Raw genomic sequence first — 69,128 nt, 5'->3', positions numbered from 1 at the left:
GGGAGATGCTCGTGGCAACCTCAGCATCCCACATCTCCCTCTGCCAAACCTTGCCTGCAAAGGGAACAGTTTGCTGCATGGCATATGGTAAGAGGGTCCTGGTTGTGGGATCAGCAGCCAGACCCACAGCCACCGATGGGGCACGGCTGGATCCGAGCTGGGGGGCACTGGTCCCGCAGCCGCCTCCACCCCGGTACAGAGGAGAAATTTCACGGTGCCTCTTTCATGTCAGAGCATCACCAAAGCACTTGGGAGAGTTAATAATAGAACAGCAGTGAATTAAACAATGAATAATGGAGAAGGGTAATAGAAATAATAAATAATATATTTACAAACTTGCAGTCCTGCCCCAGCCAGCTCCCGGGGATGGGGCTGGCAGGTCCCTGCCGCTGCGGGCATGGGCAGTGCTGCTCTGTATCTCAGTGCCAACCTTTGCCAGAGGGTGCCAAGCCCCACAGCGTCCCCCTGGGAATGGCACGGGGGTGTAATTGGGCAGCAGCTCCCAACCACCAGGAATTGCTGCTCTTGAATGGGGCTTGCACGATGGAAAGCCTCTTGCTGAGCCGTCTTTTCATGTTCCCTGGCTCCTAAACAACTCGCTCTCACTTGACTGTAATCCCAAAGCGCTTTAATGGTGGTTTATTTTCAAAGCAATCCATGGAATAACAAGGGCTGCTTTTCCTCGCCCTGGAGAGCTGGCACGGGCTCAGCACATGCAGGGGGCGGGGGGGCAGTGGGGTGATGCGGGGGTCCCCTCATCCATCCCATGGTACTGGGCTGGGGCAGATGTGATTACCAGGATCCCATCTGCTCCCATGCACCGGCTGCCAGCTGCTGCCGGATCGATGCCGAGGCAGGACCGCTGGTTTGCCAGGACACGGGTTATGGCTCTTGTATGGGGAACCCTAATGAACAGCCAGGGCTGGGCCGGGGGTCCTGTGTTCACTGTACAGAGCATCCCCGGGGGCTGGCAGGGACCAGGGGCCACCGTCCCTGCACAGGACACGCAGGTGGCAGGCGGCAGCGGGGTCAGCCCTGGGGCGGTGATGGATGGGGCTCGGCCGGTGGCATCCACAGGCTGATTTATCACTCGCTGCGATGGGTCAAGGTGAAATCCAGAAGGAGGGTTTTCTTTGGTGGAAATGTTTGGGAGCAGGTGCCTGGCTCTGGCACAGACCCCATGGAATGACACACACTGTACCCCAAAATATTGGGGTTCATCTCAGGGAGGAGTTCCTGCCTCCAATGATTAAAGCAGCCTGAGTCTTGGGGTCTGGCCAAGGGCTTTGACCCCTCACATATCCCCTTGGTCCCCCCTAGGGTGGGCTCTGCCTGCTCTAAGCAAGGCCCCTGCCTGTGCTGGTCCCCATATGCTGTGCTCTGCACTTCATCATTAATATATCTGTCACAGGGCAACTTGCAGGCGAGATAATATTGATGTAGCCATTAGAGCGCAGGGAGAACAAGGCACGACGCCAGTGCTGTGTGTGGGATGCCAGTGACACCCAGACCATGATCATCCCCCTCTCCGTGCTGCTCCTCTGGGTGCCACAGGCATGTCCTTCCCTGCATCACCCACCCAGGACCCATGCACGATGCCACTGTCACCATCTTACACCCCAAAACATCCCGCTGCGGGGGGGCGCCGCCTCTGCTGCCGGCTCCTGCGCTACCTGGGAGAGGAGGGAAAAACACTGGGAGCCCTTAAAATAACACATAACTGTTTAAGGATGTGAGATCCGTACTAAATCTCGGGGAAAAGGAGCAATTATCCTGTCAGAGCAGGTGATATAATTTTGGAGAGCTAGTTCCGCAGCTGTGATTTTTTTTTTTCCCCACCGTTTCTCCCCTGGAGGGATTTAGTGGCCAATTATCCATTGGGAAGTGGGAAGGTGCTCGCTGCTGGCTCTGTACTGTGTGCCCCAGGGATGCAGGGAGCTGCTGCCCCACTATGGCTCTGCTTTTCCAGGCCTTTAGCACCAAACAGCAGCTTTGCTGCCTGCAAACCGCTGCCCCGGGACCTGCAGCATCGTTGGATGCAGTGGAGGTGACACGGAGCTGGTGTTCCTCAGGGACACGTGCTCATGACCAGCTTTTCCCTTTGGGCAGGGGTGGTTTTGCTGCCTCCTGTAAACTCCCTATGGATGCTGGGCGCACAGTCCTGCTCCCAGCTCCCTTCTCCCTTGAGGAGTGTGATGGGACCTTCCAGGGAGGAAGCTCAGCAAGGCCAGGGCACCCATCCACTGCTGGGTGAGCATCTGGGGTGATGCCAGGGCTCAGTGTCCCTCTGCAGAGCACTGAGAGGGGACCCCAAAGTGTGTTCTCACCCCAGGGGTTGTCTGGTGCTGGTGTGGGTGCTGCTGTGGATGCTGGTATTGCCATGGGTGCTGGCACTGGTGCTGGTGTAGGTGCTGCTATGGGTGCTGGCACTGCTGTAGGTGCTGCTGTGGGTGCTGGTGCTGCTGTGGATGCTGTCACTGCTGTGGGTGCTGCTGTGGATGTTGATGCTGCTGTGGGTGCTGCTGTGGATGCTGCTGCGGGTGCTGCTGTGGATGCTGATGCTGCTATGGGTGCTGGTGCTGGTGTGGATGCTGGCACTGCTGTGGGTGCTGGTGTGGATGCTGATGCTGGTGTGGGTGCTGGTGTGGGTGCCGGCTGGTGGCAGGGTGCGCAGGGTTAACGCTTGGGCTGCTGGGAACATAATTAAGTGCTAACTTGTCATTTTTTTTAATGAAGTACCGGAGCTGGAGGTTTCTAATCGCTAATGAGCCAGAATAATGATTAGTTGTGTTTTAATGAGGGCGATGATCACTCAGAGTGGGAGAGAGCGCCCGGCCCTGCTTTGGCCTCATTTTTCTTCCATGGTTGAGTGGAGTGTCCAACAACCTGGATTGTCCCATCCCCAGTGGTGGTGGCGGCTCCGCCACCTCTGTGCCTGGCCCTTGGAGCAGGGCTGTGATTCCATATGAATCCATGCGAGTGCCACGGTCCCTGGCCAGGCACCAGCTTTCACCAGTGGGAATATGGGATGCTGAGGACATCTCTGCACAACCACCTCTTGCCAGCACATTGGCATCACTTGGGAGCACCATGGAACTGGGAATCCCAAGGATTCCTGCACTCCATGGTGTCCCTGTGATCTCTCTGTCATTCCCACCGGCTTCTGGACAAGCTCTCCCCTGCCTGGGGACACTGGGATGCTGTGTGACCCTGGGCTTGTCACCCCCTGCCACATCCCAGTGCTGGTGCTGGTGGGTGCTGCCTGCACCGAGCCTCATCCCATCCCGTATGTATGGGATCAGAGGGCGAAAATCAGATGACTAATTAGATAATTGCAGGTGATTATCTTTAATTAGAGAACGGAACGGTGTGAATCAGGGAATGGGGAAGGTGGAGGCTGCCAGGCTCCGGGAGATGCTGAGCTGGAGTCCTGGGCTCAAAACCCTCCCTAATTGCAGCAGAAACCTTGAGAGCCGCTGGTGGTTCCTCTGAAGGACGCGTGCATCAGGCAGCAGGAAAGGGGAGATCTCAGGGGTGTTGTTTCCAAGGAAAATTAAACAAAAAAGGCAAAAAGAGCAGAGATGGAAATGGCAAAAGGCAGAACAGCAGCTTCCTGTCCCGGCTTCCCTATGGAGAGAAAGAATTAAGTCATTCCGGGGGATCAGCCTTCTGCAAGCATCCCCAACACGGGGCTGAGTGAAGCCGGTGGCGTTGCCTCCTCTGGACACTGCCACGGGTGATGTGGCTGGTGATGGAGCACATCCCACAGCAAGGCCGGCCCCGGTGACGCCATCAGCTCCATCCAAACATCACCCCGTGATCCACCTCATTGAGCAGAAGGCGTAGGAGAACCCCCCCCCTCCCCGCCCCGCTCCAGACAGGCCCATTAAACCAACGTACTCTATTATTTCTCAAAGGTGTCATTAAGTCTAATTGTCAATTACTAAGTGGTGATGGGGAATAGGCACAAACGGCAGCGCCCGCCCTCGGCTCCCCCCCCTCAGCCCCGGGACCCCCCGGTCCTCCAAGGAACAGCGTCTGCGGCTCTTCACGCTGCTCTGGTTTCTGCTACTTCACAGGAGCTGAAATCTGACCTTTTTTAATATACAAGGCTGCGATTTCGGAGCCGGGAGCAGCTCTGGGAGGAAAAGGTGGGAGCAAGTGAGATGAGGGGAGAAAAAGCATCACAGCCTCCCAGCGGGGTGGTGTTTTGGTACCCACCAAGGGCTGGGCATGACCTGGTGGCAGGGATGCACAGGGAGCATCGGTGGGATGCAGGAGCCTGTCCTGGGGTGAAGGACAAGAGGCAGAGATGGGGAGCTGCCCATTGAAAGCCAAATGCAAGCTGTCACCTGCTCGGGCAGAGCGGGGCTGCCTGGCAATTGCAGCCCAGGTCCTGATAATTGCACTTTCTTTTCTTCCTTTCTCTCCCTTTCCCCCCACTGAGCTGCAATAATTGGGTGCTGTCGCCCGAGCTCATCCGCTGCCGGCTCCCTGAAAGGAGCTCTGCAATTAGCCAGCGGCACTGTAATAAAGCCTCTAATACCCACTTTCATGGCTCATACTGCAGTTGTTCAGCTCCATTCCCATCCCCATCCCACCCCATCCCCATCCCCATCCCTATTGCCATCCCTATCCCCATCCCCATCCCCATCCCCATTGCCATCCCTATCCCCATCCTCATCCCCATTGCCATCCCTATCCCCATCCCCAACCCATGTCATCCCTGTTCTCATCCCCATCCTTATCCTCATCCCCATCCTATCCCATCCCTATCCCCATTACATCCCCTTCCCCACCCCTATCCCCATTCCTACCCCATTCCCACCCCTTCCCCATCCCCATCCCATCCCTGTTCCCATCCCCATCCTATCCTATCCCTATCCCCATTCCATCCCCTTCCCCATCCACATCCTATCTCCATCACTCCCACATCCCTCCTCCCATTCTACCCCATCCCACCCATGGGATGCAGCAGCTCCAGCCTGCCCATCCTCACTGCTCTGCTATCTCTAGCAGAGCCCAGAATGGGCCATGCCCAGCACCGTGGTGCTGAGGCCCTGGGTCCGATCCTGACCTACTTTCCAGAGCAGCAAAGTCCCCGGCAGCATTTGAAAGCGGCTCCCGCTGGGGAGCCCTGCACGGGGCCGGCATTCCCAGGGCGCTCCCTAACAAACGCTCACAATAAGGTAATTACGGGAGAAATAATCCATGTGTCAGTGCTGGAGAGGGGTTTTCACGGGGAGCGGGGGGAGCCCCGTGCCCTGCGCTCTCCATACGTGGTAATTAACTGTGTGATGAGCTCCCCAGCCTGTGCCACGTCCATTATTTATGAACATCTCAGGGCTCTGGTGACTTATGTCTCTCCTGCTCCCTCCCTGCCTTGCGTTTCCCTTGGTTCTCTCCCTTGGAGTTGCCGTGTGGCAGTGAATCCTGGTGGGATCTGCTGCTGGCCATGGCCAGGGCCGTGGCGGTGGGAGCAGGGTGGGTGAAGAAGCAGACCCCATCGCTGCCTGCACTGCCCCAGCAGGGCCACGCAGCATCATCTGGGGTGCTGGAGGTCCCATCCTGGCAGCCCATCCTGGCACCCCATCCTGGAGTGCTGCAGGTCCCATCTGGCAGCCAGGGCTGCCCAAGGTGCTTCTACATCCCTGGGAGATACAAGATAGATAGATGATGGGGTGGAATGGGGTGGAAATGGGGACGGGGATACTGACGTGTTGGGTATGGAGATGGAGAGGGAGATAGGGATGAAGATGGGGATGGAGATGGGGATAGGGCTGGGCTGGAAAGGGATGGGAATGGGGATGTTATGGGGTGGAGATTGGACCTTCCCTCCCCTCCATCCCACAGGACCACCAGCCGAGGGTGAGATCACAGCCTCTCACCCCAGTGAGCTCCGTCTCAGGCAGACACTGGCCCCGGCTCTTCCTTTGCAGGCAGCTGATGACCCGAGAGCCCTGGAGCAGGCAAGAGGAGTTGGACATCACTATATAAATCATCATCTCTCTTTACAGACAGTTTTAACCTTCCTGGCTTCTGCCTGGGGATTGATTAACAGTTTCATTTCCTGCAGCAGTAACTCACCACGTTCCCGGGGCAGGCTGTGGGTCACCTCTGCACTCCAGAGCTGGTCCTTGGCACCCCAGCAGGGATGGGGCAGCTCCTCACTCCCATGCCTGGGTGTCCCTGGGACCCCATCCTGCAGCACTCAGTGTAATGCCAATGAATATTTGGTCTCCTGCCTGTGGGCAGGGATGAGGGCTGTGGACCCTGCCTGCATCACTGATGGGACAGGGATAGAGACAGGGATGGGGACAAGGGTTGGTGCTGATGAAACCCCCATGCCCAAGGTCCTTGGCTCAGCCTGTCTGTGTTCCCACACCCCACACAGACCTGACAGCCGATGGATTTTCATTCCTCAAAGGATTTTCTTAATTAGGAGACTTCATCACTTGCTATCACACACACGCACTCACTCAGCAGCAGATCATCAGAGACTCTGCCCATCCACCCTGCCACAGTGCCGGCTGGCACAGGGGCACCGTGGTGGCATTGTGGTGAGGAGGGGACATGGACCCCCCAGTGCAGGGACCCTGCTCCCCCAGGGCTGAGCACCAATCAGAAAGGATGGGCCGTGCTTCTGCCCCTGAAATTCACTTCCCTGATGAAGTCTATACTAAGACAATTAAGAACTTTAGTGATGGGTTTTATAATCCTTCCTGAAAAGGGAACGCACCTTCACTTTGCTTCCTTTTGCCCTGTCCCTCCTGTTCCCAGTGGGGACATTCCCACCTGGTGACCTTGTGCCGAGTCCTCCCCATCACCTTCAGGCAGGTTTTGCCCATCGTCAGTTGGGTTTGATCCTGGTGCTGCCCATGGGCCTGGGGCTGGTTGGCTGTGGGTGAGTGAGGCTGATGCTGGCAGTGTCCGGGGAGGTGAGACATGGTTCAGCCACTGCCCCCATGTGCATCCTCCTCTGATGGGCTTCAAACCATCCAGGGTGCCAGGAGTGGCTGCAGTGTGGTAGGGGCAATGCAGGGAAGGTCAATGAATGTGCCCACTGGTGTTGGGTGAGCACTGTGTGAACCCACCGTACCTGCACCGTACCTGCCGTACCTGTGCCATACCCACCATACCTGCACTCCTGCAGCGGCAGCATACAGGCACAAGGCACATCCCCGCAGCCTGTTGAGTGCGTCACGATGGAGGAATTGATCCCTGCAGCTTCATTTATTAGCTGGTGTAATACCACCGAAACCGTTTCCACAATATCCCAAACTAAATCATTTATTCTTGACAAAAATCCAATAAAGAGCTCAGTCCTCCTCCATAGGCAGATAAAGCCCAGATTAACGGCACTGCCTAGATCAAAAAAGGAGGAAGAAAAAGGAGGAAATGCTGGGAAAATGAGCGCAGGATGTAGAGGAGACTCCTTCCACCTTCTTGCTTTCCCAAGGCTGCTGCGGCTCAGGGTTTTATTACAAAAAGCCACCTAAGTATTACAGGCTAATCCGTAAATCCCAGCCTAGTAAAATATGTGATGGATTTTGTAAATTGTGCCCTTTACAAATCTGATTGAACTTTTTTTCCCTGCTAGTTTCCCTTTCTTCTCCTTCCCCCTCCTTTCCCAGGGGATTTCTTTTCTCCTTGGGGACCTTTTCTCCTTTGGTGTCCATGTCCAGCCCTACTCCTTCTCCGGCTTGACCCCAAAGTCTCTGTTTCTGGGCGTCTGAAGGTGGGAGTGACATGGTTGCAAGGATAGTGGGGATAGGGATGGGGAGGCGGATAGGGAAAGGCATGGGGATGGGGATGGGATGGGGAAGGAAAGGGGATTGGGATTGAATGGGGATGGGATGGGGATGATGATAAGGAAAGGAATGGGAATGGGGCAGGGAAAGGAGATGGCAATTGGATGGGGATGGGATGAGGATGATGATAAGGAAAGGGATGGGGATGGGAAAGGGGATGAGGATGAGGATTAGGATGAGGATGGAGACAGAAAAGGGGATGGGGATGGGTTGCGGATGGGGTTGAGGATGTAGATAGGGATGCAGAGCTTGCCCATAGCCTGGTGGCTGGAGCTGCCCGCCTGCAACATGAACTGCTCCTTTCCCCTGATGTTTAGGGCTTTCTGCCTTCCCTGGGCTGCCTCAAGGTGTTCTGGAGCTGGTAGGGACAGCGGGTCCCCATGGGGATGGGTGTCATCACTGCGATGGAGCCACCCTGAGCCGGTGGAGCTGGGATCCAGGGTCTGTGGGAGGCTGCTGGGGGTCAGACAGGGACCGTGTTCTCTTTGGCTTATCCTCGGAGGCTGCGGAGGGACTTGGCTGCTTGGCTGGGCTGTAAATCCCAGTGTCAGACGTGGCGTGGGTCAGTCTGAAACCCCTCCATGGCTGGACTGTGGCTATCACCATCCTGCACAGCGCCTGCCTGCACACCGCGGGCTCCGTGCGGTGCTGGGATCATCCCTGGGACCAGGCCCGGCTGTGAAGCCTGGAAATGGGATTTCAACAGCAGCGCAGCGTCACATCCATCGCCTGTGCAGAATGGGATAAACTTGGGCACGTCTTTCCTTTCTCCAACATTATTTCCTGTTTTTATATTAAAGCAAGATGTTACTGGCGACACTCGCCCTCCCTTCCCTGTTTTTCCATTAAATGATTCTGCAGAGGAACATCTGGCAGCAGCAAACGAACGGGCTATTCCTGCCTGTCGTGGAGGAGCTGCTGATTTCCCTGCAGTGGCTGGGGGCAGCTGGCAAATGCACCGTGGTGCCTGTCACCGGGTGACACTGGGTGACATGGGCAGCAGTGAGGATGGGGACCCGTTGGCATCGTGCCCCGCACAGCAAACCGGGAAGTGGGAAGAGGAGAAACATCTGCCACGTCTTTCATTTGACTCCGTTCCACCCTGAGCTGCTTTTTCTTTTGGTTTAAGGGTAATGCTGAGGCCGACAGAGAACTGGGATCAGATCCTGGCTCGAAGCCAGGCTCCAGCCCACAGCATGAGGAGCTGAGTCCGGATCTCTGCCGGGAGCTCAGATGCTCCTGGGATGGTGGAGCAGAAGTGGGGTTTAGGGGGTGATGGGCACTGAAGCTCCAAGCCCCTGTGTCCAACCTGGCCTTGAACACTGCCAGGGATGGGGCAGCCACAGCTTCTCTGGGCACCCTGTGCCAGCGACTCAGCACCCTCACAGGGAAGAGCTTCTGCCTAAGAGCTCATCTCAGTCTCCCCTCTGTTTAAGCCCATTCCCCTTGTCCTGTCCCTACCTTCCTTTTTACAATGAAGGGTGTCTGAGCTCCCACCAGTGCTGACTGTGGGAACACCGGGGGCAGAGCTGTGCCTTAGTTTCCCCAACACTAAACAGTGCTATGGTTGAGGCTGGGAGCCATCCACCTCTTCCTGTCCTCCTACAACCCACCCCAGTGATTGAACACCGGCATTAAACATGTTTGGAGCAAGCACTGGTGGATGCTAAGTGGTAACCATGGCAACTGCCAGGTTTCTGTTTCCTTGCCCTTGCCAATCACCTTGAGATGCCACCATGTCCCGGCCACCAGCCGGGCACCCCGTGTCTCCTGTGGTCCCACCGTCAATCCCAGCACTGCACAGGGACACAGCTGCTGGTGGCTGCAGAGCTGTGCTGGGGATCCCGTTCCCACCCGGCACATCCCAGGCTGTGATGAGGCTCCCGAGGGTCCCCTCACCCCGGGGACAGAAGCCAGCACCTCCCTGCCACCACATCCCTGGTGCTGGCAGCATCCCTGCCCGGCAGCGCCGGCGGAAGGAGCACAAAGCAACATCTGCAAGTGTTTAACCACGCCGCCGGCCTGGCCCTTCCCAAAATAGCTCTCCGGGATGGGCTCCCATGCCAGCACTGATGTAATGTGCTTTTCTTTCCCTCCCGTCTGCTCCTTCCCTGCTGGAGCCACCATTCACTTGTCAGCCACGCTCCGCACCAGGGGCTTTGCTGCCGCAAGCCCGGCCTGTGCCGGCACAACCGTGGTGATGCTGAGTGATGGCTCATGGTGCAGAGGCGCTGGGTGGGTCCTGGTGGTGCGGCGCCATCGGTGGCTCCTCATGAAGCTGGGATGAGCCCTTAATTCTCCATCAGAATGGGGAAATTGGGGAAATCTGGGCTGTTTTCTGCTGGCTGCTCTGGTGGGGTTGGTGTAAGCGAGGAGGGGTTGTGGGACAGCAGCTTCCAAGGGGGATCCATTGTCCCCATGCATCCTGCTGTACCTCCACTGTTCTGATAGCCCTATGGAGAGGGGATGGTCTGGCTGTTATCCGGCTGGCGTGGGTACCACCAGGGATGCCCCCATGCCCCCATGCAGCTCGTAGGGGCTGCAGATGCCTTTGCAGTGCAGGCTGCAGCCAGCTCTGGCCCCTCTCCACGCACAGGGGGTTAACTTGGCCACAGCCATGCAAGCAGAGACGGGCCGGCGCTGAGCCAGGCGCAGGCAGGAGCTGGGGCCAGCTGGCTGCAGCCCCTCGCCTGGCTCCAGCTCCAGCACATGCCTCTGGAGCAATGTGTCTGCGCAGCAGCCGCCCGGCTCCATCCCTCTGCTGCCTCCCCGCCAGCACCGCAGGATCCCACTGCAGTGGTCCGAGGGTTCCCTTGGGTCCGGGGACCACGGGGGTGCTGGCATCCTGCTGCGAAAGCTCATGGAGAAAAGCAGCCTGTCCCTGCCCTCAGTGTGGGGATGGCACAGGGACCCGGCTGGGTCCACCACAAGGGCGTTGCACCCATCCAATCTCAGCAACTTTTCAGTGCTGTAAATCACTGCTGCTGCTTGGGCACCCCTTTGTCACCGTGTGTGTGACCCTGGTGCCATCAGGGCACAGGGGCAGTGGCACGACAGTGAAGGGCAGGGGGGTGTGTTTGCTGCATGGTTCACGGCCTGTGTGCAGTGCTGCCAGCTCCAGCCTCTCCTGCTCCCACCCGGCAATGAGGCATCGTTCCGAGATTTACTGCTGTCTCATGGCAAACCGGCTGGAGTGGGAGGACGCCTCCTTGTTCAGCCAGGGAGGAGCTGGCGGGGGCTCTCTCCTTCTCCCCACTTCCCACTTCTGTGCCCCACAGTTATACAAGGGACCCCCACATCCCCTTGGTCCCCTCAGGGATGTCTGGGCTGGGGCAATGCCCCTCCATCAGCCTGTGCCCAGCGCCCACTGCGCTGCTCAGAGACATGCAAGTTGTGTCCCCCGTCCTCCTCCTCTGCAGGAACACATGGCACCACGTGCTCAAATAATTACTTCATTATGGGCTAATTACTGCAATTAGCTGAGCAGTGCTCATGCAAGTGCCTGCTGGCCTATGCTTGCCTGTCACGTCCCCTCCAGCCCTGCAGCCTGCAGAGGTGGCACCAAGCATGGCCCGGATGGACCTGAGGATGCTCCGCTTGGCTTGGGGGGCTCGAGCATGGCACCCTGAGGTGCTCAGTGGCTTGGGGACCCCAGAAGGAGCATGGGGCTGGGTGTGTGGGTTTGCTGGTCCCCCCAGAGCTTCCTCTGCCATCCCTATCCTTATGCTGGTCCTCCGGGAGAGGCACCCAGCAGTTTGCCATGGGATGGACATGTGCCTCTGGCACTGCATGGCTCTGTACTGTCTCTGCAATGGGATTGGTGACATTCATCACCAAATTGGTGCTGTTCCCTGATGGCTTTTAATGTCTCTTCTCATCTGCTATGACTCCCAGCACCTCAGCAGGAGCCCCTAGTGATCCATGGCTGTGCCGAGCGGGAGGTGCTGGTGCTTCCTGCTACTTACTCATGTTTTATCTTTAATTCCTCCCCTGGGCCTTATCCCATACACAGCACGAGAGATGAGAAACAGACTCTCCATCCCCAGGGACCCCAGAGTCATGGTGACGGGCGTATTCACCTCCTGCCTTCGGGCTTCTCTGCTCAGCGGGGAGCCCGGTGTGGGCAGAGACAGGATGTGTCCCGCGGGGCTGGCATGTTGCTGGAGGGGGGACATGCTGCAGAGTGGCTGCTTTGGAGCCCTTTTGCTTGCTGGCATATGCTGTCACAACAGAGCGTGTAATGGGGACGCGGCAGCGGCACGGGGACGTGTGTCCCTCCGGCTCTGCTCACCGCCGCTGTGCTGGTGGCAGGGACAGCTGGAGGGATGCTGCCCCATAATGAGCTTATTTGCTTTGCTTTGCCACAGGCTGCTCCATACAGGAACATTCCATACAGAAATGGGGCTCCCCCACCCTGACAGCCCCTAGAGATGGGGTGCAGCGAGTACAGAGCTGACGCATCCCCATCTGTCCCCCAACTCAGGGAAGCATGCAATGAGTGGGGTGATGGGGGACACACAGAGACCCCCATCCTCCGTTGTCACCCTGGTGCCACCATGAGAGCCGGGAGCACTGGGGACACCAGTGTCCTGTGCCACTGGTCGCACTCAGCTCCGCTGTCATTGCAGCTGCCTGAGCCCTGAGCATGCTTATGAATAAAAGAAGCACGAGCAGAGCTCTGCCTAATGGCTCGATGACAAACGTGTCCCGAAACCGGGGGGAAAACGGAGCGATTTTCGGGATTCAATTATTTAACAGCAGCTTGTCACTGGTGTGCACTGGGGAGGCGGTGCCAGCGCGGGGAGGTGTGGGGTGTCCCGGGGTGCCCCCGTGGGGACCACAGCTCAGCTGAGAGCCCTCTGCAGGGGACAGGGACATGTGGGGGGTGTGTGGGTGTGCAGAAGCAGCGCTGGCGTGTGGCTGGGAAGCACGTTGGGATAGCGGGAGGGATTCATTCACACCTCAACGGGCTGGCAGCGCCCTGCCAGGGAGGTGCAAATGGAGTCAGCAGGAGCTCAGCCCCTGCAAAACCCCCTTGTCCTCAGCTGAACGTGGTGTGGGGCCTCATCCTGCTCTGCTGCGAGCCCTGGTGCAGAGTGGAGTTTAGTGTCATATGAGCCGGGATCAGACCTCATGGAGGTGGATGTGCATTTAAAATTGATTTAAGTTGATCCCACTGTCTCCAGCTTCCAGGGATGTGTGTCCCCATGGCCTGGCCACGGTCACATCTGTGTGACGTGCTGGGTCTATAATGCGGGACCCCAGGGGTGCCATGTCTCTGGTGTGGGATCCCAGGGATGCCGGATCTCTGTCATGGATGTGATGGAAAGGATGTCAACACTGTCTACACTGTCCGCAGCACCGGCTGCCTGTCCTCACTGCCTCTGCTGGGTTCCCCTCCATGGGCAGCAGCAAGCTGCGGGTCAGAGGGGTCCATTCCTTGCTTTAGGGGTCGCGGTGGCTGTGGTGACCTCCAGCTCCATCCTGCACTACAACCAGTGCTGCCTCCCCTGGGGCTGTGGGGCTGTGCCACATCCCTGGCTGAGCCCAGCACCGCGGCTCAGCGCACATCGCACTGCACGGCAGTGATGGGACCCGGCAGGGGACCAGCGCGTGTCAGCGTGGGCAGGCGCTGGCAGGGCTGTGGGATGCAGCAGCCAGCTCTCGGCGCACGCCCCGCTGCTCGCCGCGCTGCCTGGGGACCGCTCGCTCTTCGCTTGCATATGCTGCGAGCCGAGGAGCTTAATTCCCTCCAGCCTCCCTTGGCTGCAAGTTGGCGAGCAACTGCGCTTGGGAAGAGGCTTAGCGGGATGCTTGGGTCTGGCACAGCCCACGGTCCATCCATCCATCCCTCTTTTCCCATGCAGGAGCAGACCCCAGCCGAGACCCAGTGGGATGTTGGCATCATCCTCTTGGACACTTCATCAAGAAAGCAAATATGAGCATGGCACGGGCATGCTGAGCAGCATCCACCACCAAAGCCGGGTACCGCAGAGCATCCCTCCCTGGCCAGCCCCACTGTGAGAGCCACTGCCTGTCCCAGCACACCATAACACCTCGCTGTGAGCTGGTTTATGTCCCTTGTCCCAAAGCATCATGTACCTCTCATACAGCTCCCAGCGCCGCAGTCCTGCCAACAGCCTGCTTGCTCCCAGCAATTCCCAGCCCTCGGCCCTGATGGCAGCCAGAAGGAAGCAGCTGTTTGCCAGGGAGGCAGAGCCTGGCAGCGGGCAGCCGTGCCGCAGCCCGTGCCAAGCCGCGCTGAACAAGCTCCTGCTAATCCGCTTCACGGTGCCCACTCTGAACAAGCAGGATTAGCACCAGAGGGTGGGGTTTTGCGGGCCCCTTTGCAGGTCCAAAGTGCCCTGTGAACTAGGTGCCACCCTCGCCGGGGTCCCTGCAGAGCTGCAGCCAGGCAGCGGCTCTTTGGAGAGGAGAAGAATCACAGCATCAATCAGAGCGGGCAGCGGGAGCAAAGCGGGTGATTTAGGTGACTGGTCACTGCTGTAACCGATGATGAGCTGCGAGTTGAGGAGAGAGACGTAAGAAGGTGACACAGGCTGGTGTCTGTGTGCACAAATTACTTTATCCACAGAGGGGATCCGGCACCCTGCGATGTGATAAATCCCTCTTGCCATGGCTGTGTGCTCGGATGAGATGGTTTTTGCAGGAAGGCAGTGGCTCGGATGTGAGTTACTGGCTGGGGGGCAGCATCCCCAGAGTCCAGCTTGCACAGGGCTCCAGAGATGCTGAGTCTTCAGTGTGGGGCTCCAGGGCTGCTGAATCTCTGGTATAGGACCCCAGGGATGCTGGGTCTTCAGTGAGGGACTCCAGGGATGCCAGATCTATGATGTGGGACCCCAGGGATACCAGTTCTATAATATGGGATCCCAGGGGTGCCAGGTCTATGATTCGGGACCCCAGGGATGATGTGTCTCCAGTGCGGGTCCCCAGGAATGCTGGATCTGCAGTGTGGGACCCCAGGGATGCCAGGTCTCTGCCATGGACCATGATGGAGAGGATATCTACAACCAAGATGTGCAGGGGACCCTGCTGTGCCACCTTTCAGCTGCGCCACGCTGTGCCATGCAGTCCCTCCTCTTCCCCCCCAGTCCTTCCATCTTCTCTAGCTCTCATTTACTAACAAAGCTGCAGCCCAAGATGGGGAAGGAGGAGGAAGAGGAGGCACCGGAGCCGTGTGTTTCATTCCTGCACACCTCTTCCTGCGTACCAGATGGGCAGAGGGAACCATCTCTAATTGTTTATCTGTGATGAGATGCAGCAGAGTCACCTTCTCCCGGTGGTCCCAGATCCAGGGCAGAGGGATGGAGATGGGGGGGCCCAGGAGCAGGGGGGATCCCACTCCTGGGCCCCACCATCGCCATCCGCCTGCCCCAGGGCTGCAACTAAGGGTCAGCAATCCTCCCCCAGCTCCTTTCCCCTCTCTCCTGATGCTTTCAACGCTGCTCCTCAACCTCTGACCAGCTCCATGGCCAAGGGTGATATGTGACAGCGTGATGGAGAGGATGTGGCCCTTCAGGGACAATTAATCGCCAGCACAATTAAAAGCAATATTAAGGCTGTGGGCAGGCTGGGAGCCTCATGCTGCCTCAGGGCCACAGTCAGGGCATCGCTTTCCCCCGTTGCTTTGGGTTTGGATTTCACTGCTGTGGATTTCCCATCATTTTATTTAAGCACACAAACCACCCTCCATCCCCAGGCCCTGACGCTCGTGTATCTGAACCCAGCAAATGATTTATGTAGAGATGATGTACGACCTGCTTGCTCATCTAAGTTTGTGGCTAATCCTGTAGCTGAGATGTCTCTGCAGAGCACAGTGCTGGCTGGGAGGAGGGATGCTCCTCGCAGGCTCGCTTTTGGGTGCTGGAGGGGTCTTTGATTTTATTTATTTAAATGCTTTTCCTCCTAAACCGCCTCAGAAATCAGTCTCCCATCACCCACCCCCTGCTCCTGCTGTGGGTAAAGGCAGGTAAATGGATCCCTGGAGCCTGGGGGCTTTTCCATGTGCAACATGTGTGTCCGGAGCCCTTCCGTGCCTGTGTGCACGTGTGTCGAGCTCTGCTGTACACGTGGCTGCGCCTCAATCTTTCTGAGCGTGTAGGCTCGCTCTCACTGTATATATGGGTGTGCACAGCTTTATGACAACTGAAATGGAAAAGACAATTGGATGTCAAAATCTATCCAAGGAGCCCATTTATACCCACCGATCTTTATGGGATTCCCACTGATTGATTCAGGCCCCATAAAACTTCCCGCGGCAGCTCCACCCGCTCCCGGCCGGCTCTGCCTCTGTTCAATAGGGATGTGATTGAATCCTCTGCCTGCAGCGGGATTGAATCCACATCCCTGGATGTGCAGCTCTTTTCCAGCTCCCTGCTGGAGCTGCTCCCGATAAGGGATGCAGCACATGTGCTGCTGTGCCATCCATCATGCTGTCAGAGCGCCAGGCGGGCTGGGGACCAGGGGCTGTGGATGGATCCCACTGGAGCTTTCCCTTCCCAGTCACTTTCCTCTCTCCTTGTAGAGATGAACTTGATGGCCCATCCCTGGCAGTGTTCAAGGCCAGGTTGGACACAGGGGCTTGGAGCAACCTGCTCTAGTGGAAGGTGCAGGAGGTTGGAACCCATTGCACTGCGCTGGCCCCGTGTGTGTCCGTGTTTCCAAGGTGGGGTGTCTGTCCTGGAGGAAGGTGATGGGATGACCTTCCCCAGCATCCCCGGAGCCACTGGCACTTGTTGAGCAGCTCATCCAGCAGCTTCCCCCCAGCACTCTGCTCTCCATGGCTGAGCACACTGACCTTTCCCAGTGCTTCCAGGCTCGGCTCCCAGCCACTGCTCCTGATGGCTGCCGGAGGGAGCAGCAGGAGCAGCCCCAGCCCCTTCTCCCTGCTCTGCTCCCTCCTCAGCCCTCTCCTCATCCTATTAATATTTATACCACCGGGTGTGTGGTGAGAGCTTGGACACAATCAGGACACTGAATTTATTGCATGGGGACAGGCAGCGGGTGGCTGGAAGAGCGTGTCCAGCGTTGTGGTACCTGTGACACCAGGGAGTGATGGTGGGAGATGAAGGTGAGAGGCAGAGTCTGGTTCTCTGGCTTCTCCCAGTCCCTGGAGAGGATGAAGGGCACTGCCAGGACTTCCAGGATTTGGGCTGAAAAGGCACTGTGCAGCCTTCCTACCACGCTGCTGGCTGTTGAGAGCAAGGGATGAGGTTTGTCACTGCCCTGCATGGGAGCACAGTTGTGTTGACGTTGCATTGCTGTACCACCACTGAACCATTTGCATCACATTACCCTCTCATTGCCATTGCATTGGAATTGTGCATCCCTGCATCCCGCACAGCCCCAGGAGCACCCTGCTTTGTTAGGATGTCTCACCTCCAGCCATTCTCCAAGGCTGAGGACCACAAAGATCCCTTATCCTGGTGGCTTTTCCTTGTTGCAGCAAAGCCCGGTCAAGCAGAGGACTCAGTGCAGGGGCTGGGCTGCTCCACGTCAGCCTGTGAATTGAGCTTGGAAAGCCAAGGGCTGCCCAATATATTGCTGTGCTCCCGGTACACCGCGTCCTGGTGACATGGGAAGGGCAGGCACACGCCGGCTCCATCACGGCAGCACAGGGTGACGTGTTCCCACCCCCTTTTATAAAAAGCAATGCTCCTGTAATAAAGAATTTAATAACCCACTGTGCCTGTGTGGATAGAAAACTCATTTGTTTAATAGGCAGCAGTTTGGCTTTGTCATGTTCATTTAGTTTTTAACGACGCACAGTTGTGCCAATATTGATTTTAGCTTATAGGGACTCAAAAAATTTACTATCTGGAATTATCTGAAATGTAGCCGTTTTATCCGGCCGGCAGGAATTCAGGCCTCTTCTAGGCTTGCTCCCAGCCGGTGGTGACGGCACAACCCATTTGTGATGAGCTGGTCCCCATCTCACCCATGGCATCACTGCGATGGCACCCTGAGCTCCCCCAGCCACCGGGCACAGGGAAACTGAGGCACAAGGGGTGGTTCTCCCAAGTCAACCTTCGTAGCAAGGTTGGATCCAGGTCTCTCTGCCTGTATTCCATGAGGGTGTTTGGTGTGGGAAGAGACGTGCTGGTGGAGCAGCGCCGCGGCACAGACCTGCCCCATCACCACGCTGTGAATGGCCTCCGCTGATTTCTCACGAGTCAGCAGCTCTCGTGCTGCCTGCACGGGGTGACAATTGACAGCAAATCCCATCGGCGGCCCCTGGCTCAGTGCAATAACTCGGCAGGAACCAGCTGGAATCCATTTCCCGAGCGCCTGTGTGCTCCCTGGCTCTCCCCAGGATAACACAGGGCGATGCTCAGGGTGCAGTGACCCTGGCGCTGTCCCCATCCCTCTGGAGCTCCAATAGGGAATAGAGCAGAGCCAGCTGGAGCAGTGAAGACAGAGCAGGCTGCACAGGGACCCTCCTGCCAGAGTTCCCCACAATCCCATTCCCAACCTGATGTTCTGCCCACAAGCACGGACTAATTCACTTTGAGGTTTTGCTGCTGCTGACGGGATTGATTGAGGAGCTGTAATTCCATCTCCCTATAACGCCCCTGGGGCTTTGCGGGAACACAAACAGGGAAGCGAATGGCTGATGTTTGTGGGGTGACAGGCTCTGGGAGCCCCACAAAGCCATGTATCCCCCTCCCTGGGTCACCACTCGCACCCACTTCCCTTTGCCAGTCCAGCGGCACTGCAGCACCCAGCTCTGTCAGGCTGTGCTCGGTGTTATTCATTATGCAAGTCAGTAAATACATTATTTACTATTTCTCCTATTATTACACATTATTTATCACCTAATCCTGTAGTGCTGGAAAGCAGAGCAGCACCTGAAGCACCCTGTGATGATGGAGAGCCCCTGAGGTGTGCCAGGATGGAGCAGAGATCAGGGCTGAGCACAGAGAACATGGTGAGGTTGGGGTGTGCGGGACCCAAGGGGTAATAACATGGGGGGGCAGCCTCCTGCCACCCTCCTGATGGTCCTGGGGAGCAGCAGCCACTATGGGGGCTTCCTAATTATAGGACATCAGGGGCCAACATGTGCTGGAGCCCAGTGTGGGTGCACACGGGTGGAGCCAGCAGTCCCCTACCCCTGTTCCAGCCCCAGCATGGATCCGGGGATGGGGTTTCCCCCTTCCCTCAGTAACAGTGAGGAAAACAGGGGCTGGGGGCTGCAGCTGCTCCCCGCACACACCTGGGGGGGTTTAACCTGCAGGTGAATTAAATCTGGTGGCTGAATGCAGAGGAGTTAAATGAGCCTGACAAGGCAGAGCTGGGTGAAGGCAGTGGTTGAGGGGATTCTGTAGTGATGCTCTGAGATGTTGGTGAAGTTGGGGGTGCTCACTCTCTGCTGGAGCCATCTGGGAAGCAGCTGGAGCAAGCTGGCCCTTTCCATGAGAGATGAGCCACAAGCAGCGCCCATTGGGGACAGGTAAGGTGGGCTTTGGGGCTTTTCTGTTGCTTTTGTGGGTTTCTGCTTGCTGGCACCTTGAGTTATGGCATGTGAGCAGTGCCTGGGGCTGCAGTGGGCACACATGATTGCAAAGGTTGGGGTGCTGAGGGGAGCATGAGCAGATGTGATGTGAGCTCATGAAGTCCTTGGCTTTTGGGTCTGGAGTGCCCAGCAATAACCAGCCCTTCTTTGAGCATCAGATGCTGGGGCATGTGGGGAGCTGGGGGTCAGGAATGTGTTTGTTGCACAAGGGAAGTGGAGCTGGGGGGCTCCTGGCACCCCCAGCCTGAGCCCTGGCTGCTGTGTGGGGCTCAGCAGTGAGTTCCTTTACAACATCAGCTCCTCGAAGCATGTGATGAAGTGAGAGTCTTGGATCAGCCCTTAGCAAAGCTGGCTGCTCCCCAGCTGCTGCTCTGGAGAAATGCTGGGGAAGGTGGCCTTTAAATGTTAAGAATTCTTGTTAAAGTGAGCCAGAACCTGCATCTGAATTTTTAATCTCCTGATTTAAAAGTCAGCCTCGAGCTCTGGGCTGTTGGTGGGGCTGGTGCTGCTGAGCTGATGCTTCTGTGCCGGTGGTCTCAGGGTGCAGGGCTAATGCTGAGCTTGCTGCCATGAACTCAGTGGTTGCACCTTTGTCCTGTCACTCCCTAACAGTGCTTTCCCTGTGACCCTTCCTGGGGCTCCTCTTGGCTCTATCCAGCCAGGGGGAAAAGCAAGACTTGGCTTTGCAGGGTGGTGGAGACGCTGCTGTGCCTGAGAGCTGTGGGGCTCCCAGTCTTGTGCCTTTGGGTTGGTTTACATTTAGAAGTGGTCCTGCTCCCAGTACCTGGAATGGTGCATCCAGAAGATGCTCTGGAGGGGGATTTGCCCGTGCAGTGGGTCTAGAGCAGCAGGAACAGCGCTTCTCTCCACCATGGGGCTTGCAAGCTCTCTTGCTGGGAGCAGCATGGAGGGATCCAGTTGGGATCCCCAACCTGCTGCTTTTCCATTGGGGAGAGGCCCCTCCACCGGCACAAGTGGCTCTTGTTGCAGTCCTGAGCTCCCCTGGAGAGCTGCTAGCACTGCGGGAAGGCTGGTAAAAGCTTTGTGCTGGAGCAAAGGCTCCCGTTCTTGTGGCCTCCCTGGTGGAGGATGGCTGCTGGGATTAATGCCTCTTCCCATGTGGGGAGATGCTCATGGTGCTGCTCCTGTGGTCAGCAATGTGATGGGGACTGCCTGGGACCCCTCACCCTGGTGGCTCATTGAGTACACAGACCCATCTGATGGTGGGGACTGGTGGGGCAGAGTTGTGGTAACCCTGGGATGTTTCTGACCCTTCTTAGCTTGTTCCTAAACCACTGCTTTCTGAAAGGAGCCAGATCCTGCTTGGAAATGGGACTGCTGTAACCATCGCTCTGTTCTCTGCCAGCTCAGAGCCCCCGCAGCTCTGCAACCCCAGCACTGAGCATGGTCCTGCTCTGGGCTTGGAGAAAGATCATAATTGGGCTGAGATGCCTCAAGCAGCTGATGCTGGGAGAGGGCTCCAGGCTGGGAAGAGGAGCAGGAGGAGAGGGCTCTCTCCTGTTGCTATTCCTTTTCTTGCTATTATTTTTTGAAGACATCAAATATTTAAGATGTTTCTGTTCTGAGCTGGTTTGGAGGCTCCTTGCACAGCATCCAAGGGCAGTGTGGAGATGTTTGATACCCTTCAAGGGGGAGGCAGCTTCAGTCCTGCTGGAAATAGAGCATTTGCCTGTGTGTGCTTCTGCCTGGGGCTGAAGTGGCCCCAGGGCCCAGGGGTGTGCAATGGCTGCATCTCATCCCACACCACGGTTCTGCTGGGGAGAAGGGACCTGTCCTAAGCCCAGGTTTAAAGAGAGGAGTTAACATCACAGATTCTGCTTGTGGCCTCCAGCATTACCCTGAATTAACTCTTCTAGGAGAGCAAATTCTTTTGGAGAGGTTAAAAAGCCACTTCCAATCTTCATTACAAACAGAAGTCTTGGGGAGCCGTGCTGCGACCAGTCAATTATCCTCACCATTAGAGGTGTGCAGCTTATTGCAAGTCTGGATAGGTCTGGCTTCAGCTTCTGCCCGTGGGAGCTTGTTATACCTCTGTCTGAGGCTGCGGAGCCTCCGTTATCCAGCTCCTCTTCCTTGTGCCGGTGCTGACAGCCTGTGGTTACATCTGCCTCGCCCCCCTCTTTGATAGCAGAGAAGGACCGAGCTCCTGGAGTCTCTCTCTCACAGGCAACGCTTCCAATCTTGCCTCTCATTGCACTTCCCAGAGCAGGGAGCTCGGAGGTGGCACGATGCTCCCTCTGGAATGCTGCTCTTGTGCTTAAGGAATAGTGATGCTGAGAGTCAGCGCCTCGTCCAAGGAAGACAAGGGATGCTGAGGCTGGCTAAAGGAAGCTTTTGGCTGTTGTCCTGCTGCCTTTGGATAAGGCTGATGGTCCCCAAAGCGCCTGACATCCCAGCAGAGACTTTTCCCTTTCAAATAGAGCCTTGATCTTTTTTTGGAACTGGCCTTGGTTTCAGACAAGAGTTTTTAATTCGAGCCCAGCGCCGTATTTTGGGTTTGACTTTGATGCGCCCTCTTCAAGCAGGAGGTAAAATCACAGCTTTCAAATCCACAAATAGCCCCGAGGCGGGTTCCTGCTGCCTGCGGGGCCTGTGGTGGCTGTGCCAGGCCAACCCCTCATTAGCCGAGGTCTCCAGCAGCAGCCCGCGGATGTGCCGCTGCTGCTGGGATCAGGGATTTCCAGAGAGGAGCTCAAAAGCCTAAACCCTGATGTACACTTGGAGACCTGTGTGTGTCCACCCCTTCCAGAAGAGTCTTGGACAGGCAAGAGTCGCACGACGTGGCTCTAAGCTGGTCCATGTGCTGCCGTGATCCCCAGTGTAATTACAAGTGATGCTGCCCCAAATTGTGGCTCAGAAGTTGGGATTCTCAATACGCTGTGTTGTGGTTTTGGAGGACCAGGCCAGAACTCTTGGGAGATGGAGAGATGCCCTGCCTGGGGGTGACCCAGCAGCACAGCATCCCACCCAGGCCTTGCTGCCATGTCTTCAGGGTCACCGGGATGGTGACACCAGAGCCCCCTGCCCTCTCTGATCCAGGGGATGTGCCAGCTCTTTGCTTTTCCACCGGCTCCTGGAAAGAGCTGGGGTGTTGCCTGCTGGGACTTGTTCCTGCTTGGATGGATTTGGGCATAGGAGAGCCAGTATGGAGCGGGCAGGGCTGTGCTGTTGGGGCTGGGAGGGAGGATGTGCTCCGGTGGGAGCACTGCTACAAGATCAAAACTCAACCAGTCTGCCCGGATGACTGTGCGGAACCAGGTACCTGTGCAAGTGGGTAATAAATGGCTTGCACCTTGGCAAGATTAATTGTAATAACCATAAATCAGTGCAGGCACCAGGGGCAGACACTGAATTTATGGCCCCGGAGACAGGAATTCCTGTTCTTTATGGAACAAAGCCCTGATCCTGCAGGGGCCCCGGAGCCTGCTGAGCATTATCACGACTGCAGCACGTGTTGGTGCCTGGGGAGCGGGGTCTGAGCCCACCACAGGGGGCTGAGGCAGCCCCTCTCCCTGCTTGTTCCAGCCCACGCTGGGGAACACCTCCTGGAGAGGCGAGCCAGGATTGCAGCCTCCCACAGCACATCGATCCCCGTCAGCTCGGTTGCGATGCCAGCCACGGAGCTGATTAATGCTGGGGTGGGCAAGCGCTGGGTTATTGTTCAGTCTCTCTTCAAGAGGTCGATGGGAAATTTGGCAATAGCTCTCCAAATAAGCAATGTGCACACGGGCATTGTCACCCCAAGGGCTGTGCAGGGTTTGCATGCAAGTGCCTATAATGCAGTGGAAATGCACACCGGGGCTGGGGCACTAACGCACACAGTGGTATTGATGCTGGTGGGAGAGTGCTCCTTCCTCTCTGCCCTGATTTGACCTAGCGGTGCCGGGCCTGGCTTCAGGCTAATCTGCTCATGCTTTTATTTCACCCTGATCCTTGTAGGTCCCTTGGCTCAGCAGTACTGTGTGTGCTCAGAGGTTGATCCGGCACTCAGGATGGCTATTTCCTTCTGTGCAGATGGTTTAGGTCCTTGGGTGTTAATGCTCAGTAGCAGCCGCGACTGAGCACTCTCCGCTACAGTACAGCAAGGTACTGTAACAGCATAAAGCATGGACATCTTCAAAGGATGTGCATTCAAGGCCTGATCCTGTTGGGAGATTTGTGCTTGAGGAATTGCAGGATTGGGCCTGAGGGGTGGTATGTTATCTGGGAGGTGCTGCTGGCTCATCTCTGCGGGTAGAGCTTATATTTGTTTGAGAACCAAAAATATTTGCTTTGAAAATCTTGTGGCAATGAGTTTGCTCATTGCCTTGAGGGGAAGCTGTGTCCCCTTCCCAAGGACCTGGCGATGATGCTCTGAGTGCTGTCGGGGGGGCTGGGGCGTTGGGAGAGGCCAAAGCTGCGGGGGGGGAGCTGCTGCCTCCACAGCCGGGGACACCGAGGAGGGGGGACACGACACGACCCTCCCGCTCCGCACGAACCGGGGGTGGGGAGACGCGGCCGCCGCTCCCGCTCCCCCCGCGGCTCCGTGCGCGCCCGGCCGTGGCCGCTGGGTAGCGCTCGGAGCCGCGCCGTCTCCCCGCCTCCCCGGCTCGGGCTGCCCCCGGCTCCGCCGAGCCCCGCCGCCGCTCACTCCACCGCCGCACCGGAGAAGCAGCAGCAGCAGCCGCCGGCCGGAGCTCCGAGAGGGGTCGGCGCGGCGCCGCCAGCCCGCCCGCCGCGCACCGCCGGCGGCTCCGAGCGGGACCCCGCGGCGCCGCGCAGCGCCGCCGCACTTTCCCCGGTGACTACCCGCGGGTACCGGGGCGCAACGGGGGAAGAGACCCCCCACCCCATCCGTGGCCCGAAGCCGCTGAGGCGGGGATGTCCCCAAGCAGGAGCTGAGCGCTGGGGAGGGGCCGCCCCCCCCAGACCCCAAACTTTTCGGCCGTTGCGGTGTGCTTGGCTCCGGGAGCCGCCGTGGTGCCCGCAGGGGCCGGGGGCTCGCAGCCCTGCGCTTCCCGTCCCCTTCCCTGACGCGGGGCGTAACGCTTGGGGAGGGGCTCAGCTGCCGGCCCCGCTCCGGATTTGGGTGTCCCGGCTCCGCACGTCCTCAGCGAAGTTGCACATGGTGGGGGGCTGCCTGCGGACCCCCGTTGCGCCCCACCAGGAGCCTTTCACCCCGCCGTCCTCGCCCCCCGGCCCGGGCAGCGTTGCTGCGGGGGTCCCTGCGCCGGAGCCCGGAGGACGCCCCGCTGCCCGGCCCGCAGCTGGGCTGGCGCCGCCGCCGCCCCCCGGATTATAAAGTCGGGGAAGTTCCCCCCCGCCCCAGCTCGGCGGAGCCATGGCCCGGCTCGGGAGCTCGGCGCTGCTGTGCTTCGTGGTGCTCGCCCTGCACGGACCCCCGGGAGCCGGCGCCCAAGGTAAGGGGATAGGGGGGGAAGGCGTGGGGGCATCCTCCAGCTCCGGCTTGGGTGCTGGAGATGGAGCGTGGAGGGTTGCGGGGGTCCCAGCGCTGCTCCCGCCCTCCCGGGCCGGGGAATCTTTGTGCCAGCCGTGGGGGGTGTGTGTGGGGTGAGGCAGCCCCGGAGCTCCTGCCGTTATGGGGGGAGACAGCATCGATGGTGTTCGAGAAGCTCCCCCGATGCCGGTGCCGCCGGTGCCAAGCGCAGCCCCGTGCCCGGGAGGGCTCGGCGGGGACGAGCAGCACGGCTCTGCCTCCTCCTTCCCTCTGCCCCAAAACTGCACCCAGGCTGGGGGTGGGGGGTGAATGCTGCTCAGAACATGCGGTAGAGACTGCCCTGGACCGCTTTCGGGAGGCTGAGCATCTCCGGGGCATGGCGGGGGGTGAAGGCACCCCTTTCTCCCCCTCTGGGGGAACCCCCATTACACTGCAAGACATGGGGTTCAAGTTTGGGGAGCTCCCGGGGAGCAGCTCTTGCCCTGGTGTTGGTCCCATCGACCTCCAGCTGGCTGCTCAGACCAGGCTGGGGCTGGAGGGGTCTGAGCCCTGAGCCCCCGGGGTGCCTGGGGGTCCCTGAGCACCCAACTGCCCTTGGTGAGGCGGTACCGCTGGGCAGGGTGAGCCCTCACTGCTCCTCACTCCAGGGCTCTGCCACGGTACAGTCTGTTTTTAGCTGCTCCTTTACCCAAGAGGGATGTAGAAACACTTTGTGGCCCTTTGGGGTGCTGATGGGGTTCCGAGGTGCCGTGGGGACCCTGGGGTCCCATCCCCTCCCCAGCAGTGAGGCTCCCCATGGGGCTGCAGCACGGCCGCCTCCATCCCTGCCGCTCGGACTGAGTGGATCCAGGCTGTGAAATGGGGGGAGCACAGTGGGGTGCAGCGCCGGGGGTCCTCGCCCACGACATTTCTTGCCCTTGTTTGCAGCAGCGAGTGGAGCCAGAAGTCCCCGTGCGCTCCCGTCCTCCCGCTCCCCCTGAGCCTCCCCCAGCACTGCTATAATTTCTCAGTAATTAAGTTCAGAACATAACATCTAAAGCGGCAGTATATTATCCGGGCAGGCCCTGTGTGGGGAGCTGTGAAGGTCTCTTTGATTGATTCACTCCCTTGCTGAGTTTCTCTTCTCCTGGCTGGCGTCTCCGGCTGGCGGGTCCTCTGTGGTCCGTTTGTTCCCTGCCAGCAGGACGGGCTCCTGGTGGGGACGAATCTCCTTCCCTTTCTCCGTGGGGCTCGCTGTGGGGTGGATGCCGTGGGGCTGTGTGTGCTTCGGCCCTTTGGAGGGATGGGGAAGGGGTTTTGCTCCGCTCTCCTGGCGCAGGAGCCCGGCGTTGCGGCGCGTGTCACGTCCTCACGGGCGGTGTGACATTGCTCAGTGCCCGTCACCGTGGCGGGCAGCAGCCACGGGCACAGGGAGCTTTGCCAAAGCCTGGCACGTGCCTGCCTTCCCTGGCTGCATTCACTGCTCCAGGGTCACCTCCCTGGCTGTGGTTCCCGTGAGGTGCCGATGGAGCACTGGGATGAGGAAGATGGAGCAGGGAGGATGCTCGGCTTTGGCCTCAGGCTCAGCCCCACTGCAGTGGGGCAGGCAGGGCAGCCCCACATGGGCATCCCTACAGGGCCGGCAGCGAGGGGCAGCGGGAGCGGACACAGGCAGCGCTTTGTGCCGGTGGGATCGATTCAGGCAGCCGAGGAAAATGGGATCAATAGGGAAGGGGAGGAGGAGGGGACGGCGCGAGACCTCCGCGGCCTGGGCGCAGGATGAGACACTTTAATACCTGCAGTTGGTAAAACAAAGGCCCCTCGTTGCCTGGGAATGAGGGGATGGAAGTTTAATTACAGCCCGTCTGGGCTGTGTAATTATTAATTACCCCCGGCAAAAAATAACTTATTGATTAGGGGCCTGGCACTAATTACCAGAGCCAAATGTGGTGCTGGTGGAGGCTCATCAGTCAGCGGGAGCTGTGTCGCAGTGCCGGTGCCATGGACCCCCCCACAGGGGTCCCAGCCCCCTTCTCCCCACTTTTGGTAGGTTTTGTGCCCCCCAGGGATGTGGTTCTCCCCCTCTTCAGCGTTAGGGGCACAGCCTGGGCACCCCCTGCGCTGGCACAGCACCTCTAATGGGATTGAGGAGCCTGCAGCCGGTCCCAGGAGGGATTTGGGAAGCTTAAGGTTCCAGGAGGGATTTGGGGCAGGGGCCTGAGATGGGCAGCTTCCACCAAAGAGGCTTATTAGAGGCTGCAGCGGGGAAGTGCCAGCATCTCCTGGCATTCACATTGTGCATGGAGGGAGCTGAGCCCCTGCCCATTCCCGAGGATGGGATGCGGGTGACAGGCTCATGCCAGGGTGTCCGTGAAGGATGCTTCCAGTGCCCTCTGTGCCGGCAGCAGCAGGAAAGGGCAGAGCATGGGTTTATCCCACCCTGGTCCCCCTCTTCCCCGCAAGCACGGCCATCATGTTAGCTGGTGGCCTGGTGCAAAGCTCCGGCTCAGGAAGCAAAGTGGCTTTTAGGGGAGAGGAAGGGAAGATTAAAATTTGATGCTGCTTTGGAAGCCATTAGTGACCAGGCACAGCCATGCAATTTTGATGACTTGATAACCGCCAGGGGAGGGGGATCCGGTCCCTGTCACCCTGCCCCATCGCTGGGCTGGTCCCCAAACGTTTGGGGTGCCGGGAATCCGAGCCATGGCAGCGCTCAGGTATGGCACTGTGCATTGTGGGGCTGGGAGCTGGCTCCCTGGGGCAGAGCAGGCGGGATGAAGGGTGCTGGAAGGGGCTGTGGGCTCATACCCACCTCTACTGCTCAGAGTGCCGGGCAGGGAGGCAAGGTCAAATGCTGCTTGTCCTTTAGTGATGGGGAATAGGCTGTGGTGGCGTTTCTGCTCAATGGGAGCAAATGCGGGAGCTGGAGGAGAGGGGAAGAGGGAGGCAGGTTTGTGAACCTGGGGAAATGCTAATAATTAAACCTGGGAGGAGGCAGGGTGGCTTATGGAGCGCTGGCATGATGAGGGGTGACCCTGCCTTTACCTTGATAGGACTTCATGAGCCATGTCCTTGTTCCCAGCCTGTGCCTGGAGCTGATCCCTCGTGTGGCTGGTTCCTGCCTGGGGACGAGCTCCAGGCACAACGCACATTACTGTAGGCCCTACACAAACTGGCTGGGGGTGCATCGTTAGCAAGTCGCGTGTCGCTGGGTGACAAATGGCCAGTGCCAGGCCAGTAATAAATATGGTGCTGTCAGTGGTGATGTGATCGTGCTAACGAAGGGCGAGCAGAGCCCCCGGGGCTGTGCCGGGGCCGATGGCTGCGGTGCTCTGCTGGTGCCATGCATCCCCTTGTTCCCTTTGGTCTTCCAAAGCTCCCGTGGGGATCCAGCACCATATGGGGCTGGGTGCTGGGAGCAAAGGGATGTCCTGGGAGCTGCCTCGTGCAGGGGAGCATTGCATGGAGCTGCTGGAGAGGACACAGGGCCAGGGTCACTTGGAGTGGCTGGAGATGCAGTGATGACACCGGGGACCTTCCCCATTCCCATGGCTGCTCCTGTGCTTTGGGGTCCCCCCCCGCATCCCCATGGAGGTAGGTCTGGACTCGGGGTGTGTTCCTGCCATCCTGTTCCAGCGGGCAGGAATGTGCTGGCACCAGCTCCCTGCCTTGCTGGTCCCGCTTGGCATCCCTCACACCCTGGGCACGCCGGCAATGCCGCCGGCATGGGCACTGCCCCAAGCACCCCTCTGTGGGGCTGGGGACCGGCTGTCAGGGTTGTGTCCCCCTGGCTCCCAGAGATGCTTTGGGGGATTCCATCCCCTTGGCTCCCAGGGGGATGCTTTTGGGGCATTCCATCCCTTTGGATCCCAGAGATGCTTTAGGGGATTCCATCCCCTTGTTCTCAGAGATGCTTCGGGGGGATTCCATCGCCTTGGCTTTCAGCGATGCTCTGGGAGGATGATTCCATCCTCCAGCTTCCAGGGATGCTTTTGGGGGATTCCATCCCCTCGTTCCCAGGGATGTTTTGGGGGATTCCATTCCGTTGTTCCCAGGGATGCTTTGGGGGCACATCCCACACTTTACTCTCAGTGATGCTTCACCTTCCCACCATCTCCCCTGCCTGACGCTGACCACCTGCCTGTGCTGGGGGGAGGCAGCGGCCCCCCCTTGCCCCAGCCCTGCAGGGTGCAGGAATGCCTGGCCTGGAAAGCCATACCGGGCTCGGGTTGCCTGGGAACTGGGAAACCTGATCCCTGGGAACGGGGCCGAGGGCAGGGGACATTCCTGGGCTGCAGCTGGTCCCCAGCCCCCTTTGTCTCCCCGCAGCCCTCGGCCCCCCCCCAGGAATGGGGACTTGGGGCGCGGGGGGCTCTGGGCCTCATGCAAGGAGCATCCCCGGGGATGCTGTGACCGGCAGCTGCTGCCTGCTCCACGTTGTCACCTCCCCGCATGGATCAGTGTCACCTCGTGGGCTGGAGAAGGCCTTGGGCACTGGGACCAGCTGCCATGGATGCCAGCAGCTGGGCATCCCACCCGGCATTAGGGACCGGAGATGGCACGGTGGCAATTCCAGGAATGCCGGGTCCCCCCATGCCGAAGCCACCCTCCCTCCTACCAACATCCATTGTCCCCATCATCCACTTCAGTGGCAGCTCCTGAGCATTCCAGGAACACTCTCTTTATCCATGGGAAGCCAGCGGGGAAACTGAGGCACGGGCAGAGGTGGCAGTGGGTGCAGTGGGATGGGAACCACGGCACGGTGCCGGTTGGCATCCTGCTGCACACGCGTGTGGCTCATTCAGCTCCCATCCATCACTGCCGGCCCCGCGGAGGTGCTGAGGCCCCCGGCGAAGGGAAACCTTGATGGCTTTGACCATCAGCAGCAAGGAACCGCGGAGCTAATTTTAGCTGCGATCACTAATTGCTTTTTGCAGTGCTGGGTGAGACGACAGCCTCGAGTCCTCACCGGTAACCTTGAGCCCTCCCGGCTCCCCGCAGCGGCGATACCAGGGCGAGGGGTGGCTTTATCTGTGGGAATGCTGGGCTCTGGAGGGGGTTTATTCAGGATACTGGGGTCTGCGTGTGAAGCCGGCAGGGATTGGGGTGCCTGGAGGGGTTCTGCTACCCCTGGCTTGTAAGGAAGGGTGTCCCTTGTGCCTTTTGGGGAGCAGGGACACATGTGGCATGGGGGGGGATTCTGGCTGTGCCCTGGGGGACAAGAGGTCACCCCAGCCATGGGGTAGAGACCCCAGCACTCAGCATGGCTGTGTCCGTGGATCCCACAAACTGATGAAGGAAAACACTGTTTTTAGAGCCCTTTCATTGATCAGGGCCTGTGTGCCCACTCCTGGGTGTGTGAATTGCCCTAGATGGGGGGCATTTCCCAGGGGGAGAGCAGGGCTGTGGGTACCCTTGTGCTCCCCAGGGCCTGTGTCTGCAGGGCTGGGGTGTGTTTGCCAGGATGCTGGGGGAGCCTGTCCCTCTGTCCCTGTTCCATGGGTCCCTATTCCATGGGGCCATCTCCTCCCAGCACATCCCGGTTCACTGGGTGTGAGCCGCAGCTGGGTGAGGAAATGGGGCTGAATCTAGGGCATGGGCTGGGCATTAACTGGGGTTTTATGGGGTCATTTATGTTCCTTATTCATCCCTTTGAGCAGCCTGTGTCTCCCCGTGAGGAGCAATAGAGTGCTGGGCTGTGCAAGTGGCTGTCCCCAGGGCTCAGCCTGTGTGCTTGGGTCTCGGTGTGGTGGGATGCTCACTGCTTCCTCTCCTCCTCTTCCTCCTTCTGGGCTTGGAGCACAGGGTCAGGCTCAGAGTGTGGGGGAAGGCAAAGGGGAGCAGGTCCAGCATGGATCCAGCATCCCCATTTCCAAGCATCCCATGATGGCCCTGGGGGGGATGTACCGGGGCGGGAGCTGGATGCGGACATGCCGCCGGATCCTGGCCCGGCATGGGGCCGGGATGGATGGAGAGAGATGGATGGATGGAGGGGGCTGGGGCGCGGCGGACACAATAGCTCTGGTTTCAGCAACCCGCCTCCTGCGTGCCTGAAAAACAGCTGATGGCCATGAAGGGGGATGAAATGGGATTAGCTGCTGTTTCCAAAGGGAGCGCGTCCTGCCGAGCCGGACAATGCGCTCGCTGTGCCCCTGCTTCATGCCTTGGCCCTGGCGCAGAGGGGATTGGTGCTGGCTCCCCGGGTCTGTCAGGCCCTCGGTGCTCCAGGTTTGGGTGCTGCACAGGCTCCTCAGGGTGCTTGCAGGAGGCTGGACACCATGGGGCAGCATGGGGGTTTCTCCCCCCACATCAGCATCGAATGGGTCCCAGGGGACCTTGCATATCCCATGCTGGGGTGGCAACAGCCTGGGGCTATCCAACCCCAGAATGCTGGGCGCTCAGTTTGAAGCCCCACATCTGAAATAGAGGTGCGAGGGGCTTTGCAGGGTGGGCGCCATGGTTTGGGGCGCAATGGGGCCCATCACCGTGCACCAGGGCGGGCGCCACGTGCGGCCCCAGCTGCAGCGCTGCAGCTCCAGTGAGCTGATGTTTATTTTGATAATGAGTTCTCAATGCATTCGCAAACTAATAAAATCAACTCATTAGGGTGGGATGTTTAATTCAGAGCTCTGCCACTGGGAGAAGTCTCCCTGCCGGCTGGGCACCGAGAAGCACCGAGCACCCGGCCTCTGCCTGTGCACATGGGGAGTATATGGGGAGGAAGGTGATGGGTGCCTTCGTCTCGCTGTTTTCCTCGCTCGCAAGGTGGGATGAAGGGTTGGAAGGGCGGCAGCAGGGAGCTGAGCTGTGCAGTGGAGGGTGGAAACAAGGCATGTGCTATGAGCAGGGCGATGAGCTGCGGGAGCGCTTCACCTGGGGCGGTGGTGGAGTCGCGCTCGCTTGGCTTCTCCCCATCAGCTTCACGTCAGGCTGGGCAGCAGCGCTGGCTTTCCCACTGGGATCGCTGGCCCAGAGTCACGGCGTTGGCTGGAAAAGCCCCTCTGGCTGGGACAGCCACAAGTGTGTAAATAAGTGCAATGATCAGAGTTCGCTTCCCTGCCCCGGAAATTCAGTGGATGGCTCGGGGGGGATTGCCAGGCTGTGAGTTATTCCCGTCCCCCATCTGCAAACAGGGTGTCTGGGGAGGAAAAGCTTTGGAAAAGCCTTTTTCCAAGGAAAACTCATGTTCGCCGTCATGCCGCAGCTATTTGTGTTCCAAGTGAGCAATGCAATGACTAATTAATACTTAGGAAAGAGGATGTCTGGGCACCACCCCAGTACATTGGTGGGTGCGCGGTGCCTGCTGGCTCGGGGGGGGGGACCAGCGCTGCCGTCCCGCTGGGCACGGGGCCGGGGGGACCTGGCAAAGGGTTTTCCATCCCGTGGGGCTGGAGGCTCCATTGCGTCAGCGCCATGGGAAAGGCTGAGTGGGGTTTGTCTTGTGGTTTCTGTCTCCTGTTTTTCTTTCCTCACCGCCTTGTTGAGATTCTCGTGGTGAGGCTGGAAAGCGGCTGCTTGTCTGTCTGTCCGTGCCTGTGTGTGTGTCTGTCTGCAGGGGCTGTGCTGAGCATCCTGTGGGGCTGGGGGATATGGAGGGTACAGATGCCCCTTGCAGAAGCAACGCCCAAGGCCTTGTTGGGGCTCCCATAGAGCAAGTCTAGTGCTGGCTTTGCTTTCCCACCCCTCCTCAGCCTCAATGGCCACAGTAGTCCAGGGCTGTGGTTTCCTTCCAGGAATATCTGGAGGATACACCTGATGTGCTCCATGGGGCTAAATCCAGCCCAGAACTGTGCTGTGCTATGCTGGACTCATGTGCCATCCATCCCACCCAGCACTAGAATGACACTGGGGTTGTGATCCAGGGCATTGGTGACCCCCACTTTGCTTGGTTGCTGGGTATGGAGTCCCATCCTGCCAAACCATCATGGGGAAGCTCCATTCCTGGCTGCAGAGCATTTGGGAATGGGGCTGGCAAAGGCCCTTCCACCCCTCCAAGGCTGCAGGGAGTGGGATGAGTATTCTCCCCTCTCCTGCCTGGAATACTGGAGGCTGTTAGAGGGTCTGGAAGTGATGTCTGTCCCTCCATCCCCTCCTCACTGTTTTGGAGTCTCTCCTGGCGAAATCAGCAGCAGGATCTGGCCCCTCTAATGATGTTGAGTCACTCTGGGTGACCGTGACTCACAGCAATGACCCAGATAACAGCAGAGCTGCGGAACCGCGGGGTCAGGAGGATTTGTGGCATCACAAGGAGTTTGCAGGAGAAGGAGTTTTGGCCAGAGCCTGGAGCTTGTTAAACATTCCCAGCTTGGGATAGGGCTGTGTCCTGCATGGGAATGTGCTCAGCCTTGCTGCAGCCTGTGGTCATGTTCCCTAGCCAGGCAGGGGGGGCTCCTGTCCCCCTAGGAGCATCCCTGCATGGCCCCTTTGCTGCGGGTCCCTTGCAGCTCCATGGCTCTGGAGCTCCGTGATGGGGTCTGTGCCTTCAGGGCCAGGTTTGGGGATGCACAGGGGCCGCGTGGTCCTTCAGAGCACAAAGCTCTGCCTGTTGCCCATGGGCTGGGAACACACAACGGTGCCGTGTGTGTGTGTATGTGCCCGTCCGGGGTTTCCCGGGATGGGAATGTTGTTCTTTCCAGGCGGGATGTGCGAGGGGCTGGGTGTGCAGGGCAGGCAGGGACGCGCAAGCACACAGCCCCGCTCTGTTCACAGCCGCCCGGCTCAATGAGACGCTGTTCCCTGGCCAGGCCTGGTGCCTCTCCCTTGGCTCCGGGACCATCTCAAGCTGTACCTGGCCCATGTCAGCACCGGGGTGCACCCAGGATGGGTCCCCAGTGCTGCAGGGGCTGAGGGATGAGGTCCTTGAAGTGTGGGAGCTGCAAAGGGGTGATGCTGGCACTGCCCCGGCTCTGGTGCATTGAGACATTCCCAGGTTTGGGGTGCTTTGATGGCTGGAGACGTGTGATGTTTAGGGAAGGGGATTTAGGATGTGATTGTGATGGGAAGTGGCATCATCTCTGCTGGGAGAAGGAAGGTCCTGAGCATGCACCGTGGTGCTGAGCTCCATGGCCCTTTTGCAACCCCTGTTGTCCTGGGGGAGCCGTGCTCATCCCTACATGTGCCCCATCCTTGGGGGGGTTCAGCTGGGCATGGCGAGGCCCCCGGCTCAGCCAACGGTCCACTGAGCCCTCGGAGAGCCCCCGCTGCTGAAGAGGAGCTTGTTATGGAGCCATCCTGCTTTTAATTAACAAATTAAAATCCTAGTTAACAATCCAGCCCCAGGGCTGTGGGAGGCTGGGAGAAGCTGGAGCGTTTGTTATGGAAACAGCAGTTAATTAACAAATAAATAAATAACTATGGGCCTGGAGACAGATGTGGGAGGAGGAAGGGGAGATGACAGCATGGTCAGGGGGTCCCACTGGCAGGAATCAGTGCAGGAGGAGGGTATCCATCCATCTGTCTGTCCTGGGGGATGCCATGGTCCCAGTGGTATAGTGATAATCCTGCTGGCTGTGAGGGGCTGGATCTTGGCTGTGCCACAGCAGATCTGGCCATGTACTGTTTTGGGGCTGCTGGCTGTGGAAATCACACCCGCTGCCTCTTCCTACATCCCGAGGCCGGGAAGCACCGAGATGGATGAAGTGTGACACTGACAAAGCTGCTGTGCACTTCGCAGGTGACACTAGTGCTGCTCTGGGGACCGCGTGGGGAAGGTGAGGGGCATCGATCGCTGGATCTCCTGCATCCTGGGATCACTGCCATCCCCATTGGTGCCTCCTTTACCCCGGGCTGGATCTGTGCGGGGGATTTGGGTGCTGAGGCTGTGGCTGTGCCCTGCAGTGGTCAGCTTGTATTAACCACAGGGCTGTCACCGAGAGCTCCAAGCTGGTGCTGCTGTTAGTGGAGGTTATCCATAGTGAGTGCTGGTGGGGCCATGCAGGGGTTTGGGGTCACTGTGCTGCTCCCCAGGCTGGTGCTGCCCAGTGCAGTGTCACCCTGTCACTGCCGGCACTGAGGGCATGGGTGGCTGTGGGGATACACATGGGGACATGACCCCGCTGCCAGCTCACACTGGGGCCCTGCAGGGGCTTTGGAGGGGTGAGGAGGCAGCAGAGCCCACGTCCCTCCCGCAGCTTCACCTTCCCAAAGGCTCCAGGGGACAAAGCCAGCTGAAGAAAACGGTGCCGGCATCGCACGGGCAGGAGCCGTGCTCCGCCGAGCAGCTCCTCCAGCACTGCATCTTGCTCAGCCTCCCACCTAATCCGGTTAACACACCTCTGCAATCGGCTTACGGCATGTAAGAAACCCCAGATCTCCATCGAGGGAGGTGCCGGGAGTGGGGCAGCGGCACCGGAGCTGTGCGGGGTCCAGCCTGGATCCGGCTTCCCCTCCTTTGCCAGTCCCCTCCATCACCCACACTACGATGTCCCCTCCCGACATCCTGGTGTGTGTGATGTGCTCCCTTGCTGGGAGGTGGCCCCATGTCCCAAGGGCTCCCCCACCAGTACAATGACCTTTTTCCTCTGTGAGGGAATCACTAAGGCAATTGCACAAGGATGCAGAGGGCCGGATGGAAATGAAGAGGAGACTGCTTCCACCTTGTGTCTCTGTGGCTGGGCAGGAGCTGTTGCCTGAGCCAAAGGACCAGTGTGCCCTTGTCTGGCTGCCCGTGCCCCTTCTCGGTGGCAGAGCCACAGCCCTTCGTGCTGTGAGCAGTCTGTGGGCCCAGTGTGAGGCATCGGAGCAGAGACGGATGCGTTTCAGCAGCAAGGTCGTGCAGGGCACGTGCTGCTGGCAGATGCTGGAGGGAGCTTCTCGCTGCACCATCCTGCTCCCGCTTTCCCCCTCCAAGGGCTGATGGAAGGATGCAGTCACTGTGAGATGCTCCCGCATCCTCTGAGCGCAGCAGTGCAGCCCTGCTCCAACCTGCTGATGGCCTGGGGCTGTGGCCCCTCTTCCATGCAACAAAGCTGGTTTTATTCCTGTGATCTCAGTGTGATTGAGGCCAAGTGAGGGAGGCTCTTCAGGCTGCTCTGCCTCTGTTAAAACCCCTCTTAACGCTGCAATCGCTTTACAAGAAGCAACTGCTTTTTGCCATCACTTCTGGCTGCAGCCCCTATCATCTCCCCACTGCTCAGTGTTCATCTTGCGCTGCGGTGCTGCTGGAGGGATGGAGCTGAAGCCCCTTGTGCCTGTCTTGGACCATGGGGAAGCAGGAAAATCACAGCCAGCATGGGGTTTTTCCAAGCAACAAAGGAGAGAGCTGTAATTATTAGCCCCAATGTGGAGAAGCAGCAGCTCTGGGGCACTATTTTCGGTCCCCCTCTGTCCCAAATCAAGTTTGCTCCCTGGGAACCCTGTGGGAATGGGGAAGTGCTGCAGTCAGATGGGGCTAGAAAGGGAGGTTTGGGGTTGAGATCTGCTGCAGCCTGGCCAGGCTCCTAGGGATATATCGGAGCTCTGGTTGTCTGGATGAGGACGTGTCTTGGGGTGGAATTGCCTGGGATGTCTGGGTCCTTGTCATCATCCTGGTGTTGCTCCTGCCCTTAGAAAAGGGTAGCACTCAGAGTGGGTGGGAAGGCGCTGTGTGGATGGGAAGAAGGGAGACCCGGTGGGACAGGGATGAGGATCCAGACTGGGGACCACACTGCGGGACCAGAGGGACGATGCTCTCCAGTGTGCCATAGCAACTGGAGCACTGTGAGCTTGCAGGTCCAAGAGCATCACTTTCAGCTGATGCCCCCCCGCCAAGCTGTGCCATGGCCCTGCTGCCTTCCCATGGCAAGAGGATTTCCCATGGTTGCTCTCACATCCTCGTGCTGCCGGCAAGCACCGAACCCCCCGGCTCGGGCTGTGCCCTCTGCATAATGCAGGAGGCGAGAGCCATCCACAGGGGCTGCAGATAAACGTGGTAAATGGCTGAGAAATGGAGCGTGTCTGTTGGGAGCCACCTCGGCCGCTGTCAGTGCGCCGGTTCCTCTGCTTCCCATAGCTCCAGCTGCTGCCGGCCCGGCGCCGGCACCGGTGCGGATGGCAGCAGGAGATGGAGCAGAGCCCATCGGAGCATTGGAAATTGCATTTCACGGCTGGGCGGGCTGGGATACCAACCCCAGCGCCGGCCGCTCGGAGAGGAGATAAGATTTGATTAAGAAGCCCTCTATTAATTTATGGCAAGTACACTCTCGATAGTGGAGAGGTTGCTTTTAATTAATAGCCAGGAGGAGAGTTTGAAAGCTCTTGGTCTCAGTGGGGGGAGAAGGGGAGGGAGGGGAAAAGCAGGGGAGGAAGGGAACAAAGTAAGTTGTGAGGATTAATGGACACATCTGCAATTATAAGTCTTTTTCTTAGTAGAATGAAATAAAGCTACATTAGAAGACGCGCCACGGGTGGGGGTGTGTGGGGAGGCCTGGCTGAGCCACAGGGCTGTGATGGGCAGGATGGTGCTGAGTGCCTTTGGAACTGCTCTGTGTGCCCGTGTGGGCACCCCATGGCCACCAGCCCCAGCTTGGAGGGTACAAGGAATGGCTGGGATGTCCCTGTGCTCCTGGACCAGCCTTTTCCACTGGGATCAGGACCAAGGGCTGATGCTGGGATGGATATTGGTTCAGTGTGTGATGGTCTGGGGAGGATGGAGTCATCCTGCCCTGGTGCTGGTGCTGTGCGAGCCCCAGAAAGGCTGCAGCGTGTGGCTGGGGCTGAAGCCCCCCTGGCTGCCCCATCCTAATGGCACTGCCTGTTCAGGTGTTAGCAGGAGGGTGAATGGGGCTCACTAAGGATGCTCACCCCATCTCATCCCCGTGCTTGGCTTTGTCCTTGTCACCCCCAGACACCCGTTCAGCAGCACATTGTGCTCCGCAGCTCCCAGGTGCCGGGAGCATTCGGCATTGCAATTCCGTGTTTGCTTTTTATTAAGGGGATGAAGCCTTGTCTCAGGAATGCTGATGGCCCTGGCAGCGATGGTGAGCACTGCTAATCCCAAGCACCGGGCACCGCTGCGGGAGGGGACACCGGGAGCTGTGCCCTCGGTGCCCATGGGGACATGAGCCCGGTGACTTTACCAACAGCCACTGAAATATTGATGCCTCCCAACCGCACGCTGGCATCTGACAAGCAGGAAACGTAACTTAGCCAAGGGATGGCTCCTGGGCAGCAGCACAGCCCTTGGGCTCTGCCTGCCGCTGGGCATGGGGTCACCCAGCCAAGGTGGCCATGGAGGGGACATGGTTTGTCCCCAGGGTGAGGATGGGTCCCCCGCGGTGATCTCTCATTGCACCCAACCATGGTTGTGACCCCACTGTGGTGCTCAGGGATGTTTTGGTCTCCCATAGGTGCTGTGTTGGGGGCCAGGGGGTGTCCGTGGTGATGTTAACCCCTGCCATGCCAGCACAGGTCCCCTTCTGCCCCCGGGATGGGCAGCGGGTGCCGGGGAACCGCGCCGCGAATCTGTTACGCAAATGAATAATAAAACCGAAGGAAAATTACCCTCTTATTGAAACGTGTTTTATGAATAAAACAATTATTCTGGTAATTGAAAAAATGTGTCGTTAAATTAAATGCAGTGGTTCCTATTAAAATTTTAGTGGATTTCTTCTTCTCTGTTTCTTTTCCCACCCCCCTTTCTCCTTCCCTCCCTCCCTCCCTGCCTGCCTGCGCTGGCGGCTACAGGCTGGTAATTATAGCGAGGGTTTCGCTTTCTCTTTATTGTTTTTTAATCTCCTCGTGCTGTGGAGCGCCAGCGATCGTCTGATGCAGAAGAGATTTAGCTCCATCTCCCCATGCTGGGGGGGTCCAGGGGGCTGGAGAGGGAGTGTGGGGCTGCTTGGTGGGGAGGGAAGCGGTGAACGTCACCCCCTGTCCATAAGGGGCACAGAATCCCAGCCTGGTTTGGGTTGGAAGGGAGCTTAAAGCTCCTCCAGCTCCAACCCCTGCCATGGGCAGGGACACCTTCCACTAGAGCAGGTTGCTCCAAGCCCCTGTGTCCAACCTGGCCTTGAACACTGCCAGGGATGGGGCAGCCACAGCTTCTCTGGGCACCCTGTGCCAGCGCCTCAGCACCCTCACAGGGAAGAGCTTCTGCCTCAGAGCTCATCTCAATCTCCCCTCTGGCAGGTTAAAGCCATTCCCCTTGTCCTGTCCCTACAGGCCCTTTTCCAAAGCCCCTCTCCAGGTTTCCTGGAGCCCCTTTAGGCACTGGAAGACTGTTATAAGGATTTAGGTGTCCTATGAGCTACTGGTCCTTTATGGGTGGCAAGGGGGACCCGTCTCATGCCCCATCCCCACCTCCTTTCTGCTCAATGAGGTTTGCTGAGCGCAAGGAGGGGTCTCACCCTCCTTCTCCCCACCAGCAGCTGCCCGCAGCGCCCTGCCCTTGGAAGGCATTCCAGGATTCCTCCAGGCTTAAACCTCCCCGTCCCTTCCCATCAAGAGGGATTTGAAGCTGGGAGAGGGGGGCTTAGCTCCCGGCTCGCCCATTACACCCAGGAATTAGGATCCATTACTGCTCTTTTGGTACCACCAGGGCCCCTGCTCTAAATCCGCGCCCCCTCCCCTCACTAATGCTCTGGGCTCAGACCCAGCTCTATGTAAATAAAGTGCAGGGACAAAGATTGTGATCCCATTAGGCAGGATTAGTGCCTTGTGAGGGCCTGGCATTAAAATGTCACTGACGTTGGAGGGAGAGAGCTGGGGTCATCCCCGTTCCTGTCCCCCTTCCCTACTTCCAGCTTTTGGCATCCCATTTATCCCATCCATCACTGCCTGCAGCTCAGCCCTGGGGTCTTGGTGAGGGCAGGATGGGGATGGAGTGGTTTGGTGGCACCTATTCCATGGAGGGGACTGCGCCAGGCTGGCATGGCATGGCACAGCACGGCACAGCACCCGGCCGATGGCCCCGGGAGCTCAGCACCATCCCGTGCCACCGGCAGATGTGCAGATGTTCCCGGGGCTGCCCCTCGCTGCTGCCTTTGCAAAGTGATGAATTTCTGCACCAACTAATTAGTCTCTAATTAGCAAGTGGAGTGTAAACAGCCACAGCAGATGGGGGAGAGGTGGAATTAGCAGTAATGACCCTTTGGTTCAGGGGAACGTGGTGTCACACACCGGGAGAACTCCCACTGCCTCCAGGACCTGTGGGATCATGGCCTCTGTCCATGCTGGCTCTGCAGTGGGCAGTGAGGTGATGGGTGACGAGGTGATGGGTGACGAGGTGATGGGCACCACTGTGCACCCTGGGTTTGATGGTGCCATGGCCTGTCACGCTACCAGGATGATGGGAGAGAGGAATCCCCCCGGCATGCTGGGAGCAGAGCTGAGATGCTGCATGCCAGGGAGTAGAGGGAAACTGAGGCACAGAAGGCTGGAGCTTGGTACCACCATGAGGGACACTTGGTGCACCCAGGACCCCCAGCCCTGCCAGGGGTGGTTTTGGCTTTCCCAAGGGATTGGAGGAGCCGGTTGTGGGGGCACAGAGGAGCTGCTCGGCCCGAGGAGGCTGCGGTGACCTTTGCGGGTGGATAACAATCGCACGATCAATAGTGGAATTAGGAGCTGCCTCTCCTGCTCGGTGCCATTCTTCACCGCTTAATGCAGAACAGATGGCTCGGGCGCTTCAAAGCGAGAGGAGCCTGAGCTGCTTAAAGTCAAATTAGGATGTATGCAAACGGCGTGCGGGCCCAGGGGAAGGTGCGCCAGGAGCACCCTGCATCCTGAACGCATCCCAAACACATCCCAAACACATCCCAGGTGCCGGGTGCTGGGATCAGTGTGGGGATGCCACTGGAGCACTCAGTCTGGGATGCTGAGCCCTGTGGTTTCTGGTGGGCTCACACATACGTGACCACCACCGATGCCTGGGAATCAGCCCGTTTTGCTGCAGGGATGCATTGGCTGCATCTTGCCCTGCCCAAACCGCAGCCTGGTCCATGGCTCATCTACTGGTTTCATGCAGGAGGTGTTCAGCTCCAGAGCTGGCATCTGGCTGTGCCACGACCTCAACTGGGTGCTGCAATAATCCCACAGGCCTCCATCGTGGCATGGGTGAAGCTCTGGCGTTGCAGGTCAAGCTCCTGCCATGCCGTGGTGGGGACACATGTACACACGCGTGTAGAGGTGGCACACGCCATGCACAGGCACTGAGCCCCTTGCTCGCTTTGGGAGGTACCTCGATGACCCGATCCAGCCCGGATCTGGCACAGGGACACTGGGATAAGGGCTGCCCACGCCAGCCAGCGCTGCTGAAGGTCAGAGAGGAGCATTAGATTAAGGAGCTGTTTGCTGCTTGTTCCCTGCCTAATGACTCGCCTGGCATTTAGCATCCCCGTGCCCACCCCGGGGACAGGCAACAGGGTGGGTGTGAATCAAACGGGCATCTCCACATGGATGCAGCAATGGGCACCCCAGGGCGTGCAGGAGGAGAGGACAGGGACCCCCAGGGCCGGTCTGGTGGTGTCTCTGAGCCCCCATGGCAGTGGGACACCAGCACAGGCTGAGCCCATGGGCACTGCTTTGGTGTGAGCTCACGGTGTGGAGAGCTGCGGCAGGAATTCAGCTCGCGCGCACAAGAAAGCAAAGCCCTACCCCAAAGAAAAAACCCAAAGCTGTGATTGAAAGCGCACTTGAAAGCTGCTGGGGAATATGAATGTGTCTTTGAAGTAAAAGGGCTTCCATTTGTTAAGCAGAAAATGGAGCTGTGTGTTTCGATTTATAGTTTTACTTAGCAAATAAAACAGGAGAGGAGTAAGTGTTTATGTCTCGCTCCGCTCCCAGCCCCTCCACCCTCTTCACCCCCCAAGTTAAAAGCTCAGTGCTTCTGAAGCACTACAAAGGCAGCCGGGAATAAAGCAAAGCAAGCGGCTTACATAAACCCTAGATGGGCTAAGCCCTTGTCGACAGGCTTGGGAAATGGCTCGGGGTGGGGAAGTGGTTGCTGGAGAGGTCTGGGGGGACTGGCTGGGACAGAGGGATGTGTACACGGTCACCAGCATCCCCCTGCCCGTGAGCCCATGTGCTGCTTGGTTATGGTTGTGGTGAAGTGGTCCTGCTGCTGCGGGGCTGGCAGGCTATGGGGCTGGCAGGTTATGGGTCCTCACCCATGTCTCTCACCCTTCTCCCTCCTCTCTCCGCAGATGATGTCTCCCCATACTTTAAGACGGAGCCGGTGCGGAGCCAGGTCCATCTGGAGGGGAACCGCCTGGTCCTGACGTGCATGGCCGAGGGCAGTTGGCCCCTCGAGTTCAAGTGGCTGCACAACAGCCGGGAGCTGACCAAGTTCTCCTTGGAGTACCGGTGAGTCCCATCACACCGCTGAGCACCCGGGACCGATCCTGCCCAGCATGCTGGTCCCTGCCGGTGGTCACTGCGAGCATCACCGGTCCCCCTGCGAGGGGATGCTGTGCTGGGGATGCAGCCGTTAGCATTGCCAGGAGCTGCCTCCTCTGTTTGGAGAGCAAACGGTGGATTTAAGCAGGTCAACATCAGGGAGGAGGCGTTTGAACAAGGGGATTAACACCGGGCTGCAGCTCGCCGCAGCTCCTGGCTCCCTGAGATCAGCCTGATCAGGGATGGAACAGGAAAGGGCAGCACAAGAGATCGCTCTGGTTTGGGACATCCAGCCCCATGTGGTGACTAATCCTAACCAGCCCCTTGTCACAGCCTGCTTGGAGCTTGCCTCTAACTGAAGCCGGGTACCTCTGGTCATCTCTTGTGCCTGCGTGTGTCATCCTCTCTGTTTTAATCAATAATTCAGCCTGAGACAAGCCGTTCCCCATTTAGAGGCATTGAATCCAAAGGCTTCGTGTTGCTGTAGCAACGCGGGGCTGCTCCGGGATGCCGGGAACGCAGACAATGTGTCTGGGTGACATCCCCTCCCCATCACCCTGTGCCATGCCGGGTGCTGGGTGCCCTCCCCAGCACGGTGCTGTGCTGGGTGCTGCAGCATCCTTGGGGACCACGGGGCTGTTCTTCACTACGCCGTGGTGGCTGCAGCTCTGCGGTGTCCCCAGCGCCCCAGGCTTGGTGCTGGGTGCCCCATGGGGCAGGTTCCTTGTCCCTAACCCGGTGTTGAAGCTCAGAGACCTGTTGAGCCCTGTGATTCCCGCAGCTCACGCCTGTCAGGAGCCACATTGGCTGCAGTGGGAACAATACAACGTGTCAGGTCTTGAATGGGGTTGTGGGGACGGTGGTGACAGCGGGATGGGGGCACGCAGAGCCCATGCAGGGGCTCCCCCAGGGCAGCTGCACAGTGCTGGGGCAGAGCCACACACCCCAAGTAGGATTAAGGTGTCAGGACCCTGACCCTGGGCTCTGCCCCATCTTGGGGTGCCTGGGGGGCACCTCCAAACCCAGAACTGGTTTGGACCCCCAGAACTGGGGACTCCTGTCTTCCTTTCCTGGGTCTTCTCCGTGTCTCAGTTTACCCTTCTGCAGGAAAGGTAAACTGCCCAGCAGCCCTGGAGCCCCACATCCCTACATCCCCACATCCCTGCATCCCTGCATCCCTGCATCCCTGCATCCCTGCGCCAAGGTGACTCCCTGTCCAATGAGCCCCCGGCCCCCGCCTCCAGCTCCTGCATCCAGCCAGAAAGGATTAGGGAAGGAAGCGAGCAAATAAACAAACACATGGGGAAAACCCAAACAAATCCAGGCGCAGCTAATGAAGCAAACAGCCTGGATGCAAATCACTGCCTGGCTTCAACCCGTCCTCTCCATGGTGAGGGGACAACCTGCCAGCAGCAGCTTTCCTCTGCCCGGCGTGTGCTGCCTGTCCCCGTGTCTCCGCAGGGATTTCGTGTGTCAAGATGAGGGTCGGGATGTCTCGCCTGGAGTTGAAGGCAAAGCACCAGAATGAGTGATGATGGGCAGAAGTGGAATTTGAATAGAGCTGTCGGTGGCACGAGGCCAGCCCGCTCAGCCACAGGGAGGGAGTAATTAAAACTTAACGAGTTTAGAAACGGAGTAATCCTGGGAGAGGGGAGGGATGCTGTGGATGGACGGGGAAGCTCAGGGATGCTCTGTCCATGCAGGGGCTGGGAATGGCTGTGGCTGCATCAGCAGTGTGGGTGAGGGATGTAGGGTGCAGCCTCCCGATTCGGGGATGGATTGTGCCCCCCCAGCACCTCCCCATGCCAGGGACAGGAGGGACCTTCCCTGGATCCTGGCTGTGCCCGTGAAGGATGCATTGACCATCCCTGTGCTTCAGGGGGTCATGCCCCAGGCTTAGGATCATAGAATGAACCAGGTTGGAAAAGACCTTTAAGATCATCAAGTCCAACCCAGGGCTGCCAAGCCCACCACTAAACCATATCTCTAAGGTTTCATCTACATGTTTTGTGGCATCGAGCATGTCACCAAGTGTTTCCAACCTCAGCATCCTCACCAGTCCTCCCCACATCTCTCCTGGAGCTGGGAATCCCGCTGGCACCACCGGCTGCTCTCACCCTTGTGCATTGCACCCCTTTTCCTGGGTGCTGTGGGCTGCGGCTCGCTGGGGCTCCCCATGAGCCATCCCAGTTCATCCCGGTCCGATGGTTGTGGAGCTCATGGTGTGTTTTAAGGGAAGGAGCCACTCTCCCAGTTTGGCAGCGCGTTTCCATGGTGACCAGCCTTCCCTTCCCGCAGCCGCCAGCTTGCCACCGAGCGACTTGTTGGCGTGTGGTGACGGGCAGGTGGGGAACGGGAATGGGAATGGGACTGGGAATGGGCTCAGCAGGTCCCCAGCCCCCAGCCAGTGCAGTGGAGCCAACGCCTTGGAGCATCCCTGAGGATCGCAGAGGGAGGAATGCATGCAGAGCCCTTGGAGCATCCCTGCGGATCAGGTGTGATCAGGGGCCACAGGGGGATCAGGGACAAGCCTGGCTCTGTGTGTGCTTTCCCCTGGGAGCATCCCTGGGGACCACGGGGGATGAGGGACCAGCCTGCCTCCACCCGCCTGCTGCCTGCTGCTGCCATGGGGTGCATGGAGACAGCTTTCCCATGGGACCCCGCTTCCTTCCACACTTGGGGACCCCACAGCAAAACCCCATCCCCATCCGATGCCAGTTGTGACCTTTGTTAGGGTGATGGCAGGGTTCTGGGTGGTGGAAATGTGCTGGGACACCGCTCCCATGTCCTGGCACTGTGCTCTCTAGGCCCTGCTCTGGTTTTCCCTGTGCTCTCCAGGGCCTGCTCCGGTTTTCCCTGCATAATCTCTCTGGCAAGCTCTCCAGAGCCTGACTTCTCCTCATACAAGGAATCATAACATGCAAATCAGGCAGCTTGATGCCTTTAATGAAATCCTCGGAAGGAAAGCGCTTCTCTGGTGAATTGAGGATATTTATTTCTCATACAAGAAATTTAACATGCAGATTAGTTGGGTCTGGTAATTCATCCCATGAGATTGTCCTATTAAGGGTTGCATCGAGTCCTGCTGCCTGGAGAAATTACCTTCCACATAGATTACCTCTGGACAGACACCCATCCGTAGAGATGCATCTCCTATGTACTAAATCAGCCTCTTGCCTCTCCCCACGTCCCTCCACATCTGGTGCAGGAGCTACTAAAGGATCTCCTGCCTCTTCCCAAGAGCCCAGATCCCCTTTTCCAGGAGCTTGGAGCCCGGGAAAATGTAATTACATCCCTGGCACTGGCTTTGCTGCTGCAGTGCTCCCTGTGCCTCCCCACAGCTAAACAGGGTTTGTAGGACAGAGCTTCCCAGTGCTCCTCTGTGTTCCTTGGGTGCAGCGCAGCCCCATGGCCAGATTTGGGGCTGTTTTGACCCCCCCTTCCTCCTTTATGGGATGTTGTGGGATGTGTGTACCCTAGGGATGCTGCACACACAGTACCCCACTAAGCCTTTAAGGCCTTTGGAGGGCCCCAGACGTTTGATGCCTGCACTTTGTCCCCAAATGGTGTAAAATATGGAGCCAGGACCCTCTCAAACACACAGAACTGGGGGCAAATGGGGTGTTTTACCCCTGGCTCCCTGCTGGGACCCCAACCTGCTCACTGGAGCACATCCCTGCTCTGGCTGGAGCAGCTCTTCACCAGCCCAGGTGTGAAGCACAGCCCTTCCCTAGGGAGCTAATTGCCACTCAATGACATCATTAACGGGAGCTGATAAAGCAGAGGGGCTGCAGTGGGAGCTCAGTAGTGAGCTTCAGCCTGCCGGCTTCATGTTTGGTATTCCTGCATGGACAAAGCTCCCAGGAGTGCCAGTGGGGCAGCGCCAAGCCGGTAATGGGTGCATGGGGTGGGCTTTGCTGGTGGTATTTGTGCTGTGAAGGCTCCTGCCTTGCTCTGTGCCTTGTCTGGCTTTGAGCATGGCACAAGCAAATGGCACAATAGCAGCAGTGCCCATGAGCCGTGTGGGCATTGTGGCTGGCAGGGTAGAGGAAGGCGATGGAGGGGATCTCCACGCTGGGACCTTATGTGGGCTCAAGCAGCCATGGGAAGGAGACCAGCAGAAGGTTCTCAGACCTGAAGATGCCACCTGAGCTGGATGGTGGTGGCTGAGCTGGTGAGGGCCAGGCTGGAGCCTTCCGGATGCTTCACATGGCTTGAGGCTTGTGCCCTCGCTCCCCCTGCTCTGCAGGCAGGTGGCAGATTAATACATGGGTTTTAATTATTAACTGGTTCATTGTTCTGACCTGGCCAACTGAGGCTGTGATTTACAGCGCCGCCGAGTTCCCATTCCCTCTGGGAAGCAGCGACGCTCCGGCCACGTGTGTCACAACAGCGTCCTTTCCAATCAGGAGCTAATTGAGATCCAATAATACACTTAACGGGGGCTGATGGAATACCAGGGCGGGTGTTTAAAAGCATATTGAGCGGCAGCGGGGCGGGTGGAGGTGCCGGGACGCGCCGCTCGGATGCTGGGAGTCGTTAAACCTTTGCTAAGTGTGTTTTAATGCTCACTTGACATTTCATTATCACACAGTAACTGTTCAGATGCATGTCCCCTCTAGAATTAATTAGTCGTTATACAGGATATTAATCAAAGGGGACCATGCCAATGCGCTGCTATCCAAAATCCCATCCAGCTGTTGCTGTTACTGGGCGGCGTTGGAAGAACCACACGGATTCCTGCACTCGTCTGGCTTTTCCATTTGATGGATCAAATCCTTTGGCTGATGCTTTTCCCGGCCCCTTTCCACCCCCTCAGTCTAATAATAATTCGGCAACGTCAGCCCCATGCTTCTCGGCAGCCCTACAATAACAGAGCCACAGGGGCTGGGGCCTCGTGGCACCAACCAGCCCCACCATCACACGTCTGGTGATGCTGGTGCCGTGATGGGGTTATGGTTGATGGTGGTGCTGTGCCATCCAGGGATGGGATGGGTGGATGGGAGGTCGTCATTCCCAACGTGCAGCTCATCCATCTGTCAAGTCAATCTGATGCCAAAACCTTCCACCATCCAACTGCTGCTGCAAACCCACCGCTCCCCTGGCACGGGGCTTGTGGGCTCCGGGTCCCCCTCCTGACCCCGGGGCTGTGCTGATTTCCATCAGTGCTGCCTCTTGAAGCACGGGTCATTCCTCGCTTTGGAAGTGCTTTTCCCTGCAGACGGTGCCCTGTCAACCTCTGCCTTGACAAACCAACCCCTGAAACAGCCGAGTCAGCAGCAAGGGCTGCACCGGGAGCACGGCCAGACCTCTGTCCTGGCTTGAACAGTGTGACACGTGTCCCTGGGCTGGTTGGTGGGTGAGAGACCTGGTTGGGGCTGTGCCCGAGACTGGATCCAGTGGAAGAGCTGTTTGCTTGGCGTGGTGGGACCAGGAGAAGCAGCGTGGCCATGGCTCGCTCAGTCTCGGGGGCTTTACCTCTCCTCCTGCCCGCAGCACAGGGGTGAAATCGGTTACCATCCCCTTCACAGCCCTGCATGGTGGGGAAGGAAAGCAAATCAGAGTGGTCTTGGATAAAAGCCTCTGTGGAAGCAGAGAACAAAGTCTCTGCTCGTGTTTGGTTAATGACTGCGGGCCAGGCTGCGCCCGCCCGGTAATTGATTTCCTTTCTCCGGGCTATTTTCAGCAGCTTTAGGTGTGTGCAAGAGCTCAGCTCCTTAATAGCTCCTCCAGCTCCGGTGGAGCAGGCGCTGTTAATTGGATCTGCAGGGGTGTCCCCAGCGGGGGGGGTGAAGGATGCCTGTGCCCATGGAGGTGTCCTGGCTCCCAGGGTGTGGGGACAAGGTGGGGCTGTGCATCGGTGGGTGTTCCATGCATGGGCCGCAAGGGTGAGGCTGGTTTGGGTCCTATAGGGTGGCTTGTGGGCTGGGATGGGGGGTTTGGGACCAGCCCCCTCCCGGGATGAGGGGATGCAGAGGGGGTCCCTGCACTGCTGAGCAGGCAGATGAGCATCCGTGTCCATCCATGTGCGTGTGTGTGTGTTTAGGAGTCACGGGGTGTGATTTATTCACGAGGACACCGCAAGGAGAGCAGGCCCATTATTCCTGGTGTCTGCATCAGTGCCTGACAGCTCCCTGGAATTGAAATCTCTTACTTAAAGCCTCTGGGGATCATTTTTAAATATCAGCCATGACACTCAAGGACTCGCTCCCAAATGGCATCCTCCCTTCTCCCACAGGGATGGGTGACCCCCAGAATGCCATGTACATGGATGTGTGTTGGCAGTGGGTTTGATGCCAGCCCTGCTGTTGATCACCCAGCTCGGTGGTGCCTCCGGGTGAGGTGGGAGCCCTGTGTCCCCAGCACCATCTCCATGCAGGGAGGTGGGCACAAGGTCCTGCTGTGCTTCCCTGCAGAGGGGACACGCTCCTCGTGTCTTCCCGAAGTTTCATTTATGTTCAGTTATCAAAAGAACAAACAAAGCTCTGTCGAAACAGCCCGCGGCATGTTTTAATGCAAGATTAGATTTGGGCAAGGGAGAGTTGAGCTTGCTTATTTATTGCCTTTCTGCTTTGTCTCCGAGCACTCCCCACCAGGGAAGGTGATGCTGCAGCACCCACCCATTCCCGTAAGAGGTTCGCCCATCTGCGAGGCCAGGGGGGTCCAGCCTGGTTTGGGGGTGATGGAGCAGGAGCCTTGCATCCCTCCTGGGGTGGGGATGGCTCACGGAGGTGTGGTGGCAGCGGGGTCCAGCTTGGGGACTGGGGTGATGCTTGGGAGTAGCGGGTGAATTGAGACGTGGTTATTCCCTTTACCTGCTTATCGGGTGCTGGCGCTGGCGGCTGATAAGAGCGGGCTCTGGGGGTGATAAGGCAGCTCATTGCGTGCGGGTCCCAGGCTGAGGGACACCAGCACACCCTGGTGTGTCCCTGCTGCTCGGCGCGGGTCCCAGGTCCCCGTGTCCCCAGCAGCCACCTCTGCTTCTGACAGCTCAAAGCCACTTGTCCAGTGCCTCCCACTCACAGCCATGAGTCACTGATGGCCACCAGCTCCCGCTGCACGTGTGGTGCAGCAAAACCACCTCCTATGTGCACGGCCACCAGTCACTCTAGGCCAGCGAGGGACACTGTGTTGTCCCCCCAGCATGGGCAAGGTGTGTGTATGCTCATACATGCCTGCACATATACCTCCAGCAGTAAATGGGGGTTTATGTAGGACCTGCAGCCTCTCCTGGGGGCTGTGACGGTGACTTGGATGTCCCCGCACACCGCTGAGGTGGCTCCTGTCTCCCGCAGGTACATGATCACATCACTGGACCGCACTCACGCCGGCTTCTACCGCTGCATCGTCCGCAACCGCATGGGAGCCCTGCTGCAGCGCCAGACCGAGGTGCAGGTGGCATGTAAGTGACAGTCCCATGCGGGGACACCCGGCTCCAGGGCAGCTCCGGCCTTGGTGCAGCCCATGGCCAGCACACGCGAGTGTGGAGCATCCCTGGGGAGCTGCCGGCAGGGATGGGGATGTTACTGCCTCTGCTGCTCCCACTCCATGGTTGGGGTGCATGGTTGGGGTGCATGGTGGCACCCCACAAGCAATGCAGATTGTGCCAGGGCTGGGAAACCTGCAGCGCCACGTCTGAGCACACAGTTCTGGCTCCCTGGAGGGATGAAGCACTTGATGGTGTGAAGCAGCCCCGCTCCTCCCGGCTGCTCTGAGAGCAAACACCTTTTATAATCGTTACTGAAGGCAAACAGGAGCGCGGGGCCGGTGGCTGCATCAGGCAGTGCAGGAGCAGAGATGGGTGGCTCGGTCCTGGGTGCTCCTGCCACACATCCTGTGGAGAAATGGACCTGAGCAGGATGGACCCTAGCACAGACCTTGGGGTCTGTGCTGGGGGGTGATACAGAGGCACCTTGGGGGGGTTAAGCAGGACACAAGGGTGCTGAGGGCTGTGAAGCTGGCTCCGTACCTGGGGAACTTGCCCTTTTCTGTCCCCCCCTTCCCTCTGGGATACCCCCAATCCCAACCCCTTCAACACCTTCCTGAGGAGCAATGAAAAATCAAGAAGCTAATGAGAAATTAATAAGGCAGCTGTGCTAACAACTAATGATAATGGCAAAGTCATTAAAAAAAAGATTCTTTACATGTTTTTAATTACAGCAATTAAGGGAAGTCAATAAAAATCCCCTGCCCCCCCTTCCCTTCTTCTCCATGCCCCCTGCTTCACTCTGCTTTCAGTGTGCTTCCAGCCTGCGATGACTGGGCAGGATGGAGGCAGCAGGTTCCCCATCCAAGGTCATGCCAGGATGATCCCGGTGCTGGGACATGGATTGGGGCAGGGGGAGACGCCGGGGACCCCGGGATTGAGCCCTCCTTGCTGTGGCTGTATCCCATCCTTGGTGGGGAGCAGCGGGGTGGGCGATGGGGCTGGGCAATCCGGGTGCTGCAGGGATGGATCCTGGTATGGGCACAGTGCTGGGCGTGCAGGAGCAGCCCATGGGGTCTGAGCTACCCCAGCACTATCCCATGCCCTGTGCCAACCGAAGAGGGGAGCAGAGAGCAGACCCTAGGGCAGCCCCTCTGCATCCCCTGGGGGAGCCCATCCCCGTGGCCTCCAGCCGGACCCTGCTGGGTCCATTTCCAGCCGCTGAGCTGGTTCTCCCACCCGTTCTGCAGACATGGGGAGCTTCGAGGACAGCGAGACGCAGCAGAGCGTGTCGCACGGGGAGGCGGCCGTCATCCGCGCGCCCCGCATCGCCAGCTTCCCCCAGCCCCAGGTCACCTGGTTCCGTGACGGCCGCAAGATCTCCCCCAGCAGCCGCATGTGAGTACCCCCGGTACCGTCAGCATCCCTCCATCATCCCCCAGCATCATCCCCCGGCATCCTGCCCTGCATCCCCGGGGGGCTGCGTTTCCCTCGGTTGCCCTTGTCCTTGCAATAAGGCTGTTTAACAGACGCCTCGAGCGCATCGTGCTAACACCCACAGACAGACTCGGCGACTAATGGCTCTGTTTGTCGCTGGGGAAATGAATTTAGAACAGAAGTGAAAATAAGAGGGAGGAAGGTGGGTGAAAGGTGGGCTCTGGGGATGGAGCTGGGCACGGCACACGTGTCCGCAGGGGGCTGCATCAGGCCCCTGGTGCTGTCGGAGCTGCAAACTCGGCGCTGGCAGATGCAGCGTGCAGGAATTGAATTTGTAACCCACATTATGCAGGAATTGAACTGGTCTCCTTTCTATTTGCAAAGCAGGATTGAAGAGATAAAACTCCTTTATCTCATATTTAATGGTAGAAAAAATATATTCCCCAAACCATTTTATGTTTCCGGCAGATTAGATCGTTCCATTAAGAAAAGGTCCTATTAATCTGCACTGTCCGATGTGCTCTGCTGGGTGTGGGGGGGATGTGGGGCTCAGCGTGGTCCTGGCACTTGCCTGGGGCCAGTGGTTGAGCTGAACCCCTGCCTTGGTGCTGGTGGGACGAAGGCTGAAGGTCGTGCCTGTCCCATGTGGGTGCTGGGAATGAGGGTCCCATCTCACTGCATCAGTGTCCCTGTTGTGCTCCCATCCCTGCAGAGCCATCACACTGGAGAACACCCTCGTCATCCTCTCCACGGTGGCCCGGAGCGGGACGTTACTACGTGCAGGCGTGTGAATGACAAGACGGGGACAACAAGACGAAAGCCAGCCCATCACGCTGAGCGTGGCCAGTGAGTGCTGGGGCAGTGCCCCCCTCCCGGCCCCGCTCCCCTGCGCCGCCGGCTCCCCCCCACTTTAATTTGCAGTAAATCTCATCAGAGGCTCCAGCTTTGCTGACTTCACACTTTAGCTGCCTCACAATTTATTTAGGCACTTCGGGCTGTGCTGCAGGCGCTAATTGTGTCTTGGGCAGAGCCTCCCGCTCCAGCCCTGCTGCTGGGGATGGATCCGGCTGTGCCACGGGCTGCGGGATGGGATGGTTGCAGTGCATCCGATGGGACACGCTGCCCTGCTCCTACCCGTGCTCCTCTCGCAGCCCTCGTTGCTCCCATCAGCTCAACACCCCTGTAGTTCACCCCTCTGGTCCACTTGGGTGAGGGTCCCCAGCCCCTCTTCAAGGGTGACAGCCCATCCCAGGGAAGATGCCCCAAAGTGGCACCAATCCTGGAACTCCCATCCCACTGCCCCATAGAGGGGTTATTCCCTCTCCATGGAGGACTCTCCCCATTCTCCTTCCCCTCCTACCCCATTAATCTGTTTTTCTGTACCTCGGCGTCCCGGGGGGCCATAAACAACCTGAGCCCATGTTTATGGATTCAGCTATATCAGCAGCTTTCAAGCCCATCGTGTTTTTACAGCGCCTACATGAGGGTTTTTTATTGTTGCAATCATTTTGCTTTATATACTCGCCTTCTCCCTCCTCCCCAGCTCGCAGGCTGGGGCCGGGATGGTGCTGTGGGCTTCTGTGGGAGGAGAGGGCTATGAAAGCACCCTGATGCGAACGTGATGGGCTTTGGGTGCCCCATTGGCCTTGCTGGGTGCTGGGGGCACCCCAGGGGTGAGCAGAGGGTGCTGATGCTCTTCTCTCTGACATCCTTCTCCCAGATGTGGGTGGCCCGGCTGATCCCATCGCACCCACCATCATTGTCCCACCCAGGAACACCAGCGTGGTGGCTGGCACCTCGGAGGTGACCATGGAGTGTGTGGCCAACGCCAGGCAAGTTGCGGGATGGGGATGGGGATCTCCAAGGGTTGGGTATCCCCAGCTCCCTTCCCACCACGGCTTCTGTGGGATGGAGGGATGTGGGGGGCCCCATGGGGGGCTACAGCTGGTTCTCAACCTGCTCCTGGCCCCTCCAGGCCACTGATGAAGCTGCACATCATCTGGAAGAAGGACGGGGTGCCCCTCTCCAGCGGCATCAGCGACTACAGCCGCCGGCTCACCATCCTCAACCCCGTGCTGAGCGACAGCGGCTACTACGAGTGCGAGGCCGTGCTGCGCAGCAGCAGCGTGCCCGCAGTGGCTGAGGGCGCCTTCCTCTCCGTCATGGGTGAGGACCTGGCCGTGGGCAGCCCAAACCACGCATGCAATGAGTTGAGGGTGGTCTCAGCCCTTGGGGCTGGGATGGGAAGTGACAGGCGGGAGTCACTGGGGGTGTTTTGAGCCCTGGGTCTAACACAGCGCCCTGCCCATTGCTGGGTTTCCCTTTGCAGAGCCACCACAGTTCCTCAAGGAGCCTGAGAGGCACATCACAGCTGAGATGGAGAAGGTGGTGGCCATCCCCTGCCAAGCCAAAGGTGAGCTGCTCCCCAGACGCTTTCCCCATGCCACCGTGGTCCCATACCTGATGTGACCCTGTCCTTGCAGGTGTGCCCCCTCCCGAGATGGCGTGGTACAAGGATGCTGCCCTCATCCACCTGGAGAAGCTGTCCCGCTTCCAGCTCCTGGCAGACGGCAGCCTGCAGATCAGCGGGCTGGTCCCCGACGACACCGGCATGTTCCAGTGCTTCGCCCGCAACGCGGCCGGCGAGGTGCAGACCACCACGTACCTGGCCGTGACCAGTAGGTGACAGCCCCCCCCCACCGCCTGGACCCCCTGGCTGGGCTCAGGGACCTCAGGATATGGGGATGGGATGCCCCAGGAGCGGGTCAGCTCCTGGCTGGGCATCTGGAATGGCTTCAGGATGGGTTGTGCATCTCTCTGCCCCACAGGCATCGCGCCCAACATCACCAGGGGTCCCCAGGACAGCACGGTGATTGATGGCATGTCCGTGATCCTCAACTGCGAGACCTCGGGGGCTCCACGTCCGGCCATCACATGGCAGAAAGGTGAAGGGGATGGGGCACAGGGGTGCAGACAAGCCTGCACCCGAGCCCTGTGTCTGCCTGCCCATCCCTGCCTGGCCACCAGGCCACCGATGGAGCTGACGGGCTCCCCGTGTCGCGCAGGGGAGCGGGTCCTGGCCAGCGGGTCGGTGCAGCTCCCGCGCTTCACGCTGCTGGAGTCGGGCAGCCTGCTCGTGAGCCCCGCGCACCTCGCCGACGCCGGCACCTACGTCTGCCTGGCCACCAACTCCCGCGGCGTGGACGAGGCGTCCGCGGACCTGGTTGTGTGGGGTAAGGCACCGTGTCACCCGGCTCTGCTGCACGGGGCAGGGTTCAAGGCCAGGTTGGACACAGGGGCTCGGAGCAACCTGCTCTAGTGGAAGGTGTCCCTGCCCGTGGCAGGGGTTGGAACTGGATGAGCTTTAAGGTCCCTTCCAACCCAAACCATTGCATGATTCTACAGCATTAGGAACAATTCCTTCACCAAAAGGGTGGTCAGGCATTGGAACAGGCCCAGGGCAGTGGTAGAATCACCATCCCTTGAAGTGTTTATAAACCATGTAGATGAAGCCCTTAGTGACACGGGTTAGTGGTGGACTTGGCAGTGCTGGGGAACAGTTGGGTTTGATGATCTTGAAGGTCTTTTCCAACATGGTTGATTCTATGATGCATGATGCAGCACGGAACTAGGGATGAGCTTTGGGATGTGGCTGGCTGGTTTGTGTGTATGCAAACATGGGCTGTCCCTACTGATGCCACCCCTCCAAGCAGTGCTGGTGGCTCATTCTGTCCCCCCACAGCAAGGACACGTATCACTGACCCACCTCAGGACCAGAGCGTCATCAAGGGGACCAAGGCTGTGATGAGCTGTGGGGTCACCCACGACCCCAGCGTGGACGTGAGGTGTGTGTGATGGGGATGGGAGGGTTTGGGGGTCCCGGCACCCCCAGGCTGCGGGCAGATGGTGGGTGCCACCCCCAGCCCTGTGCCGGTGATCCTGCAGTGCCACCTGGTGCCCTGCGCACCGGGAGCCCGCTACGATGGTGGGACCCCCCTGGTCCCCTCTCCTTGTGCCAACACCTCTGGGTGTCCCCCCCGGCACAGGTACATCTGGGAGAAGGACGGGGCACCGCTGAGCACGGAGAGCGGCTCCAGGGTGCGCCTGGACGAGATGGGCACCCTCCACATCTCCCAGACCTGGTCGGGCGACATCGGCACTTACACGTGCAAGGTGGTCTCAGCCGGGGGCAACGACTCGCGCAGCGCCCACCTCCGTGTCCGGTGAGACCCCCCCTCATCCCCGCCAGCATCCCATACACCAGTCTATGCCCTCTCCATCACCACCGCATCCCTCACCCCATGTCCAGGCAGCTCCCCCACGCTCCCGAGAGCCCTGTGGCCATGCTCAGCCCCCTGGAGAAACGGGCCATCAACCTCACCTGGGCCAAACCCTTCGATGGCAACAGCCCCCTGCTCCGCTACGTCGTGGAGGTCTCTGAGAACAGTAAGGAGCTGCTCCCACCTCCCTGGCTAGGCTGGCACCGGGCAAAGCCTGAGCTCCAGCATCGCTTCGGGATGCTGGGCAAGGGATGCTGTGTGGAGCTGGGGGACCTCAGCATCCTGCAGGTCAGGTCCTCCACCCCGCTGCCCCCTTTTCCCCCCCCACAGATGCCCCCTGGACCGTGCTGCTGGCCAGCGTGGACCCCGAGGTGACATCAGTGGCCGTGCGGGGCTTGGTGCCCGCTCGCTCCTACCAGTTCCGCCTCTGTGCTGTGAATGATGTGGGCAGGGGCCAGTTCAGCAAGGACACAGAGAGGTGAGTGGTGGCCGGGTGTCCTGCGGGACCCAGCAGCAATGGGTGCTCACCCCCGCCTTGTCCCCTGCAGGGTGTCCCTGCCCGAGGAGCCCCCTTCTGCACCCCCCCAGAACGTCATCGCCAGCGGCCGCACCAACCAGTCCATCATGATCCAGTGGCAGCCGCCCCCCGAGAGCCACCAGAACGGTGTCCTCAAGGGCTACATCATCCGGTAGGCACTGAGGGAGGAGCACAGGCATCCCATCCCTGGCACCCCAGGGTGCTGATGGGGACACTGGCAGCTCTGATGGCCTCTGGTCCCCAGGTACTGCCTGGCCGGGCTGCCCGTGGGCTACCAGTTCAAGAACATCACCAACGCCGAGGTCAACAACCTGCTCCTGGAGGACCTCATCATCTGGACCAACTATGAGATCGAGGTGGCGGCGTACAACAGCGCCGGCCTGGGGGTGTACAGCATGAAGGTGACCGAGTGGACGCTGCAGGGAGGTAGGCAGGGCCTTGGCGTTCACCCCATCGGCAGCGGGATGTGCCATGGGGGTGGTGGACACTGCGAGCTGTGCCTTCATCCCGGCAGTGCCCACGGTGCCCCCGGGGAACGTGCAGACCGAGGCCACCAACTCCACCACCATCCGCTTCACCTGGAACCCCCCCAGCCCCCAGTTCATCAACGGCATCAACCAGGGGTACAAGGTGAGGAGTGATCCCCGAGGGTCTCCCCAAAAAACAGGGAGGGTTGGGAACTCCCCATCTGACCTGCACAAACTGGCTCAGCTCCTCCTTAAACCCCCAGACTTCAACTGGTTCCAGCCTGACAGTTAAAATAGTATTTACCGATGATATTTAACACTTGCATGGGCTCGGAAGCTCCCCTGCTCTTTAATTAATTCCAAATTTGCAATTAATTCAAATCTACATTAATGAAATTGAATTAAAAACATTAAACTTGTTTCTTAATCCACTCAAAAGAAGTTCAGGAATTTAATTGCCGCTGGATGTGATAACTGGAGCAAGGCAGATATTTAACATTCTTATTAAATGCCACTTAGTATTTTTGATTAGTATTTTTTAGGGCCTAATTAGTATTTAATTAAGTAGCTATAGGCTATCTCGCACAATGGCAATTAAATGCCCAAACATCCCTCCTAAACACAGGCGATTACACTCTGTTATCAATGGGAGTTAATCACAGCACAAGCTCCGCATCGGCTCGGAGGGGTAAACACGCACCATTAACAGCATCAAGTGTTCCCTGCGCCCTTAATTGATATTTAATCAACTCTGAATAAATAAGAGGAGGCCGGAGGTGCTCGGAGGATGGTGTTTGTGGTGCTGATGTCTATGGTGGGGATGCTGGTACCCGGCATCGTCATCCCAACTGGTGGTACCCGCATCGTCATCCCAACTCCTCCTCCCCGCAGCTCATCGCCTGGGAGCCGGAGCACGAGGAGGAGGCGACGGTGGTGACGGTGCGGCCCAACTTCCAGGACAGCGTCCATGTGGGATACGTGTCGGGGCTGCGGAAGTTCGCCGAGTACTTCACCTCGGTGCTGTGCTTCACCACGCCGGGGGACGGCCCGCGCAGCCCCCCCCAGCTGGTGCGCACCCACGAGGATGGTACGGGGAGGCTTCGTGTTCCCATGGGATGCGAGCGGCCCTGGGATGGGGGGACTTGATCCCACTGGGGGTGCCCATGGGGATGTGGAATGGGATGCTGCTGAGCCCCTGGGAAGCCCTGTCCGATGGGAGTCTCCTCCATGCTCGCTCCTTGTGGGTGTCCTGTGGGTGCTGTGTGCTGAACCTGGGTGTCTTTGGGCAGTGCCTGGTCCCGTGGGACATCTCAGCTTCAGTGACATCCTGGACACGTCCCTGAAGGTCAGCTGGCAGGAGCCGCTGGAGAAGAACGGCATCCTCACGGGTAAGGGAGCATCAGCGGGTACCCTGCTCCTGCATCGGTCCCCTTCCCACCCGCAGCATCTCACCCTGGTCCCCTTCCCACCCTGTAGCATCTCCTCCTGGCCCCATTCAGCTCCCTGGGGTGGGCAATGAAGTGGGGCTGACAGCATGGGGTGCATTCCAGGCTACCGGATCTCCTGGGAGGAATACAACCGCACCAACACGCGGGTGACCCATTACCTGCCCAACGTCACCCTGGAGTACCGCGTCACCGGCCTCACCGCCCTCACCACCTACACCATCGAGGTGGCTGCCATGACCTCCAAGGGCCAGGGCCAGGTCTCCTCCTCCACCATCTCCTCGGGGGTGCCTCCAGGTGAGTGTGGCAGTGCAGGGGTGCCAATGGGCTTGGGGGCAAGCGGCCAGTGCCACCCACCCTGCCCTGTCCCTGCAGAGCTCCCCGGGGCCCCCACCAACCTGGGCATCTCCAACATCGGGCCCCGCTCCGTCACCCTCCAGTTTCGCCCAGGCTACGATGGCAAAACCTCCATCTCCCGCTGGCAGGTGGAGGCACAGGTATGGGGCAGCTCAGGGGAGGATGAGGAGGTGCTGGGGGGCAGCTCACCCCATTCCCATCCCATAGGTAGGCCAGAGCGGTGAGGCTGAAGAGTGGGCGCTTGTCCATCAGCTGGCTAATGAGCCCGATGCCCGCTCCATGGAGGTGCCCAACCTGAAGCCCTACACCTACTACAGGCAAGTGGCCAGGGCGATGCTGTGATGTCCTCCCCAGGGGCCGGAGCCCCCCTTGTCCCCTTCCATGACCCCCCTTTTCCTTCCTCAGTTTCCGCATGCGGCAGGTGAACATCGTGGGCACCAGCCCTCCCAGCCTGCCCTCCCGGAGGATCCAGACCCTGCAGGCCCCCCCGGACATGGCACCCACCAACGTCACCCTGAGGACGGCCAGTGAGACCAGCCTGTGGCTGCGCTGGATGGTGAGGGGGGACCACGGCTCATGTCCATGGGCACGGGGCTGTGGGACATCACGACTGATGGTGCCATCTCTATGGGCTGGGACCAGCCGCTCCTGGAACAGGAGTACAATGGGAACCCCGACTCAGTGGGCTACAGGATCCGGTACACGCGCTCGGACGGGCGAGGGCAGCCGGCGTTGCACGTCATCCATGACCGTGTGGAGCGGGAATACACCATCGAGGACCTGGAGGAGTGGACCGAGTACCGGGTGCAGGTCCAAGCCTTCAACGCCATCGGCTCAGGGCCATGGAGCCATGCAGTGGTGGGACGCACCCGGGAGTCAGGTACCGCTGCCCACCCCATGGCACTGGGCACCCACCCCATGGCACTGGGCACCCACCCCATGGCACTGGGCACCAATTCCAGCCAGATCTACCACTGACTTTTACTCTTATCACCCCCTCCAGTGCCTTCCTCTGGTCCCAGCAACGTGTCGGTGGTGGCCACCTCCTCCAGCAGCATGCTGGTCCAATGGAGTGACATCCCCGAGGCAGACTGCAATGGTCACATCCTTGGCTACAAGGTAAGCTGCTACCATTGTGCCACCTCCAAGCGATGATGCCAGCTCCATCCCAGGGCTGGCCGTGTCACACGGATCTGTTGCAGGTGATGTACAAGGAGAAGGACTCGGACAGACGTGCCCAGTTCTGGCTGGCAGAGGGCAATGCCTCTCGCAGCGCCCAGCTGACCGGGCTGGGCAAGTACACGCTGTATGAGATCCGTGTGCTGGCCTTCACCAGGATCGGTGATGGGGTGCCCAGCCGGCCCCCCGTCCTCGAGCGGACACTGGATGATGGTGGGTGACAGCATCTTGGTGGGCAGAGACCCCTGAATGGGGTGTTGGAGGTCCCCATGGTGCCTAAGACCTTTCCATCCCATTCCTGGCATGATCCCTCTGTTCCCTGACCCAGGGCTCCCTATTCCCAGGGGATGGCACCTGGCACTTTGCACGCTCTTGTGCACTCCCTGGTGAACCCCATCTCTCCCCTCCAGTGCCCGGGCCCCCCGTGGGGATCCTCTTCCCCGAAGTGAGGACCACCTTGGTGCGGCTCATCTGGCAGCCTCCTGCAGAGCCCAATGGCATCATCCTGGGTAGGTGGGGAGCCATCCCGGTTGTGCCATGCTGGGATGTGGTGCAGAGAGGTGCAGGGATCACCATGGGGAGGCAGAACCCAGCTCCCTGAGCATCTCAGACCCCAGGGCCGGTGTTTGCGTGTGAGCTCCCCTGTGCAGGGAGCCAAACCCCCTCAATGCTGGGCAGCGCATGGGCAGGATGGAGGAGGAAGCAGCCCGGGATGGTGTCCCCTCCACCAGCCCCACTTGCCGCTCCCTCCCCGGCAGCGTACCAGGTCACCCACCACCTCAACACCACCGCGGTCAATGCGGCCACCGTGGACGTGCTGGAGCCCAGCGCCCGGCAGTACACGGCCACCGGCCTCCAGCCCGAGGCCACCTACCTGTTCCGCATCGCGGCGCAGACCCGCAAGGGCTGGGGTGAGGCGGCCGAAGCCCTCGTGGTGACCACGGAAAAGAGAGGTAATGGGGCAAGGGGGGGTCCAGCCTATGGTGCTGTGCCCATGGTGTGCCATGGGGTGTCCATGGGGTGCCCTCAGTGCTCCCAGCCCCTCGCCTCCCGCAGACCGCCCGCAGCCCCCCGGGAAGCCGCTGGCGCAGCAGGAGGAGGTGCGTGCCCGCAGCGTGCTGCTGTTCTGGCAGCCGGGCAGCGATGGGCTCTCCCCCGTCCGCTACTACACGGTGCAGAGCCGCGAGCTGCCCGACGGCGAGTGGGCTCTGCACCCCGCCTCCGTGAGCCACAATGCCACCGCCTTCGTCGTGGATAGGTGAGATATGGGTGATGTGGGGACATGGGGAGGTGGTGGAACTGGGTGATCTGAAGGTCCTTTCCACCCCTAACTATTCTATGATGGGCTCTGCTTTGGGCTTTTGCCTTGTGACTCAGTTTCCCCATCTGATGAGAAGTGCTCGCACCAAGGTTGGGAAGCGCTGGCCAATGTGCTCTGTGAGAGGTCAGGTTGGGCAGAGCCTTGGGTGATGTGGCCTAGTGTGAGGTGTCCCTGCCCATGGCAGGGGGTCGGAACTGGGTGATCTGAGGGTCCTTTCCAATCCAAACCATTCTGATTCTATGAAGGGTGGTTTATGGAGTCACCCAGTGGCTTCACTGTCCCCACACAGGCTGAAGCCCTTCACCTCCTACAAGTTCCGTGTGAAGGCGACGAATGACATTGGGGACAGCGAGTACAGCGAGGAGTCGGAGTCACTCACCACGCTGCAGGCGGGTCAGCACCTCCTGGGGCAGGGAGAGGGGGTTCCCCCCTTCCCTGGGCATCCCTGAAGCCTCATCACCCCCTTCTCCCCCACAGCCCCCGAGGAAGCTCCCACCATCCTCTCCGTCACCCCACACACCACCACGTCCGTGCTCATCCGCTGGCAGGTACTGTCCGCTCTGCCATGTGGGGTGTCACAGGATGGGCCACCAGCCCCCTTGGGAGCAGCCCCTCACTGTCCTTCCCACGCAGCCCCCAGCCGAGGACAAGATCAACGGGATCCTGCTGGGTTTCCTCCTGCGGTACCGCGAGCTGGTGTACGACAGCCTGCGCGGCGTCACCCTGCGCGGCATCGGCAACCCCGGCGCCACGTGGGCACAGCTCACCCGTGAGTGCTGCTGGCCCCAGCGAGCCTGGGGGGACGTGGGGCTGGGAGTGACCGAGCCTGGGGATGTGGGGCTGGGGGTGACCCAGTGATGGCGGGTGGAGGATGGAGCATCCTGCACTCCATGGTCGCTCTTGGGTACCAGTCTGGAGATGTCAGGGTCAGGGTATCCCTCATGGAGCTGTCACCCGCCTCCTCGTACCACCAGGTCCATGGTCCCCAACACACTTGTCTGCGATGTTGCTGGCTCAGTTCCGCTGTGCTCAGCTCTGTGTCCCTGTAGTGTGGGTGTCCGTGTGTCCAACTAACACGGGTGTCTCTGTGATGTCCTGCTGTGTGTATTCGGGTGTGCTGCTGTACTCAGATCCCAAAGGGAATAGGGTCCACTCCAGGGGCAGCAGCGGCACGAGTGACAAGGGCAGAGCCCAAGGCAGAACCTTGTCCCCTCCATCACTCTCAATTGCTCCCTGTGGAGCCCCAGATGCCCAGACCCAGCTTGTGTCACCCTGTGACTCCCCGGTGCTGTAACATCCCCGTTGGCATCTGAGGGTGCCAGGGCCCTTTCAGGGGTGGGAACTGTGCAGGGGTGGGTGCTCGGGGGTGGGTGCTCGGGGGTGGGTGCTCGGGGGTGGGAGCCCACCCGTGCCATGGGACTAACCGGCTGCTGCTCTCCCTGCCCCGTGCCACCCAGCCGTCTACGCCGTGCACAACCTCAGCGAGGTGTCCCTCACCCAGTACGAGCTGGACAGTAAGTCACTGCTCCCCCTGCCCCTCCGTGCCATCCCCCTGCATGTCCCCCCACTGCCACCCTCTGTGTGTGTCTCCCCTCTGCCTGCCTGTGCTGTGGGGTGAGTCCAATCCCTGTGCCCCGGGACACCTCTACTTTCCTCTGCTGTTGTTCCTTGGAGACACCCCTTTTCCCCAGCGATGGGGGGTTCTGCTGGGTCCCCCGGGGGTCTCAGGACCCACCCCACAGCAGGAGGGACCCCGCTCACCCCTTTTCCCCGCAGACCTGAGCAAGCACCGGCGCTACGAGATCCGCATGAGCGTGTACAACGCGGTGGGTGAGGGCCCCCCCAGTCCCCCCCAGGAGGTGTTTGTGGGTGAAGCGGGTGAGTCCATAGCACAGCATGCTCCTGCAGGGATGGGGTTTGGCTCTTCTAGTGCCCCGTGCTCCCATATGTGTGCCCAGGCAAGGGATGCACCTCAGCACCAAGGGGGGCTCCCTGGTCCTGCAGGGATGTGACACTGTCCCCTCCCTCGGCACAGTGCCCACGGGTGCACCGCGGAACGTGGCGGTGCAGGCGGCCACGGCCACGCAGCTGGATGTGACCTGGGAGCCACCTCCCGTGGAGAGCCAGAACGGGGACATCCAGGGGTACAAGGTACCGCCACTGAGCCGGGACATGGGAAGGTGCTGGGATCCTGGGGGGGATGCTGGGTGTCATTGGTGGGGTGCTGACCTCCTCTGGATGATGCTGTGTGTGTTGTTGCATCTGAGGAGGTTTTGGGTGCCCCGGGAGATGCTGTGCGCTTCGGTGGGAGTCTGGGGAGATACCGGGAGTCCCATCCCGGTGCTAAGCGGCCGCAGGGCGGCAGGTGGCGCCCTCGGTCCTGGGATGCTGCCGGGATGCTCCCGGGATATCCAGCCCCACGCCTCAGGCACCTCCACTGGAGCAGGGTGCTCCAAGCCCCTGTGTCCAACCTGGCCTTGAACACTGCCAGGGATGGGGCAGCCACAGCTTCTCTGGGCACCCTGTGCCAGCGCCTCAGCACCCTCACAGGGCCTGGGGAAGGTGAGACGGGCTGGATCCCTGCATCACCCACGTCTCGGTGTCCGCTTCTCCTCCTCCTGCAGATCCACTTCTGGGAGGCGCAGCGCCAGAACGGGAGCGAGCGGGTGAAGACGCTTTTCCTGCCGGAGAGCGGGGTGAAGCTGAAGAACCTGACGGGGTACACCTCGTACTGGGTCAGCGTCGCCGCCTTCAACGCTGCAGGAGACGGGCCCCGCAGCGCCCCGGTGAAGGGACGCACGCAGCAGGCAGGTGGGGCCCGTGGCACGGCTCCCCCCCCGCCTTTGTGGTCACACCAGCACCCTCCTACCCTGGTCTCCATGGGGAGCTGTCTCCATGGGTCCAGCTTCTAGTGATGTTCGATTGATGCCCCTTCATCCCAGCTGCGGTCCAGCTCCCACTCCCAAGCAGACACCAGACATCCCAGAGGGTTCATGGGTTGGAGGCACATGGAGATGAAGGTCTTGGCTGAGATTTGAGAAGGGTGAAGGTCTCAGGAGGAGAGACAAGGAGACTTATCCCCTGAGCCATGTGTGGTGGCCTAGCAGGGTCTTTGCTGCTGCGGGGATGGGAATAGCAGAGTGGTGTGAGATGGTGATAATGAGTGCTCCAGCCCCATTAGGGTGGAGATAGGGAGAGGGGCTGGCTGGGTGCTGGAAGCACTGAGCTGGCCCCATCCACTGTCATCCCACAGCTCCCAGCGCCCCGGGATCCATCCGGTTCAGCGAGCTGACCACCACATCAGTGAACGTGTCCTGGGAGCCACCACCGCTGCCCAACGGCATCCTGGAGGGCTACAGGCTAGTCTATGAGCCCTGCATGCCCGTGGATGGTGAGGGCATGGCCGGGGTGCTGGGGAGAGCTGGGAGGGCTCTGGGGGGGACCCGGCTCAGCCTCCATCCCCACAGGCATCAGTAAGATCGTGACGGTGGACGTGAAGGGGAACAGCCCGCTGTGGATGAAGGTGAAGGACCTGGCTGAGGGCGTCACGTACCAGTTCCGAATCCGGGCCAAAACCTTCGCCTATGGGCCAGATGTTGAGGCAAACATCACCACGGGGCCGGGGGAAGGTAGGGGGGATGTGTGGGATGCTGTGCTGGGGTGAAGGGGGGGATGCGATGGGGACCGCTGCCACCGGGGCTGGCATGGGGTGTGGGGTTTGTACCCCCATGCCTCCAGCTCTGCTCTGGTCCCCAGGTGCCCCCGGCCCCCCCGGTGAACCCTTCATCTCCCGCTATGGCTCAGCTATCACCATCCACTGGTCGAGCGGGGACCCCGGCCAAGGGCCCATCACCAGATACGTCATTGAAGCCCGTCCTTCAGGTACTGCAGCTCCGCTCTGCTTTCCATCCCCACTGCGATGCCCTTGGGTTCAGGAGAAGGGAAAACTGAGGCAGGGAGCGCTGACATCTCCCAGGCCACCCAACAGGATGGGTTGGGATTAGGACATGGGTGTCTCCATGAGGACCACGCCGCTGGGGCTGATGGAAAGGGGCTGGTGAGCAGTGGAGCAGCACTCATTGATGCTCATGGGCATAGAGGTCCTGATGTTCCTGCAGCCCCACTTCTCCCAAGCCCCTTCTCTCTTCCAGATGAGGGGCTCTGGGACATCCTCATCAAAGACATCCCCAAGGAGGTGACCTCCTACACCTTCAGCATGGACATCCTCAAGCAGGGGGTCAGCTACGACTTCCGTGTCATCGCTGTGAACGACTATGGCTACGGGACCCCCAGCACGCCTTCCCCCTCCGTGTCAGGTAGCCAGTGGGGCGGTATGCGGGTGTCCCGGGGGGATGCTGTCACCCCTGTGAGGAGGGGCAGACTCAGTGATGCTCTGTTCTTATGGCCATCACTGAAATCCATCTCTCCAACCTTGCCTGGCTCCTACAGAGCCCCAAATCCTGCTGCCAACAACATCTGCCTGCACTCCCCTTGCAGATCCCTCTGTTATCCCCCTTTAACCTGCTCCTTCACGTGGATCCCGCCCTCACAAAGTTCCCCAGTGTAACCCCATGCCCTGCAGCAGGGTCTCCCCATCCATTGCCTCCCATGCTCACCCCTCTCTGATCCTCCCTGCTGTGCCCCAGCCCAGAAAGCCAACCCGTTCTATGAGGAGTGGTGGTTCCTGGTGGTCATCGCCCTGGTAGGGCTCATCTTCATCCTCCTGCTCGTCTTTGTGCTCATCATCCGTGGGCAGAGCAAGAAGTACGCCAAGAAGTCAGACTCAGGTGAGCACCAGGAGCGTGGTGGGTGGTGATGAGACCCTCTGGGGTGCAGAGCCCTGACCCAAGGCCAGGTTGGACACAGGGGCTTGGAGCAACCTGCTCTAGTGGAAGGTGTCCCTGCCCGTGGCAGGGGGTTGGAACTGGGTGAGCTTTAAGGTCCCTTCAATCCAAACCATTCCATGATTCTATGACCCCATGGGAGCCTCCCTGCCTGCCTTTGGGGTGAGTGGTGTGGTGGGATCCTGCCTCAGGGCTTAGCTCTGCCTGTGACATCCCATAAAGATGCTTTGGGCTTCCCGGAGAGCGCTGGGAGCTCAGGATGGAGCAGTGCTCAGGGCAGCCTCCAGCAGGGGCTCGGCAGAGGTCACTGGGATTACTCAAACACGGCTCTGTTTGCTTAGCTGTGTCAAGGGCTCAAATTGTGGGGAAAATCCAGACCTCCCATTAAGCAAACAGAGCCGGGAGCTGGAGGCGGTGGGGCTGGGCGGGTGAGAGCCACAGCAGGCAGGCTCGGCACGGCCGCGGCGCTGGCACAGGGCTGATGCTCAGCTGTGGTCTGTCCACATCGGAGCTGGCACATCCCTCCTAGGGCTATTCTCTGGGTACCCCCAATGCTGTGCTGCTTGGGGAGGGTTTTGGGGGAGCCTGAGCATCCCTTTCCCCAGGGAACAGCTCCAAGGCGACGGCCCTGAACCACGGCGAGATGGTGAGCCTGGATGAGGGCAGCTTCCCAGCCCTGGAGCTCAACAACCGGCGCCTCTCCGTCAAGAATTCCTTCTGCCGCAAGAACGGGATCTACACCCGGTAGGAAGCCGCTGCCACAGCCCCCTCCTTCAGCAGGGGGGACCTTTCATACCTGGTCCATTATGGGATGGTTATGGGGCTGGGGAGGGCTGGCACCTAAGGGGGTGACCCCATTCTGCCCAATATTCCCCCTGCCGTATGCTGCAGCCACTGCACCAGCCCTGCTGTGCCAGGATGCTGAGCAGCCTGAAAAGCTGGGAATCCCTGAGAGCCCATGGACAAGGGCAGGACATGGCTTAGGGGTGCTCCTTGAGCCTGTCCCAGGGGTTGGCTGGGCTCATCCCCATGCAGCAGAGCCCCAAGGGGGGGATCCACACTGAGCATCCCCCTCTTCCCAAGGTCCCCACCACGGCCCAGCCCCGGCAGCCTCCACTACTCGGATGAGGATGTGACCAAGTACAACGACCTGATCCCTGCCGAGAGCAGCAGCCTGACCGAGAAGCCCTCCGAGGTCTCCGACTCTCAGGTGACCACTCAGGAGATGGGGATGTGGGACATGGGGACACAAGGGCAGGATGGTCAGCGCTGGGAGCCCTCCCCAAGCATCAACCCTGCTCTCTGCCCACCGCCGCGCAGATCCTGCTGAGCACTTGGGAAAAGCAATGCCAGTCCTGCTCTGCTGCCCCATCCTGCTTTTTAGGCAGCAGCATTGCCCGTGGCTTCATGACATGGAGCCGGAGCAAAGCTGGCACAAGCCCTGGGGCTGTGGCACTGTGGGGTGCCCCCAGGGCTGCTGGGGACAGGGGACTGGAGGGCAGCAGGGTTGGGGCCTGTCCTGCTGCCCGGTTGCTGGTGGCAACCCTGGAAAATGGCACTTTTGTCTCATCCTGGAGCAACGGGCATCTGTGGCCATGGGCAGCTCCCACAGAGGCCACAGGAGCATCACCCCGGGGTAGATGCTGGGTGCTGAGTGAAAACACAAGGCTGAACCCCAAGGGCAGCTCCTGGGTGTCCCCAGCACTGTCCCCATGCAGGAGGGTGCCCAGCCCCAGGGCTCCCCCCTTGCTGCCTGCCCCGGTTGTAGCTTTGCAGATGCCGGCCCCGGTCCCTGCTGCCCCTGCGGGGCTCGAGTGGCTCTTTGAGGAGCTGTGAAGAGCGGCGGGAGCTGGCGCTGGCGCGGGGCAGCTTCCCCACCGCCCTCAATGGGCCCTTTGTGCGCAACGAGGAGGCTGAATCCAATTACCGCCAGCGGGAAGGCAGCGCCTCCCAAAAACACCCTCCCGCCAGCGTGGGGGGAGCGCGGCCCCAGGGACCCCCCGAGGGGCCCCACGACCCTTTTGTGTGGGTTCTATTTAGCTTTAGAAAGCAGCAGAAACACCCCAGCGGCGCCGCAGCCCTTCAGCCCCTCAAGTCTTTTGGGATGTGCTCGCCAGCATCCCTAAGAGAGCACTGGGAAAGCTTACCCTGTTCTGGGGTCGGTGGGCGATGCCCCCTCACTCTGTGCTCATTCTCTTATCCCATTCTTTAGGGCAGTGACAGCGAGTACGAGGTGGACCCGGGTCACCAGAAAGCCCATTCCTTTGTGAACCACTACATCAGCGACCCCACGTACTACAACTCGTGGCGGCGGCAGCAGAAGGGCATCTCGCGGGCGCAGGCGTACAGCTACACCGAGAGCGACTCCGGGGAGCCCGACCCCGCAGCCCTGTCCAACAGCACCTCCACGCAGCAGGGCAGCCTCTTCCGGCCCAAAGCCAGCAGGACTCCCACCCCCCAGACCCCCGGCAACCCCCCCAGCCAGCCCGGGACCCTGTACCGCCCGCCCAGCAGCCTGGCCCCCGGCTCCAGAGCTCCCATCGCCGGGTTTTCTTCTTTCGTTTGATATTTAAACAGAAGCAAAACACAGGAGAGAGAAAAATACATATTAAACAAAAAAAAAAAGGAAAAAAATAAAGGAAAACCTGAGGAATTAAGGAATAAAGCAGCGAGGAGGAGGAGGAGGAGGAGGAAGAGGCCGAAGGGCCCCGGGGCTCGGTGCCACGGCGGGTGTTTCACTTTGCCGGAGCAGGATGCCAAGCGCCTTCCCTGCGGAGCAGAGCCCAGCTCCTTGTTTTGGCCAAAGCTGTGTCTGTGTGACGGATTGCTCAGCCGAGGAGGGGTGGGAATGCTCGGCGTGCCGGCAGGATTGCACCGGACTTTGCCCTTGGAATCTGCTGTGCTGGGGTCCCTGTGGGGTGCTGGGATCTCACCGTGCCAAACCCCAGCCCCTCTGCTTGTGGTCCCCCCAGGACGTGGGGACAAGTGCTGGTGACACAGAGAGACCCCAACTCAAAACCTCTGGATATGAGACCCCAGCCTTTGGGGGGCACCCACCGTGCGAGGAACCCAGGGTACAAGTGATTCCTCCTTTCGTTGGTGCCCAGGACTTGAACCCCAGCAGTGCCCCACCGGGGTGCACATGGTGCTGATGACCCCCCCTGATTTTGCACCCCGGATGAGGCTCAGATGGGGCGATGCAGCAGCCAGAGCCCCCCCCTCTGTATTGCTGGTGGTTTGGGGTCTCTTAATGGGGTTTTGTGCATAGGGAGCACAAGGAACATGCGATGGGTGGTGATGCCCAGGGGGGTCTGGGGCTGTTTTGGTGGTCTCTGCATAGCAAACCCCTGCAGTGCCTACTGCTGAGCCAGGCTGAGCCGAGGGAGATGCCAATAAACAGCCTGAGGATCAGCGTGTCTCACTTCTCTGTCACCCTGCTGTGGAGGAGAAGGGGCCAGCGGGATGTGTCAGTCTGTCCTGCTGTCCCAGATGGGCTTGTGTCAGCCCTGCGGCACCATGGAAGGAGCCAGGCAGAGGTGCGGTGCCAGGATAGAGCTCAGAATGGTGTGGGGAGCAGTGATGGATCTATACCTGCATGTTTCTGTCCCATTGGGGTCTGTAGCTGGAGGGAAAGGGGGGACCTGGTGGTGGGATAGGGAATGAGGGAGGCGGATGGATGCACTGAATGCTTTTGGCATCACCAGCACTGGAGGCTTCTCCTGGGGTGGTTTCCAGCCACC

General features: G+C 59.4%; 1 protein-coding gene across 2 annotated transcripts; it reads left to right on the top strand.

The window, feature by feature from the left end:
- The first annotated feature begins 49,450 nt into the window (after positions 1–49,450).
- SDK2 (sidekick cell adhesion molecule 2) lies at positions 49,451–68,799 on the top strand. 2 transcript variants are annotated; one of them, XM_030506401.1, is made up of 43 exons: positions 49,451–49,496; positions 50,771–50,918; positions 51,670–51,803; positions 52,678–52,789; positions 52,933–53,123; positions 53,287–53,370; positions 53,441–53,635; positions 53,786–53,902; positions 54,023–54,190; positions 54,700–54,802; positions 55,004–55,180; positions 55,267–55,403; positions 55,568–55,715; positions 55,786–55,926; positions 56,020–56,201; positions 56,290–56,405; positions 57,134–57,329; positions 57,532–57,630; positions 57,793–57,984; positions 58,063–58,184; positions 58,252–58,361; positions 58,450–58,600; positions 58,687–58,924; positions 59,048–59,163; positions 59,247–59,436; positions 59,634–59,732; positions 59,982–60,176; positions 60,280–60,481; positions 60,834–60,937; positions 61,022–61,092; positions 61,178–61,313; positions 62,002–62,058; positions 62,321–62,422; positions 62,580–62,695; positions 63,169–63,355; positions 63,798–63,935; positions 64,012–64,173; positions 64,301–64,426; positions 64,696–64,860; positions 65,191–65,331; positions 65,994–66,132; positions 66,472–66,598; positions 67,601–68,799. In XM_030506401.1, the coding sequence occupies exons 3-43, from the start codon at positions 51,749–51,751 to the stop codon at positions 67,952–67,954; spliced, it is 5,961 nt and encodes a 1,986-aa protein (XP_030362261.1). In that variant the 5' UTR covers positions 49,451–49,496; positions 50,771–50,918; positions 51,670–51,748; the 3' UTR covers positions 67,955–68,799. The 2 variants fall into 2 exon arrangements, with proteins under 2 accessions (XP_030362261.1, XP_030362262.1); XM_030506402.1 differs by lacking the exons at positions 49,451–49,496; positions 50,771–50,918; positions 51,670–51,803; ... (11 more) ...; positions 56,020–56,201; positions 56,290–56,405 and having other exon boundaries at positions 57,288–57,310.
- The last annotated feature ends 329 nt before the right edge of the window (positions 68,800–69,128 follow it).

Source organism: Strigops habroptila, chromosome 14 (assembly GCF_004027225.2).
Source record: "Strigops habroptila isolate Jane chromosome 14, bStrHab1.2.pri, whole genome shotgun sequence".
Classification (NCBI taxonomy): domain Eukaryota; kingdom Metazoa; phylum Chordata; class Aves; order Psittaciformes; family Psittacidae; genus Strigops; species Strigops habroptila.
Note: the sequence above shows the minus strand (reverse complement) of the source record. Positions and strands in the feature narration are given on the sequence as shown.

What these genes read in the sequence shown, in the direction of transcription:
- SDK2 (XM_030506401.1), top strand. Translation starts at nt 51,749, where the DNA reads ATGACAAGACGGGGACAACAAGACGAAAGCCAGCCCATCACGCTGAGC. An exon ending in CACGTACCTGGCCGTGACCA is followed by an intron (nt 53,636 to 53,785) that starts GTAGGTGACAGC and finishes TCTGCCCCACAG; the next exon opens with GCATCGCGCCCAACATCACC. An exon ending in GGCCATCACATGGCAGAAAG is followed by an intron (nt 53,903 to 54,022) that starts GTGAAGGGGATG and finishes CGTGTCGCGCAG; the next exon opens with GGGAGCGGGTCCTGGCCAGC.